Genomic DNA, 72,089 nt, shown 5'->3' with positions numbered 1-72,089 from the left:
TGGGGATTACATATTTGCATTCAAAACCTAAAATCCCCAATTCTAAAACCTAAAATCCGAATTTGCAAAACCCTAAATACCACATGCAGACCTAAAGTTTCCCATACCACACTCATCCTAATTGACATTCAAATTGGAAATATAGAGTTCAGCATAAAGAAAATGTAGTATGGCAAACCTTAGTTACAGTGATAGGTTGAAAATGTGAAGTGAGTAGGATTTGCAATCGACCGAGTAGGAAGAGAGTGTTAGTGAGAGAGATGCAAATGAGAGATTGTGGAGAGCTCTGTAAAAAATGTTCTCAGCAGGGTTGCAAGACAGCAAAGTTGTGTTAGGGCAAAAATGAGTCCCCTGCTGAGTTTTTAAATAAGTGTTGTCATGCAGTGCTCGTTGCTGCTTCGCCTAGCGAGCAGCTAGCGAATCAGCTCGCTACTGCCTCGCCTAGCGAACAGCAAGCGAGCATGACAGCAATTGCCTTTTCAAAGACAGCAATTCATGTTCATACAACATGGTTTAAGCACAAAGAAACCCAACACAACACAACACAAAAAACAGTAAATACTTACAATGTTGGGGTGCCTCCCAACTAGCGCTTGTTTAACGTCGGCTAAGCTCGACGGTACGATGCTCACAGAGGAGCATCAAGCGGCAAAGCACAGCTCTCGCGATCCACATGACCGCCGAGATAAACTTTCAATCGTTGGCCATTCACGGTCCAACTATCTTTCTTGTCTATGTCTTCAATGACAATAGCCCCGTACTCCTTCACCTCTTTCACCCGAAATGGCCCGGACCATTTTGATTTCAACTTCCCGGGAAACAATTTCAACCTGGAGTTGAACAATAGGACCAATTGTCCGGGCACAAATTCTTTGTTACGGAGCTTCTTATCGTGATACTTTTTTGCCTTTTCCTTGTACAACCAACTTGAGTGGTATGCGGCATTGCACATCTCTTCCAACTCAAGTAGTTGCACTTTTCTTTTGTCACCGGCCAACTCATTCTCAAAATTTAAAAATTTTAGGGCCCACAAGGCTTTGTGCTCCAATTCAACCGGCAAATGGCAAGTTTTACCAAATACCAATTGAAAGGGAGTTAGGCCAATTGGAGCTTTAAAGGCCGTACGGTAGGCCCATAATGCTTCGTCCAATTTTTGGGACCACTCCTTTTTTGAATTAGACACGGTTTTTTCGAGGATTCTCTTAATCTCACGATTAGAGATCTCAGCTTGCCCGTTAGCCTGTGGGTGATACGGAGTTGTCACCCTATGCGATACACCGTAATGTTTTAAAATAGTTTCCAAAGGTGCATTACAAAAGTGTGACCCTCCGTCACTTATCAACACTCGGGGGGTTCCGAAACGGGAAAAGATGTTTTTCTTCAAAAAATTTATCACCGTTTTGGCATCCGCCCGAGGTGAGGCAATCGCCTCAACCCACTTAGAGACATAATCGACTGCGACAAGCATGTACTCGTTCCCATAAGAGGGTGGGAAAGGTCCTACGAAATCTATGCCCCAACAATCAAATACTTCCACTTCTTGGATATTTTGGAGAGGCATCTCATCTCTCTTACCTATCCCACCGCTTCTTTGGCAACTGTCACAACTTTGCGCATGGGAATGTGCGTCTTTGAAAATAGTGGGCCAATAAAATCCCGATTGAAGAATTTTAGTGGCCGTTCTAACCCCATTATAATGTCCGCCGTAAGGCGAGTTGTGACAATGCCAAAGGATGCTCTGCGCTTCATCGCCAGTCACGCATCTCCTTAATAGGTTATCACTACCCAACTTAAACAAGTATGGGTCATCCCAGACATAATACTTCGCATCCGAAAGGAACTTCCTTTTTTGGTTCGAAGTTAGGTCGGAAGGCACAAAACCACTAGCCTTATGGTTTGCAAAGTCCGCAAACCACGGCCTAACTTGAACTTTAAACAGTTTTTCATCAGGAAATTCTTCCCGGATTTCTTTTTCAGACGCGGTAACCTCCACATTCACTAAGCGGGATAAATGATCCGCTACCAAGTTTTCCGACCCTTTCTTGTCTTTTATTTCCACATCAAATTCTTGTAATAAGAGGATCCAACGGATGAGCCTTTGCTTCGAATCCGGTTTGGTTAGCAGATATTTAATCGCCGCGTGGTCGGTATACACTACGACTTTAGACCCTATAAGATAAGACCTAAACTTTTCTAGCGCATACACTATTGCAAGTAGTTCTTTTTCCGTGGTGGCATAGTTTATTTGAGCCTCGTTAAGAACCTTACTTGCATAATGTATCGCATGAAAATTTTTATCTTTTCTTTGGCCAAGTACCGCTCCAACTGCGTAGTCGCTCGCATCACACATTAGTTCAAAATTTTCATTCCAATTGGGAGCGACTATTATTGGAGCGGTAACCAATTTTTCTTTTAAAGTTTCGAAAGCTTGCAAACAATCATCGGTCAAGAGAAATACCTGGTCCTTAGCGAGCAAATTGCTCAAAGGCTTAGCCACCTTTGAGAAGTCCTTGATAAAGCGCCGGTAGAACCCGGCGTGCCCCAAAAAGCTTCGGATGCCCTTCACATTCACCGGAGGAGGTAATTTTTCTATCACTTCAACCTTAGCTCTATCCACTTCAAGCCCCCTTCTAGAGACTTTGTGGCCTAGCACGATCCCCTCGGTCACCATGAAGTGACACTTCTCCCAATTAAGCACCAAATTGGTCTTCACACATCTCTCCAACACCGTCTTCAAGTTCGCCAAGCATTGACTAAAAGACCCAACAAATACCGAGAAGTCATCCATGAAGACTTCCATTGTTTTCTCTATCAGATCGGCAAAAATGGCTTGCACACATCGTTGGAAAGTCGCCGGTGCATTGCACAGCCCAAAGGGCATTTTTCGGTATGCGAACACTCCAAACGGACACGTGAAGGTCGTCTTCTCATGATCGGCCGGGTCAACCGCAATTTGATTGTACCCGGAGTAGTCGTCCAAAAAACAATAGTATTGTTGGCCCGATAGTCTTTCGAGCATTTGATCCATAAATGGGAGTGGAAAATGGTCCTTTCGAGTCGCGGTATTCAACCGCCTATAATCAATACACATTCTCCACCCCGTTGCAACTTTAGTGGGGATCAATTCATCCTTGTCATTCCGGATCACGGTAATCCCCCCCTTCTTCGGAACAACGTGCACGGGACTAACCCATGGACTATCCGAGATCGGGTAAATCATTCCCGCATCCAATAGCTTTACAACCTCCTTTCGAACAACCTCCTTCATGGTAGGATTTAAGCGGCGTTGTGGTTGAGCTACCGGCTTGAAATCCTCTTCCATCAAAATCTTGTGCATACAATAGGATGGACTAATTCCTTTTAGATCGGAAAGAGTCCAACCCATGGCTTCTTGATTTGTTTTTAGCACAATGATTAGACGGGCTTCTTCTTCATTTGTCAAAAGGTTGCTTATGATGACCGGCTTTGCCTCGGTCTCATCTAGGAATGCATACTTCAAAGTAGAGGGAAGCACTTTCAATTCAATTGGCGCTTTTTCGTCAATAACCTCCTTCTTCAAGTTTTCCTCCTCTACTTCCCATGGTTGTAGGTCGTCTAAACTATCAAGTTCCTTTAAGCATTCCTCATAGCTAGCTCTTCTTCAACAGTGAAAACCTCCAATGAGTCGTCAAGAGCTAACTCCATAGGAGATATCTCATGAATATGCTTTGAAACCTCCATAATAGCGCCTTCGATCACATCGATGCGAAAGCTATCATTTCTATCTTTTGAATGCTTCATTGCCTCGAATAGATTGAATGTGACTTCCTCATTTTGAACTCTCACCTTCATTAAACCGTCATCAACATCTATCATCATTCGCGCGGTCTTCATGAACGGTCGGCCCAAGATGAGCGGAGCATCATCATCTTCCTCCATATCAATAACAATAAAATCGACCGGAAAAAAGAATTTGTCGACCTTCACCAAAACATCTTGGGCTACGCCATGAGGATGGGTCGTCGACTTATCCGCCAATTGCAACGTCATTCGGATGGACTTAATCTCAATGTTGCCAAGTCTCTTGATAATTGACAAAGGTATAAGATTAATGCTTGACCCCAAGTCAATAAGTCCTTTCCCGACATAGACGTCACCAATTTTAACCGGCAATGTAACTCTTCCCGGATCAACCTCTTTCTTAGGAAGCGTCCTTTGAATAATGGCACTACAGCTCGCATCAAGGACGATGGTCTCCGGTTCCGTATACCTCCGTTTTTTTGTTAGTATGTCCTTCATGAATTTGGCATACTTGGGCATTTGCTCCAAGGCTTCGGCAAACGGAATGTTGATTTGCAACTGCTTAAAAATATCCATGAACCGGGCGTAATGCCGTTCATTCTCCCTTTTGGACGGGGCATGAGGATAAGGAAGGTTTTGGATTGGAGTAGCGCTCACTACCTCCTTTCCCTTTGCAACTCTAGCACTCTTCCATCTAGGCTTTTTTACTACCTCCCCTATTACCTCATCACTTGTATTTTTCTCAATCTCCACACCTTTTTTCTTTTCAACTTCACCATTATTTTTATTCTTTTCAACTTCTTCACCCTCACTCCACTCTCCTACTTCACCATCAACATTTTCCTCCTCAATTTCTTTCTCTTTCTCTCTTTGTTCACTCTCAACTCTTTTTTTATTCTCACTACCCAACTCCCTCCCACTTCTCGTCATGATCGCCTTACAATGCTCCTTAGGATTTGTTTGCGTGTTTGCCGAAAAGGAAGGACCGGTTTGTTGTTCCGCGAGTTGCTTGGCAAGTTACCCAACTTGAGTCTCGAGATTTTTTATAGCCGCTTCATTTCTCTTTTGATTGGCCATTGACATTTGCATGAATTACGTCAATGTCTCTTCCAATTTAGAATTGACGACCGGCGGTTGTTGAGATTGATACGGATTTTGGGGAGGGTTTTGACGGCTAGAAGAACCACCTCCATAACCTTGGTTATGATAATAGTTGCTTCTAGGTTGGAACCCTTGGTTCCCTTGGAATTGTTGTTGTTGATTTTGAGGGTGCGGTTGATAAGGTTGTTGTTGTTGTTGTCTCGGTTGATAGTCCCGTTGATTGACCATGTAGTTTACTTCGTCAAAACCGGGAGGTGGACAAAATCCGGTGTCATGTTCACCTTTACAAAGTTCACAACAAGCTATTTGTTTAGCTTTTGACGGTTCTCTTAACTCTTTGATTTGTTGCGTTAAGAGTTCCACTTGTTGTGAGATGAGCTTGTTTTGGGCAAGGATGGCATCATTCGTCCCTAGCTCAAGCACTCCCGCCTTCTTCAAAGAATTTCCTCGACTTTGACTCTGAAGATCATTTAAAGCCATTCGATTTATGATGTTTGTGGCTTCTTCGACACTTTTTGACAATAAAGAGCCACCCGAGGTAGCATCCAACAACGTTTTGCAGTTTGGTTGAAGTCCATTTTTGAAGATATGGATTTGAGTCAATTCATCAAATCCATGCCCTTTACATTTCCGAAGCATGGACTTGAATCTTTCCCACGCTTCATTTAATGATTCACTGGTTCCTTGTGAAAACACCGAGATGGCCGTCTTGGATTCCATGAATCGGTTATGGGAGAAAAATCTTTCGATGAATTTCTCTTCTAACACGTTCCAGTCTGTCATTACGGCTGGTGTTTGATCTAGGTACCAATCCTTTGCTTTACCGAGCAAAGCGTGGGGGAATAATCGTCTGAACAACGGAAGCTCCTGAGCCTAATCCACCACCATTCATACCAAACATGGAGCCACAACCACCACCACCTATTTCTACTCCATGCATCAATAGTCCAAGGAACACCGCTCAGTTTGCCAACCACACCGGAAGGCAAGCTGAGATGAAAACGGGAACTCTAAATCTATTATATGGAAGTCCATTCACCGGAATGGACCATGAAGACCCATTTGCTTTTCTCACAAAATTTTATGAGATAGCATTGGCTGCCGGAGTGGATCAGGCTCAGGAGCTTCCGTTGTTCAGACGATTATTCCCCCACGCTTTGCTCGGTAAAGCAAAGGATTGGTACCTAGATCAAACACCAGCCGTAATGACAGACTGGAACGTGTTAGAAGAGAAATTCATCGAAAGATTTTTCTCCTATAACCGATTCATGGAATCCAAGACAGCCATCTCGGTGTTTTCACAAGGAACCAGTGAATCATTAAATGAAGTGTGGGAAAGATTCAAGTCCATGCTTCGGAAATGTAAAGGGCATGGATTTGATGAATTGACTCAAATCCATATCTTCAAAAATAACCAAACTGCAAAACGTTGTTGGATGCTACCTCGGATGGCTCTTTATTGTCAAAAAGTGCCGAAGAAGCCACAAACATCATAAATCGAATGGCTTTAAATGATCTTCAGAGTCAAAGTCGAGGAAATTCTTTGAAGAAGGCGGGAGTGCTTGAGCTAGGCACGAATGATGCCATCCTTGCCCAAAACAAGCTCATCTCACAACAAGTGGAACTCTTAACGCAACAAATCAAAGAGTTAAGAGAACCGTCAAAAGCTAAACAAATAGCTTGTTGTGAACTTTGTAAAGGTGAACATGACACCGGATTTTGTCCACCTCCCGGTTTTGACGAAGTAAACTACATGGCCAATCAACGGGACTATCAACCGAGACAACAACAACAACAACAACCTTATCAACCGCACCCTCAAAATCAACAACAACAATTCCAAGGGAACCAAGGGTTCCAACCTAGAAGCAACTATTATCATAACCAAGGTTATGGAGGTGGTTCTTCTAGCCGTCAAAACCCTCCCCAAAATCCGTATCAATCTCAACAACCGTCGGTCGTCAATTCTAAATTGGAAGAGACATTGACGCAATTCATGCAAATGTCAATGGCCAATCAAAAGAGCAATGACGCGGGTATAAAAAATCTCGAGACTCAAGTTGGGCAACTTGCCAAGCAACTTGCGAAACAACAAACCGGTCCTTCCTTTTCGGCAAACACGCAAACAAATCCTAAGGAGCATTGTAAGGCGATCATGACGAGAAGTGGGAGGAAGTTGGGTAGTGAGAATAAAAAAAGAGTTGAGAGTGAACAAAGAGAGAAAGAGAAAGAAATTGAGGAGGAAAATGTTGATGGTGAAGTAGGAGAGTGGAGTGAGGGTGAAGAAGTTGAAAAGAATAAAAATAATGGTGAAGTTGAAAAGAAAAAAGGTGTGGAGATTGAGAAAAATACAAGTGATGAGGTAATAGGGGAGGTAGTAAAAAAGCCTAGATGGAAGAGTGCTAGAGTTGTAAAGGGAAAGGAGGTAGTGAGCGCTACTCCAATCCAAAACCTTCCTTATCCTCATGCCCCGTCCAAAAGGGAGAATGAACGGCATTACGCCCGGTTCAATGATATTTTTAAACAGTTGCAAATCAACATTCCGTTTGCCGAAGCCTTGGAGCAAATGCCCAAGTATGCCAAATTCATGAAGGACATACTAACAAAAAAACGGAGGTATACGGAACCGGAGACCATCGTCCTTGATGCGAGCTGTAGTGCCATTATTCAAAGGACGCTTCCTAAGAAAGAGGTTGATCCGGGAAGAGTTACATTGCCGGTTAAAATTGGTGACGTCTATGTCGGGAAAGGACTTATTGACTTGGGGTCAAGCATTAATCTTATACCTTTGTCAATTATCAAGAGACTTGGCAACATTGAGATTAAGTCCATCCGAATGACGTTGCAATTGGCGGATAAGTCGATGACCCATCCTCATGGCGTAGCCCAAGATGTTTTGGTGAAGGTCGACAAATTCTTTTTCCCGGTCGATTTTATTGTTATTGATATGGAGGAAGATGATGATGCTCCGCTCATCTTGGGCCGACCGTTCATGAAGACCGCGCGAATGATGATAGATGCTGATGACGGTTTAATGAAGGTGAGAGTTCAAAATGAGGAAGTTACATTCGATCTATTCGAGGCAATGAAGCATTCAAAAGATAGAAATGATAGCTTCCGCATCGATGTGATCGAAGACGCTATTATGGAGGTTTCAAAGCATATTCATGAGATATCTCCTATGGAGTTAGCTCTTGACGACTCATTGGAGGTTTTCACTGTTGAAGAAGAGCTAGCTCTTGAGGAATGCTTAAAGGAACTTGATAGTTTAGACGACCTACAACCATGGGAAGTAGAGGAGGAAAACTTGAAGAAGGAGGTTATTGACGAAAAAGCGCCAATTGAATTGAAAGTGCTACCCTCTACTTTGAAATATGTATTCCTTGATGAGACCGAGGCAAAGCCGGTCATCATAAGCAACCTTTTGACAAAAGAAGAAGAAGTCCGTCTAATCATTGTGCTAAAAACAAATCAAGAAGCAATGGGTTGGACTCTTTCCGATCTAAAAGGAATTAGTCCATCCTATTGTATGCACAAGATTTTGATGGAAGAGGATTTCAAGCCGGTAGCTCAACCACAACGCCGCTTAAATCCTACCATGAAGGAGGTTGTTCGAAAGGAGGTTGTAAAGCTATTGGATGCGGGAATGATTTACCCGATCTCGGATAGTCCATGGGTTAGTCCCATGCACGTTGTTCCGAAGAAGGGGGGGATTACCGTGATCCGGAATGACAAGGACGAATTGATCCCCACTAAAGTTGCAACGGGGTGGAGAATGTGTATTGATTATAGGCGGTTGAATACCGCAACTCGAAAGGACCATTTTCCACTCCCATTTATGGATCAAATGCTCGAAAGACTATCGGGCCAACAATACTATTGTTTTTTGGACGGCTACTCCGGGTACAATCAAATTGCGGTTGACCCGGCCGATCATGAGAAGACGGCCTTCACGTGTCCGTTTGGAGTGTTCGCATACCGAAAAATGCCCTTTGGGCTGTGCAATGCACCGGCGACTTTCCAACGATGTGTGCAAGCCATTTTTGTCGATCTGATAGAGAAAACAATGGAAGTCTTCATGGATGACTTCTCGGTATTTGGTGGGTCTTTTAGTCAATGCTTGGCGAACTTGAAGACGGTGTTGGAAAGATGTGTGAAGACCAATTTGGTGCTTAATTGGGAGAAGTGTCACTTCATGGTGACCGAGGGGATCGTGCTAGGCCACAAAGTCTCTAGAAGGGGGCTTGAAGTGGATAGAGCTAAGGTTGAAGTGATAGAAAAATTACCTCCTCCGGTGAATGTGAAGGGCATCCGAAGCTTTTTGGGGCACGCCGGGTTCTACCGGCGCTTTATCAAGGACTTCTCAAAGGTGGCTAAGCCTTTGAGCAATTTGCTCGCTAAGGACCAGGTATTTCTCCTAACCGAAGATTGTTTGCAAGCTTTTGAGGCTTTAAAAGAAAAATTGGTTACCGCTCCAATAATAGTCGCTCCCGATTGGAATGAAAATTTTAAACTAATGTGTGATGCGAGTGACTATGCTGTTGGAGCGGTACTTGGTCAAAGAAAAGACAAAACTTTTCATGCGATACATTATGCAAGTAAGGTTCTTAACGAGGCTCAAATAAATTATGCCACAACGGAAAAAGAACTACTTGCAATAGTGTATGCGCTAGAAAAGTTTAGGTCTTATCTTATAGGGTCTAAAGTCGTTGTGTATACCGACCACGCGGCGATTAAATATCTGCTAACCAAACCGGATTCGAAGCAAAGGCTCATCCGTTGGATCCTCTTGTTACAAGAATTCGATGTGGAAATCAAAGACAAGAAGGGGTCGGAAAACTTGGTAGCGGATCATTTATCCCGCTTAGTGAATGTGGAGGTTACCGCGTCTGAAAAAGAAATCCGGGAAGAATTTCCTGATGAAAAACTGTTTAAAGTTTAAGTTAGGTCGTGGTTTGCAGACTTTGCAAACCACAAGGCTAGTGGTTTTGTGCCTTCCGACCTAACTTCGAACCAAAAAAGGAAGTTCCTTTCGGATGCGAAGTATTATGTCTGGGATGACCCATACTTGTTTAAGTTGGGTAGTGATAACCTATTAAGGAGATGCGTGACTGGCGATGAAGCGCAGAGCATCCTTTGGCATTGTCACAACTCGCCTTACGGCGGACATTATAATGGGGTTAGAACGGCCACTAAAATTCTTCAATCGGGATTTTATTGGCCCACTATTTTCAAAGATGCACATTCCCATGCGCAAAGTTGTGACAGTTGCCAAAGAAGCGGTGGGATAGGTAAGAGAGATGAGATGCCTCTCCAAAATATCCAAGAAGTGGAAGTATTTGATTGTTGGGGCATAGATTTCGTAGGACCTTTCCCACCCTCTTATGGGAACGAGTACATGCTTGTCGCAGTCGATTATGTCTCTAAGTGGGTTGAGGCGATTGCCTCACCTCGGGCGGATGCCAAAACGGTGATAAAATTTTTGAAGAAAAACATATTTTCCCGTTTCGGAACCCCCCGAGTGTTGATAAGTGACGGAGGGTCACACTTTTGTAATGCACCTTTGGAAACTATTTTAAAACATTACGGTGTATCGCATAGGGTGACAACTCCGTATCACCCACAGGCTAACGGGCAAGCTGAGATCTCTAATCGTGAGATTAAGAAAATCCTCGAAAAAACTGTGTCTAATTCAAAAAAGGAGTGGTCCCAAAAATTGGACGAAGCATTATGGGCCTACCGTACGGCCTTTAAAGCTCCAATTGGCCTAACTCCCTTTCAATTGGTATTTGGTAAAACTTGCCATTTGCCGGTTGAATTGGAGCACAAAGCCTTGTGGGCCCTAAAATTTTTAAATTTTGAGAATGAGTTGGCCGGTGACAAAAGAAAAGTGCAACTACTTGAGTTGGAAGAGATGTGCAATGCCGCATGCCACTCAAGTTGGTTGTACAAGGAAAAGGCAAAAAAGTATCACGACAAGAAGCTCCGTAACAAAGAATTTGTGCCCGGACAATTGGTCCTATTGTTCAACTCCAGATTGAAATTGTTTCCCGGGAAGTTGAAATCAAAATGGTCCGGGCCATTTCGGGTGAAAGAGGTGAAGGAGTACGGGGCTATTGTCATTGAAGACATAGACAAGAAAGATAGTTGGACCGTGAATGGCCAACGATTGAAAGTTTATCTCGGCGGTCTTGTGGATCGCGAGAGCTGTGCTTTGCCGCTTGATGCTCCTCTACGAGCATCGCACCGTCGAGCTTAGCCGACGTTAAACAAGCGCTAGTTGGGAGGCACCCCAACATTGTAAGTATTTACTGTTTTTTGTGTTGTGTTGTGTTGGGTTTCTTTGTGCTTAAACCATGTTGTATGAACATGAATTGCTGCCTTTGAAAACGCAATTGCTGTCATGCTCGCTTGTTGTTCGCTAGGCGAGGCAGTAGCGAGCTGATTCGCTAGCTGCTCGCTAGGCGAAGCAGCAGCGAGCGCTGCATGACAACACTTATTTAAAAACTCAGCAGGGGACTCATTTTTGCCCTAACATAACTTTGTTGTCTTGCAACCCTGCTGAGAACATTTTTTACAGAGCTCTCCACAATCTCTCATTTGCATCTCTCTCACTAACACTCTCTTCCTACTCGGTCGATTGCAAATCCTACTCACTTCACATTTTCAACCTATCAGTGTAACTAAGGTTTGCCCTACTACATTTTCTTTATGCTGAACTCTATATTTCCAATTTGAATGTCAATTAGGATGAGTGTGGTATGGGAAACTTTAGGTCTGCATGTGGTATTTAGGGTTTTGCAAATTCGGATTTTAGGTTTTAGAATTGGGGATTTTAGGTTTTGAATGCAAACATGTAATCCCCAATAGCATAGAACGGTTATTTACTTGATAAATCATTAGGTTCTGATGTTGGAACCATTTGAGTATGGGTTTTGGGGGAGAATCTCTGAACATGCTGAAAAACCCCAAAACCCGTAAGGTTCGCTAGCACTCGCTAGGCGAACCTGGGGCGAGCGTTCGCTGCCACTTCGCTAGGCGAAGCAGCAGCGAGCATGTCAGTCTTTTGAATATTGCTTTGATGTCTAATCTGTTTGTTTGGTGTGTGTTGTTTCCTCTCATATTTTGCAGATGGAGTCAAGGTCTGGAGTGTCTAAGAAAAGAAAGGGAGCGGCTACTTCCCGGACTGTGCCTATCCAATTCGATACCGACAAGTTTGTCGGTCCAAAACAGGCCGCAAGGTACATCGCTCTGGAGAAGCGGAAAATTCTTCCAGAGAAGCGATTCCTAATCAACCCACAGGGCACGAACAGAAATTTTGTCGGGTTGATTGACGCGAAGAAATGGGATCGGTTGATTAATCCTTTGGAACATTATGACATAGCAACAGTGCGGGAATTTTATGCTAACGCACTGCCCGATGACGACGAGCCCTTTACTTGGGTATCTAAAGTGGCCGGGCGTCCAGTAGCATTTGATCGGGATGCCATCAACCGAGTCCTTGGGGAACCGCTCCAGCTGGGAGCTGAAGAGAGGGACACATACCATACAGATTTACGGCTTCACCGTGATGTTCCAGCCATTAGTGCCGCCCTGCTATTAAGCGGGAAATCTGTTGAGCTGAACCCATCTGGGGTTCCAATGAGGTATCACAGGGAGGACATGACTCCCATGGCTCAACTGATACTGCTTTTGGTTCTGACCAACATACAGTCGAAGTCCCACACCTCTACAGTGCCGATCCCAGTGGCACATTTGGTCCATTCTATCCTCACCAACGTCCAGATCGATGTGGCGAGGATCATCGCCAATGAGCTTAAGTCCGTGATAGAGAGCGGGCTAAAGTCGAGGGCTCGTGTAAATTGTCCCCTAGCTTTCCCGTGCTTGATCATGAGTTTGTGCATTCAGGCAAGGGTGAGACTTCCGTCTCGGGGTCAGGTAAGGATCCCGCCACCTATCGATGACCGGTATGTGGCCAAATATTGTAGAGCGAAGAATGCTAGAGGCAGTGCTGCTACAGAGAGTACCAGGGCTTCTGATGGTCCTGGTACTTCTACTGCTGGACTAGATCCCTACCTCCGAGCTGTGTGCGATTATAGTTTTGAATGGATGGCGGCATCCCAGAGAGCCATGATAGATATGCATGACTCTATGCAGCGGTTACAGCTGCAGGGAAGTGGTGCTCATGCTTTGATGATGCGTGAGCAGTTTCTGCTTAACGCCAACTGGCCTGTGGACAGGCCTGTCTATGGTGAGGGGGTGGGCGCTTCAGGTGCTGCAGCTGATGATGATGATGATGATGTTGATGATGAGGCTACCGGTTCTGAAGCCGGTAGCGAGGAGGATTCTGAGCCCTTAGAGGGTTGAGTTTTTGTATTTTTCATTTTTATGTTTATTTCTTTTGTAGTTTCGGATTCTGTATTTTGTACTGTTCGGGTGTTTTGTCCCCCATGAACAATTTAAATTTTCAGTAATGTTATTTATTTATGTTTTTAATTTTGTTTGTTTAATAAATTTTTGGTTGATTAAGTGGCAAACCTTCTAGATTGGTTGCTCCTCAAAGAAGTACCCAATGAAGGTGCATCCGAGCTTGGATGGCAATGATAAGAATAAACAAGTGAATGAGGCTAAGGTACATGGTTACCTTCGGCTAGAATGATAGAATGCATTAGGAACTTTACTCTTTTTGGTAAATTGAATATTGTCTTTTTGCAACATGATTGAATGAATGTTTCATCTAGAACTTTAAACCACAAATTGTGAGGAAACCTCCATTGTACACTTAAATGCTGGATTCTAATAACTTTTGTTGATTCATTTGATTCATGCTTTGTCTTTTATTATTGTGAATATGTGGAAGCAATTAGAAATGATCAAGGCACTTGTTTTTTATCGAGCACAACTACATCCAAAAACAACTTACCTGTGAGCAGAGAGAGTATTTGTTAACCCCTTTGAGCTTAAACACTTGAATCTCAGCTTGAAATAAAGCGAGATTTCAAAAATCTTTTTGTTACAATCCGGAAAATCTTGATTATTGTTCTTTTGCCGTAAAAAGTTAAGAGCATTCACTTAGGGTGAGTAAGAAATAAGTTGGGGAGAATTGGTAAGTACCACAACTCTTGAAAATAAAAATGAAAAACCAAGCAAGCATTGAAAATGAAAATATAGAAAAGAAACATCTGTTTTGTAAATATGATGTGAAAGAAAAGAACAAAAATAAAAAGAATGAAAATGAATGCTTGTTTGGAAGAAAAATAGTGGAAAAAAAAATTGAGTTGTGGAATATGAGTTGTGAAGGTTTCATATAAGAAACAAATGAAACAAAGTCGAGATGTGTGAATAATACTGTGAATGTCTCTTTTGCATCGGCACTTTCGTTTCAATGGTCTTAGAAATGACCCTTGTTTGTTAACCTAACCAAGCTTCAACCGAAAAGCCCTTAGTGATCTTTATGCTTCCACAGTACCATTTTTAATTGTTAGACATTGTATGAATCTATTTGATTTCTTCATTGTTTGTTAGAGAGTGAGATTATTCCCGCGGTTGCAAACGCGAAAATTCTTCATTCCTTATTCGAAGAGGAGAGATAGGGTGATTCATTCAGAATAATATTGTTGTAGATAGATAAATATTTTGCATTGCTATTAAGTTTTAGTTCTTGTGTATTATTGTATTCGAACCATTGGAAACTTGTATAGGCTGATTTCGCTTGCGTTTGAGCCGTTTATCCAACTTCGGAGAAACCTTTTTCTTAAAGCAAATCCTCTTGTCCTTCAAGAGGCATACTTTGCTTGAGGACAAGCAAGAATCTAGTTGGGGAGAGTTGTTAGATACCCAAAAGTGCTTATTTGAGTTATCAATTAAGGGTATTTTTCACTCTATTTCCTTGCTCTTTTGTCAAAACCACCTTTGTTCTAACATGAAATGCAATACATTGATAAACGATCTTGGTACCTTTGATTTGTGTGTTATTGTGCAGGTAGAAGGCATGAAACAATAGAAAATGAAAGACACAAGAAGTTGGCAAAGGAACCAAAGAGAATTTGCATTCATCAGCTTGCTCGCTAGGCAAGAGCTGAAGCGAAGGCCTCGCTAGGCGAGTTTCCAGCGAAAAGCTCCAGTAAAATGCCAATAAATTCGCCAGGCGAGATCCTAGCGAAGGTGGTAGCGAGTTCGTTCAGTTTTGGTGAAAAGCGCAGCCAGCACTCTCTCGCTAGGCGAGGCTCTAGCGAGTCCCCAGCGAGCATTCCAGTAGCAAAACCTCTCAACCTCGCTGGGGCGAAGGTTGGAGCGTGTCCTTCGATAGGCGAAGGTTTGTTCGCTAGGCGAACATGACAGTTCAACAGACCCTGTTTCTCTGGGCACAGGTGCCTTGTGTGCCACAATTAGACCCTCGCTAGGCGAGCCTTTCTGCTCGCCTAGCGAGCATGACAGCCCAGTACTACTCTATAAGTAGCAGGTGCCACTTTTGAGTGCCATACCTAGTTTTTACAGCATTTTTCCACTTTTGTACTTTCTTAGAGATATTTTCCAGCATTGTTCTTAGGATCTTTTATGCCCTAGATTTCATTTCTCTTCATCTTGTAACCATCTTCTACAAAAAGAAGGTGGATTCCCATCCAATATCGATTATCCGACTTGGATGTTGATCAACCTTCTTCCGAAACTTGCCGACCAAGCTACCATGAAAATGAGTAGCTAAGTCCTCCATTTGTCAAGGTTAGATGTAGGTGATTACTAGCTTTGTGTGTAAATGTAAGGATCTTCATGTGTAAACTCTTTAATGGTGAATATATGATGAAAACTTTATTTCTATTTAAAACTCTTTGTATTGGTTTATGATCGAGAGATGTTTACCAACTCTTGACCTAGGTTTTCATCCAATCTTGTTTGTTAGCTAGAGATAGTAATGAATGATTTTGTTCACTATAAGGTTGAACCAAAAAGTTGTCATTTTGATAGATTGTGTTCGAGAGAAACAATGGATCAAAATGGGAAAACTCACAATGTGTGTTCGAGAGAAACATATTGGGAGGACTTTGTGAAATGATTTATCATCTAAAGGAGTTTATAAGATTGTTGACCGAACAAATACATGCAAAGTGATCATCGAACCCTAACTTTGGCAATATTTCTCATTTATTCAAACCATAACTTTTACCGCAATTTATTACCTTTTTATGCAAGATAACGTGACAACCAACCAAAACCTTATTGTTACATTGAGTTAGAATTAATACAACCATCGAACGGCGGTGATATCTTACAATCCCTGTGGATACGATAACAAAAACCCGACACGTAAATTTACAACTAACAGCAGGCGGGTGATTTCTTAGGGTTTGTGGTCCACAAGAAGGGGATCGAAATAAATGAGAACAAAGCCAAAGCCATAATGGAGGCGAAAGCGCCATCAACCAAAAAGGGGTTGCAGTCTCTGCTAGGGAAAATCAACTTTCTCAGAAGATTCATCTCCAATCTCAGTGGGAAGACACAAGCTTTCTCTCCTCTACTTCGACTAAAGAAGGAAGACTTCACATGAGGGCAAGAACAGCAAGCGGCCTTCGACAAAATCAAGGAATACCTGGCTAGTCCCCCAATCCTGATGTCTCCTTGCAGAAAAAGAAGTATGAGATTGTACATTTCGGCATCAGACAAAACATTAGGAAGTATGTTGTGTCAAGAAGATGAGAATGGCGTCGAAAGAGCCATTTATTATCTCAGTAGAGTCCTGAATGATGCTGAAACTAGATATAGTATTATAGAAAAGCTATGTCTATGTGTATACTTCTCTTGTATGAAATTGAAGCATTATATAAAACCTGTTGTATAGTTCCTCCCATTTCGACGTAATAAAGTATATGTTATCTAAATCTATTTTACATAGTCGAATTGGAAAATGGGCTTTAGCATTAACAGAATACTCCTTGAAATATCTGCCTTTAAAAGCTGTGAAAGGACAAGTGGTCGCTGATTTCATAGCCGACCACTCTATAGACGAAGATGTGGGATATGTCGAAGTAGAACCTTGGAAACTATATTTTGACGGTTCTAGTCATAAAAATGGAACTGGCGTTGGGATGTTGATTATTTCTCCTGACAGAATTCCAACAAAATTCAAGTACAAAGTTGAAGGTTTGTGTTCAAATAATGAAGCAGAATACGAAGCTTTGATCGCTGGACTTGAAATCTTGTTGAAATTAGGGGCAACAAGAGTCCAAATAATGGGCGATTCCGAACTGGTGATAAAGCAGTTGACGAAAGAGTATAAGTGCGTGAAAGAAAATTTAATCATGTACTTTGTAATAGCCAATAGACTTCTCAAGGAGTTCGACAATGTGGTCTTCAGGCACATTCCCAAGTTGGAGAATCAAGAAGCGAACGATCTTGCTCAACTAGCATCTGGATATAAAGTGTCGAAGGAAAAGTTAGAAGAAGCCATTGAAGTCAGAGGAAGAGTCGTATCCACCAAGTTGTCCCCATCAGATCTGGAGTCAATAAGATTAGGATACGGTGACGAAGAAAACTTTGAGATATTCAACATAGATGATTCAGGAATTACAGACTGGAGAAAGCCTATCAAGAATTATCTACAGGACCCAAATCAGAAAGCAGAAAGAAAGATAAAATACAGAGCTTTGAGTTATGTACTTTTGGGAAATGAATTGTTCAAAAAGACTGCAGAAGGAGTCTTGTTGAAATGCTTAGGTGAAGACGAAGCCTACATAGCCTTGTCGAATGTACACAGTGGAGCGTGTGGCGCACACCAAGCAGGTCACAAAATGAAGTGGTTATTATTTCGACAAGGAATGTATTGGCCAACAATGCTGAAGGACTGTGTCGAATTTGCAAAAGGATGTCAGGAGTGTCAAGTACATGCAGGCATACCTCATGTTCCTGCAAGTGAGCTGCATTCAATTATAAAGTCTTGGCCATTTAGAGGATGGACTTTAGACTTGATTGGGGAAATTCGACCAGCCTCTTCAAAAGGACAAAGGTACATTTTGGTTGGGATAGACTATTTCACTAAATGGATTGAAGCTATACCATTGGTAAATGTGGATCAAGAAGCAGTCATAGACTTTATCCAAAAATACATAATTTACAGATTTGGGATACCTGAAACAATAACAACAGATCAAGGATTTGTGTTCACTGGTAAAAACATGCAGAAATTTGCACAAGAAACAGGTCTTAAACTCCTTACTTCGACACCTTACTATGCTCAAGCCAATGGGCAGGTTGAAGCAACCAACAAGGTAGTGATAAATTTGATCAAGAAGCATGTAGGGAAAAAACCTAGAAATTGGCATAAGACTCTAGATCAAGTCTTGTGGGCTTGTCGAACGTCTCCTAAAGAAGCAACGAATTCGACTCCATTTAAGTTGACTTACGGACATGATGCAGTTTTACCAGTCGAAATATATTTGCAGTCAGTTAGAGTGCAAAGGCATCATGAAATCCCATCAGGTATATATTGGAGTATGATGATGGATGAATTGGTTGATCTGGACGAAGAAAGACTACGTGCGCTAGATCTAATAAGAAGACAAAAAGAAAGAGTCGAAAAGTTTTACAATAAGAGAGTAAAACTCAAGACCTTCTTAATTGGTGATCTCGTTTGGAAAGTAATCCTTCCTATGGATCGAAAAGATAAGTTAATGGGAAAATGGTCTCCTAAGTGGGAAGGACCTTTCCAGATTTTGAAAATATTTTCAAATGGCGCGTATGAGATTGAAGAAAGAGGGAAGGATGAGAGAATCCTAAAGATAAATGGCAAGTATTTGAAAAAATATAAGCCAGTATTGCAGGAAGTAAAAATAATGATAGAATAATTGCAAACATAATTGTGATAAGATTTGCCAAATAAAAATGGCATTAAAATCATTACAAAGAAAGCCTCAAAGGGCTGAGAATTGTTAAATCAATTCGACTACAAATTAATACTGGCAAAAGTTTACTTCAAAGTGGTGAATTTCTGCCTCTGAAACTGGAGTCGATGATCACAAAGACTTTTGTGAGTAGAAAGAGTCTCAATCTCTTGACTAAGTTGCTGGGCCTTCTCAGCATGTCGAATACCCACCCTCAACTCTTCGTCAATCTCGCTCTGCTTGGGTTGCTGTATGGATGCCTTACGTTTTTTCTCTTGAGAGATCTTTTCTTGAAGTGTTGCTATCTGTTTCTCCCATTTTTGGATATTGTCATCACAAGCAGCAACTTCTTTGACATAAGTTTCAGAAAGCTTTTGCAACTTTGAAACTTTGTCAGTCGAAGTCGAAACAGCATCCCATTCAGCAGTTTGAGTTTCAGACTTTGAGGAGATTTGATTGGTAAGATCTCTTTGACGATGAAGATCTGCAGTGGCTAAGTCAATGAGGGTCATCAGCTCCATCACAAAACTTCCAACCTCAGCAGAAGCTTCCAAGACATTCACTTGCTTCAAAATTTTCTTAAGTTCAAGGTGAGCAAGGGAGTTCTCTTCCAAAATTTTGAACAAATCAACATCAAGGATTTTCGTTTTAATTTTGGTCAAGATGTTGCCAAGTGATGGTGCTTCAGAAGTGGCCCCAGAAGTAGTCGAACTGCTCTGTGAAGAATCTTGGAAATTAAAACGGGCGCTAAGCATGGCCTTCAGATACTCTAAGGGTCTCTGTACTTTGAGATTTTCAAGCTCCTCGCGAGAGAAACTAGTCGAACCAGTTGATTTGCCACTCCCTTGGGTCTGGTCAGGAGCAGGTGGAGTGTTTCGCTCTGAAGTATGCTCAGCCTCTATATGTTTCGACTGTTTGTCCCCATCTTTGGCAGCTTCATCTTCAGGATCATCTTCGACCCCAGCCTCCATGTCAATGTCATCACCCTGAGGTGCAGCATTTAATCCTGGATGAGGAGGAGATTCATCTTCAGAAGCTTCACCCACTGTAGCGTCGAATTCTGCTACAGTTTGCCTGACAAGATCACTTGTAGGGATATCTTCTTCTAGGACTGTTTCCTCCAGAATTTTCTCAGGTGTCCTTTCGACAGCCACTTGTTCCTGAAAATAGTCATAAGACTTAGAAGAAAAACATGCAGGAAAGGTGAATATATACTGTCGAAATAAAAAACTTACCTCAGGAATCTCAGTGTTAAAGCTGGATTTCCCACTCTCCGTGTCTTTCGACTGAGGCTTAGCAGGGGGAGTACTTGCAGAATCCTTCCTAGTTGATTTAACGATGGATCTTTGGGAAGAGACCTTCGTGAGTTTCTTCTTCTTCTGAGGGGGAGGGATTAACTCTGGAGATTCGTCACCAGACTCTTCATTAGGGACTTTATCCTCTTCTTTCTCCTCTTCACTCTTTCTCTTTTGGATTGTTGGGGGTTTTCGACTTACCTAGTCATGCAGACTAAAAGCCAGTCAATTTAAAAAAAGGGGAAAGGAATAAATGAGAAGAAGTTATGTGCCGTACCTTTGTCGAATGTTTCTTAGCAGCACTTGGTGATGCTTCGACAGAAGCTTTCTTGGCAGGAATCCTCACGGCTAGGGAAAGAAAGAAGATTCAGAAACAAATATAAGAAATACATGATAATACAGTTAGAATAACAAAAGGAAAAATCGTGTTTTCTGTGAACACCTTCAAGAATGGGATCTTCCACGCGAACGTGTTCTATTCCAATATGAAGGTGTCCTGGGTATTCGCCCAGATGATACTTAGTCGGAACCACACGCTCAGCAGGTTTTTGGTACTGTTGACGAAGAATTTTCATAAAATCCCCACAAACGAACCAATCTGGAAATGGAGGGCTAAATGCCACGCTAAACTCAGCAGTTGGCAAAGGAGGGAATTTTGGTGGATGACAACTGAAAACCAGGTCATAGCGCGCCTCTGGTCGAAGATTTGAAGGCAATGACAGTTTTTCAAACTTCTCTGTCAGTTTGCGTTTCAATTCTGCTGCTGCTTCGTGTATGGTTCGTCTAAGATCATCAGGTCTATACGCAGTTTCGAAATTTTTTTGAAATTTCTGTATTTCCCTAATGTGTCTTTGAATACCTCTTTTGGTCCGATCCTGCACAAAAGCGAAAGCGTTTGTTAAATGTGTAGCAAAGGCAGCTACGTCGAAAAATCTGTTGGAATAATAGTCTTTCCACCATTCATCAAACTCAGGAGTACATAGGAATGATGATCGAAATATAACTGGTCGAATGTCGAGAGAGTCATCAGTCAGTTTCTTCGACAGTTCTCTGCCCTCGTCTTCAGTATGAAGGGAATTATAAAAAATGATGGATCCTTTCTTGGGGAATATAGGTCGAGGTTTTATCTGGATTAGGCCAAACTGTCTAGAAACAAGGTTGGGTTGATAAACTATCAAAGCAATTTGGTTTTTAGTGGTGTTACGATAAGAAAAAAGGAGCCTAGGGGTTAAGAATAATTCCCAAACATTCAGAAATATATTTTCATCCTTCTGCATCTCCAAAGGCAATTGTTGGGTAAACCACTTAGGTCCAATTTTTCTATCAGCAAAAGGTGCCATGGTCGAAGTAAATTGATACCTCTTGGCAAACATCATGACATAGCTTTTGAAAGCTTGTCGAAGGCTAATCCCTTCATCAGTTGGCGTTATTTGCACCAACCTTGGCCATTCGACAATCCTATTTTTCACTTCTTTTTCATCTACTTCTGGTGCTACAGGAAGATTAGCTTCGAATGTGGCATTAAGCCATAATTGCAAGAGCCAGAAAGGTCCTGATAAGTTGATTTTACCTTGGGTTTTGGCATTTTTCAAAAAATATACACTCTCACTTAGAGATTCGTAAAGGTTAGCCAGAATCATTTCGCTCAAACATAGTTTTGTGCCTGCATGAAGCCGATTGGCTATGGTGATGAATCTCTTGGCAACTTGAAGAGAGCGAGAGCAGAACACATATTTGGATAGCCACAGAGTCAAAAAAGCTATGTGTTCGACATCTGAAACTTCAGTGGCGCTTTTGTCATGATAATGGGACGTAAATAAAGAGTATGGGGCGAGGCTAGTCTCGAAAACAATGGTATCTTCATTTAAGACAGAAGGGTCGAAATCTATACCATTGGGATGAAGACCAACAATGGCTGCTGCGTCGAAAAGAGTGGGCGTTACCATCCCACAAGGGAGGTGAAAAGTGTTGTAGGTACTATCCCAGAAGTAGAGAGAAGCCAAAAGCATATTTGGGTAGATATTGGGTCTTACTCTCGACAACTGAATAAGGTCGAAAATGCCTACTTCTTTCCAAAAAGCCCCTTTAACTTTTTCGATTTTATCTAACCAAGATACGTAGTCAGAAGGGTCTTTCGACCATGGACAAGTTCTAAATATCCTGGGGTAATTCAAATAGGCTAAGTCCAACTCTCCAGTATCCGTCGAACTCGATGGGTCATTTTGTTCTACAATTTTCTCCTTAGGCTGAGGTTTCACTCCAGCGCCTATGGGTTTTGTATGGAAATAAGATGGAAAAAATTCTCTTAAACGTTCTGGTTTAATCTCTGGATTTGGAAGAGGACCTAACATAGCATGACAGTTTCCAGAAATATGAACAGGGATTAATACCTGGGATTTATAGATGCATTCTTTTTCTTTCTCATTTGGAGGTTCTGGAACATACTGTTGATTTCCAATAGTTACTGGTCCTTTCAAATCGTGCACAGGAGAGAAAGCTGGATCTTGTTTCTTCTTGGAATGTTTGCTGCTTGAAGGTTTTTGAGGAGCCATTGTTAGGAAGAACTTAGGAATTTTTCTCAGGAGAAATATGAAAGCTTAAGAAATGGGTATGAAGAAAAGTAATCTGAAGCGTTAAAAGGGTTTAGAGAAAAAGGTTTATGGGTATTTATAGGAAGAAGATGATGAAAAACGCTTCAAAATGGTAATGTTGATAGTGGGACACGTGGCCGATTTTGATGGGGGTGTCAAAGAGGTGGAAGTTGAAAAGAGACCATGATGTTAAGAAATGATGGAAGTAGACTCTGAACGTGGGCTAGACGTGACATTTTGGAGAAAGTGTAATGATGAGTCTGTGTTGGAAATTGAGATTATCAAAACTTGGATTTAATAAAGATTAAATGACATGGCATCAAAACACTGGTTGACAACAAATGACTGTTTCTCCAGAAAAACGGTCGAAACATCTTTGCTGGGGGGCAATTTATATACATGCGTTTTCGACGCCATGAGATTTGGTATGCAGAATGGTTCTTTCGACAAATGATGACATGGGATAAACGGTTTGGTTGATAAGTTTTGTTCGACACTTCGACAAAATTGAAGCTTCGACATTTCGACAAGATATCTGCAGATGGAAAGGCACCTTTGACAGACATGGAGGATGTTGTAGTATTTCAACAATTCGACAAAGCCTGGAGAAAGACGTCATTTCGACGTAAAGTGTAAATTTCAAATTCAAAAGAGTTGTGACGTTTGGCAGAAGACGTGTGGGAGCATCTGGCGAAAGGAAGAAAGCCATGTGTCACAGTTTTAGGATTTGGTAGTTAGTAACAGTTATGTTATTTGTATATAAATAGGGTAGTTGTTATCGAAAAAAGGGTGAAATTTACTTGTACAAAATTCCTGAAAATACTCAAAGTACCCGTGTGAGAGAAAAGAGTCATAGTTGGAACATGTATGTGTAAACAAACACCAAATTCCTTCAAAGTTTATTTTATAAAGTTTAAAGTTCTTTACAAATTCCTTTTACGTTTTCCAGTCAATTATCTTTCTGCACTTTCTTTTCGACACTTTATGTTTTCGTCAGTTACTTTCTGCCATTTATCTTATCTTGTCAAATTTACATCTGTTTGAACGTTTTAAGCAACATCTTTCGACATAAAATATTTAGAGAACCAAAATGAAAGATATGAAAGTTGTTCTAGATATCTTCAAAGTCATTTAGATCTGCACATGTCCTAGGATTTGTGTGGTTGATCCTGCAAGTAACTCAATTCTACAAGTTTTGGTAAACCAGAGGTTGTTCGCCAAAATTCACAGCGAACAAAATCATGTTATAATTGTTCGGAGATCAACATGAGTTTTTTTTTATTTTTTGCTAGTGTGTTTAGACTTTTAGGTATAGCAAAAAGAATATCAGCTTTATGATTTACGGTGCTTTTTTTTGTTGTGACAGGATAAAACTCATCATCATTATTTCACAATTCAAACTATGAGAAATTAACATAGTTCTTTAACGAGAATTCAAGAAAATACTCGGAAACTTCAACGAGTAGAAAGAAAAGGGAAGAAGTTGGCGCTTCGACAATTCGAAAGACGCAGAGTTATGAGAGTGAGGAAGGAAAAAACTCAAAATAAGTTTTTGATGTATTTTAGAATGAAATAGAGAATTTCTTTATATAATGAGGTGAGCTAGCTAAGATGTCTCACCTAAATAACTTTTTCAAATTTATCTTCCTATATTTGAATATTGATATAATGTTGTAACATTTTCATCTCATTAGTTGGCTAATGTTTGACTGTCATTGCTTTTCTGAACTATAATGTGTTTGTTTCGGCAGACTACAAATGTACAAAACAAGGATCAACATTCTCCAAATGAAGATTGCGTGTTTGGAAAAAAACAGTTTCAACTCTTCATGGGTGGATTCTCAAGTCTATGGAAATAGGTACTCCTTACTTTCATGTTATTCATTCGAAATAGTTTTTTTTTTTATTTGTATGCAATGCGTGAAAAGTTTGAAAACGTCTTCATTGGATGAGGGTGAGGACTCACTATGTTGTAAATATTAGATTGTAAATAGTAATTATTTCTATTAGTAATGAGGCCCATTAGTCAAAGCCCATTAGGTCTTCTATTCTCTCTTATTTAAAGCATGTAGATGTAACATGTAAGAGTCACTTTTTAATATATCAGTAAAATATTTTATAACATGGTATCAAGAGCTCCCGATTTTGGGGGATTCGCTTCCGCCTAAACCCTAGCCGCCTTGTAACGGAGTTTTTTTTACTGCAGTTTGCAGTTTGTTGTTGTTTTTGGGTGTTTGGGTCATTGTTGTTTTGCGTGCTTCTTGTTTTTGTTCACTCATCTTTGAAACCCTAACCCATCCTGTTTCTTGGTTTGTTTTCTCTCGATTGTCCTTTCAATGGCTGAGATTATTAACGATCAACCACCTCCACCTCCACCTCCCACAAATCCACCAGCCCCATTTAATGCTAAGGATTTTGTCGTTCAAAAAGGTTATTGGCTTACCGGCAAAAATTATTTTCAATGGTCTCAGTTCATCAGACACACTCTTAAATGTTGCGACATGCTTGATCATATTGAAGGAAATCCTCCTCTGGTTACTGCTCCTAACTTCCCTTCCTGGGATAAAGATGATTCTGCTATTATTACTTGGCTTTGGAACTCCATATCTCCAGAAATTAGTAGAAATTGCATGTATCTCTCAAGTGCAAAGGCAGTTTGGGAGTATCTTCGTCGTAGTTATTCCATGAAACAAGATATGTCTGCTTGTTATGATTTAAAGAGGAAAATCTTCAACATTAAGCAGGGAAATCTTTCTATCACTGAGTATTTTGGAGTTCTTAATGGTTTTTGGATTGAGTTGGATCAGTATCAGAATTTGAAGATGGAGTGCAGCAAGGATACTGCCACCTTGAATACTGTTGTTGAGCGGGATAGGATCTTTGATTTCCTAGCAGGCCTTAATGCTGAATTTGACCCTATTCGGGTGCAGATTTTGGGTAAGGAAAAATTTCCTGATCTTAATGAAGTTTTTTACACTGTCCGTAGTGAGGAAACCCGTCGTCAAGCTATGCTTCATGAACAGCCCCCGGATGTGTCAGCATTAGTAGCTAGCAAAACAACAAGACAAGGACCACCACCATCATCATCCAAGAATGTTCGTGACAAATTCTATTGTGAGCATTGTAACCGATCAGGGCATACAAAGGATAGGTGTTTCAAACTTCATGGGAGGGAGCAGGTTCTTAGCCGAGGTGGCGGTTCTCGCAACATGCACCAGTATCAGGCACATGTTGCTACACATGTCCAGGATACTGAAAGCTTTGAAAAGAGGGGAACTGATCTTTCCTCCTTCAGTCAGAATGATGTGGAACGGTTGAAATCTATGCTTGACTCCATGAGTAAGCCTTCTGGTTCTGGGTCTCTAGCAGTTACTGGTAAGAGTTTGTGTTCCCGATCTCTTACTGTTTGTGGTAATATTCCTAAGAATGCGTGGATTCTTGACTCTGGTGCTACTAATCATATGACATTTGATTCCACATTATTATGCTCTTATACCACACCTTCGAGTATTCCTTATATCACTGTTGCTGATGGCTCTCATGCTTGTGTTGTTGGCACGGGAAATATTGACTTGCAACCTCCATTCCAGTTGCAATCTGTGCTTCATGTTCCCACACTTTCCCACAATTTAATTTCCATCCATAAGCTTACCCGTGATCTGAATTGTAAAGTAATTTTTTCTATGTCCCATTGTGTTTTTCAGGACCTTACCACGGGGCAGACGATTGGAATTGCTAAGGAAAAGGAAGGGTTATACTACTTCTCTGATGACCATCCAAAGGTGTTGTCCTCCTGTTTCCAGTCTCAGTCTTCCTCTTCAGCCTCACAAATTTGGCTTCAGCACAAGCGTCTCGGTCATCCTCCATTTTATATAATTAAGTCTATGTTCCCGTCGTTGTTCTTACACCATTCTGTTGAGTCTTTTAAGTGTGATGTTTGTCAGTTGGCAAAACACAATCGTGTATCTTTTCCTTCCAGTTTTAATAAAAGTGATGAACCTTTTGATTTGATTCATTCTGATGTTTGGGGACCTGCCCCTACCTCTAATATTTTTGGTGCAAAATGGTTTGTCTCATTTATTGATGATTGTACTCGGGTAACTTGGATTTTCTTGATGAATACTAAATCCGAAGTACCACAAATATTTATCCAATTTTATAATATGGTACAAACGCAATTTGGGAAAGGCATAAAAAGAATTCGTTCTGACAATGGTAAAGAATATGTCAATCATACCTTTTCCAACTTCACTAGTAAACATGGCATTCTCCATGAATTCACATGTGTTGACACCCCACAACAAAACGGTGTCGCAGAAAGAAAAAATCGTCATTTACTTGAAGTTGCTAGATCTCTCCTTTTTCAAATGTCTGTTCCTACCTCTTATTGGGGTGAGGCAATTCTTACTGCTGCCTATCTGATTAACCGGGTCCCATCTCGAGTGTTAGGTAATCAAAGTCCTGCCCAATTTATGCTTTCACGTTTTCCATCTGTTCCTATCTTACACACTCTTGAGTCTCGCATTTTTGGTTGTGTTGCTTTTGTTCATGTTCACAAACAATATCGCAACAAATTGGATCCCCGTGCTGTCAGATGTATCTTTCTGGGTTATGCACCCAACAAAAGAGGGTACAAATGTTATCATCCCCCGAGTCGAAAATTCTTTGTCTCCAAAGATGTCACCTTTCATGAAAATGTGTCATATATCACTCGTTCTTAGTCTCAAGGGGAGAACATAAGTGACTTAGAGTCAGAGTCTGAGTCCGAGTTTCTGATCCTTGGTCCTAGCCTCCCTAGAACACCTATCAGTGTTCCCTCTCTTGAACCCGAGTTGTCACCTAGTTTGAGTTTGAGTCCTAGTTCAACACCTGAATCTGAGCCAGTAAGTGTTCCTGGTCCTTCAAGGCCTTCTGTTTTACAGGAATCAGCACCTCCAGCACCAACTCTAGTGTATCAGAGAAGAAGTAAACCTGACCTTCTCCAGAAACAAATTCAATCGCCTGAACCGGAGGTAAGTACTGAAAATGATTCCTCTAGTGGTGATTGTGCCATTTCTGATACTTGTGACACTAATCCAGTTGATTTACCCATTGCTTTGAGGAAGGATAAAAGATCTTGTCCCTCCCTATATCGACACCCTATCTCTCAATATGTCTCCACTAAACATCTTTCCACACAATATCAAAGTTTTGTTGCAGCTGTTGATTCTGTGAAAATCCCATCATCTGTTGAAGAAGCATTGCAAAATAAAAATTGGGTCCAAGCTATGGATGAGGAAATGAGAGCACTTGAAAAAAATGGTACTTGGGAGATTATTGAAAGGAAAAGAGACAAAAGTCCAGTTGGATGCAGATGGATCTATACTGTAAAGTACAAATCTGATGGTACACTTGATCGGTACAAAGCAAGACTAGTGGCAAAAGGTTATACTCAGACGTATGGTATTGATTATGAGGAGACATTTGCCCCAGTGGCAAAGATGAATATTGTTCGAATTTTACTATCTCTTGCTGCTTCATGTGGATGGGAATTGCAACAGTTTGATGTTAAAAATGCGTTCTTGCATGGAGACTTAGAGGAAGAAGTGTATATGGAGATTCCACCAGGTGTTGGCATAACAAATGGAGCTAACAAGGTGTGTAAATTGAAGAAAGCCTTATATGGACTAAAGCAGTCCCCTCGGGCATGGTTTGGAAGATTCACAAAGGCAATGATGTGTTTGGGCTATAAGCAAAGTCAAGGAGACCACACTTTATTTTTTAAACATTCACAAGGAGGAAAACTGACTATACTTCTTGTTTATGTTGATGATATTATTGTTACAGGAGATGATTTGACTGAGAGACATTTCCTCAAAGAGAAATTATCAGTAGAGTTTGAGATGAAAGACCTTGGGCAACTCAAGTATTTCTTGGGAATTGAGGTAGCCTACTCAAAGCAAGGCATCTTTATTTCTCAAAGGAAGTATGTGCTTGATCTTTTGCAGGAAACTGGCAAACTTGGATGCAAACCTGCAAGTGTTCCCATTGAACAAAATCACAGGATAAGCTTTGAGGAGGAAAGTGACAAAGTTGACAAGGGTCAATATCAGAGATTAGTGGGAAAATTGATTTACTTGGCACACACTAGACCAGATTTGGCATATGCAGTCAGTGTGGTGAGCCAATTCATGCATGATCCAAGGGTGAGACATTTGCAGGCTGTAGACCGCGTTCTACAATATCTTAAAGCAACTCTAGGGAGAGGACTTTTGTTTAAAAGAGGTGGAAATCTAACTATGGAGACTTACACTGATGCGGATTATGCCGGATCAGTGAGTGACAGAAGATCTACGTCAGGCTATTGTACTTTTCTGTGTGGTAACCTTGTAGCTTGGAAGAGTAAGAAGCAAAGTGTAGTTGCTCGATCAAGCGCCGAGGCAGAATTTAGAGCTATGGCATTAGGAATTTGTGAGCTATTGTGGATGAAACAAATTCTAGAAGACTTAAAGATACAATGTGAAGGTCCTATGACATTGTTTTGTGACAATAAATCGGCTATTAGTATTGCTCATAATCCTGTTCAGCATGACAGGACTAAACACATTGAGATTGACCGACATTTTATCAAAGAGAAGTTGGATAGTGGACTGATAACTACATCTTACGTTCCTCCCGGGCATCAACTGGCAGATGTGTTAACAAAAGGCTTACCAACAGAAAGATTCAGGCAACTTACTTGCAAACTGGGAATGATAGATATCCATTCACCAGCTTGAGGGGGAGTGTTGTAAATATTAGATTGTAAATAGTAATTATTTCTATTAGTAATGAGGCCCATTAGTCAAAGCCCATTAGATCTTCTATTCTCTCTTATTTAAAGCATATAGATGTAATATGTAAGAGTCACTTTTTAATATATCAGTAAAATATTTTATAACACACTAGAACATCACTGATGTTGTGTTTGCTTAGCTTAGTTTCTTACTTACTTACTTTGACATCTACTTTGTTAATATCAGAAAGTATTTTTCAAAAGAAAGCCACGTTATAAAATATATAGTCATAATTTAAAGAAACATACGCTACATAACACTTCAAGCCGACACTAAAATGTATATTCAGTTTAGAAATTAAAGAGACGCGGGTTATATCAGCACTACATACCATAGGATTGGCCAACACTACACAACAAAAATCTTGTAGTGTCTCTAGGAGAAATGGATTAATGCATGCATTAATCCTCCTTGCGATGGTACCGTCTCCCAACCTCTCCGCTTGTTCATCTCGCGCTGGCTCTTCTGGTACACCGGTTTTGGAATCTGCTAGCAGTATAATAGAGAATATCAATAGTTCGGTCATAACATGAAAGAAAGAATTAAACCGAAGATGAAAAGTTAGAAAATCTAACTGCATAGTGGACCAGAACTAACATTTATGGCTTTCATGTCACAGATAACTGTTTAACAGAAAGATCATTGTTATAAATTGTTACAATCCAATAAAAGTGAAACTTTATAAGTAAACAAACATCATTGCTGACATGGTGGATAGTTGCAAAAGTAGCTCTTTTCTGTCCTTTTGGGCACCCTACGAACTGCTTCCATAGGGAAGATATTTGAGTAGAAGGAAAATATTAGCAGGAAAATAGTTCTGTTACAGCTCTAAATGTGAAGGAGTGACATATATAGTATAAAAGTTGTATGATACGTGTACAATATTTTACATAATTCTTTTTGTATATAGTTGTGATTGCATATGATGACTATATGTAAGTTGAATTTCTTATAAATGTATCTTATAACAATAAAAAATTAGTCAAAAATGTGTCCAGAATTGGCATCAAAGTTGTATGGTAGGTGTAAAAAATTACATTAAAATGTTTTGTATATAGTTATGATTGCATATGATGATACTATATATAAATTGAATATGAAGGTTCATAAACTTACTAATTAAAGATTTTGAAAGACCTCTTTAAAGACAACGTTGGTGGTAATGTTGAGTGGCTGTCTTTCATCATCATGTATTAAGATCTTGAGACCCTGCTTGCTCTTAACTCTGGAAATCGCCACATATAGTTGGCCATGGCTAAACACTGATCTAGGCAAGTATAACCCAATGAAGTCGAGTGATTGGCCTTGTGATTTATTGATTGTCATAGCATATGAGACGATTATAGGAAATTGTCTTCGTATAAGCTTAAATGGCCATGGTGATTGAGACAGAGATAGAGACATCTGTGGAATGTAGATCATGCTTCCAATATTTTTCCCAGTAATGATCTTTGCTTCTAGCACATGATTTGCCAGCCTTGTGACAATTAATCTAGTTCCATTACACAATCCTTCTTTTTGGTCTAAATTTCTTAAAAGCATTATCGGAGTACCAATCTTGAGTTTGATTTTATGGTTAGGAAGACCTGATGTTGTTAGTGAGCTCAAAAACTCTGGGGTAAGTTTTTCAAATGCTTCACTGGTATTAGCTTCTGACCGATCTATAAAATTTGAACTTAAATACTCCATCTCCTCACCTATAGTGTAACATGATATTATTCGAATGAACATAATAAATCTTGAACAAATAAGGTTTGATATTAAATAAACATAAGGAATCAAGTAGTACCTGGAGACAATTGTAGGACATATTCATTTATTTGATCGACAACATCAACTTTTGATGCTAAAATGGCCCTAGATTGCAAAAAAAATTCATTCTTATGATTTTCCATTAAATTTGGATATGTGCTTTTCACAATTGCTTCAATAGGATCGGCAAAATTGGTAATCAATAATTCACTTGGAATATCTATCTCAGCATAACCATCATTTGGCTCAGAAATCTTCCCATCGCCAATATTTAACATCCATTGTGAGAATTCATTGAGTTCTGCAGTATCGGAAATTTCTGACCCAGTTTGCAAACGCATATTTTTTGTTAGAGTTAACACTTGACAATGATCCCAAATATATGATGCGTTAATTGTTGCATGGACGATGTCAGAACGACTTCCACTTGGAATGACGGGTAGAATTTGCCTAAAGTCTCCCCCAAACACTACTACTTTTCCTCCAAATATTGAGGTGCTTAAACTCATTATGTCTTTAAGAGTTTTGTCCAAAGCCTCAAAACAAAATTTATGGGCCATTGGAGCTTCATCCCATATTATAAGCTTTGTTAGTTTCAGCAACTCTGCAATTTCACTTCCTTTTTCTATATTGCAAGTCGAGCAATCAAGTGTAGGAATAGGAATTTTAAACTTTGAATGTGCTGTACTTCCTCCCGGTAATAAGAGGGATGCTATTCCACTTGATGCCACAGTCAACACAATATGACGTTGAGAACGTATGGCCGATGCTAAAGTTTTCCACATGAAAGTTTTTCCAGTTCCACCATAACCGTATAAGAAAAATACCCCTCCCTTTTGGTTGTTGACTGCCTTCATAATTGTTTCAAATATTCCTCTTTGTTCATCTATAACAAAATCAAATTCAATTTTTAAAACTTGACACAGATTTGATAATTAGAATAGTGAATGGTTGTTAGTAAACAAAAATGAATAACCTGTCAGAGAACCGAACAATTGTTGGAATTGTTGTTGTTGAACATCTTGATCATAGTCACATTCTTCATATATTAATCTATTTCCTAATTGACCCGTGACATAATCTTTTGGATATGGCATTGACGTATATTCCTTCAGACTTCTTTGGTTTGTTTGCAGATGTTTCTCAATCTCAAATAGAGATAAATTTTGTATCTCTTCACAAGTAAGTTGCAAGTCTAAAAATAAGACAAACCCATACTCAATAAGTATTGCTATGAAGTGCTTAAATTGTTTAATCTATAAAATAAGGTTATTGAACCATACCTTGATTGGCAGCCAGTTTCCTTTGATCATAAAGTATCCCACCAGACAACAGTTTCCAAGTTTTATTCCACACAGAGTCTGGTCTATTAATAGTATTTGACAAGAGCATAGTAACAAATAACTTTCTTAAGTACTTTCTAGAACCCCACTCATTTGCCTCTTTTATGGCCTCTATATTTTTTCTATCATCTTCAATGAAACCCATTGCAAAACATGCTTCTCCAAATGTTTTATATTGGATCTGATTAACTGTTTTAATATCTTCATAGCTGACAGGTCCTTTAACAACAGTAAGCATCATTCTTAAATAAAAAAGCTCTCCAGTACTTGGAGGAACCCAAATTAGCCTCCCAATAGTATAACCTCTCCTACGCGGTTTCCATAACCGTTTCCACTTGTCATATACAAATTTAGAAACAAACTGAACATAAGTCAAATTTTTGGCTTGAGGATAAATCTTGTTTGCTTGCATCCAAGATGTAAACATCGATTCAGTGACACTTGGTTTCAACAACACATCATCAATATGCTCACAATCGTTAAAGTAGACCAATTGCTCTCCTGGAATATGAAAAAACAACCTTTCAACCGCTGGTTTTCGACCATGTATTGGAAATGAAAAAATTCTCCAACATGCTTCAGCTGGTGTCACATGCCTACAATCAATATACTGTTTGATCTCATCAATGTTACCACTTCGAGTTGAACCTATGCCTTGTGCTGGATCAATAACAGCTGTTATTCTGTCATAACCTTTACTTATGTGCTTGAATAAGTATTTTATTGATGTGTTTTGGTTACACCATTCTATGTTTATATGTGCTTGGTACTTCATCAGCAACATAGGATTGTATGGCACAACATTTTTGTTAGTGAATGAAACTCCATTCCTGACAATTGTGTTACCATTGTTTCTTCGTCGATAGACTGGATAACCGTATTTGTCAACAAATGTTGAGTTCTGACACTTCTTAGGATAATATTTTGAGCATTTTCCATCTTTCATGCAAGGTGATGATTTGTGAGATAAACCACATGGACCATGAACCATGTAATTTTTAACCAAATTATATAACTCTTTCTCATGTTCCTGATTCGGTATCTCAGCTGAAATGATTTTGTCAATTTCATCAGGGGTAGGGCATTTATTAGAAGGATGTAAAAATATTACTATGTGCGCATGTGGCAATCCCCTCTTTTGAAATTCAACGGTGTATATATCTGAAAGTAAACAAAATTTTAATAAGTTTGTTAGTTGATATAAACAATCAATGCGTGTAGATAAAGTAATATATGCATGTCGTGTGCATTAACAATAATAAACTTACATGCAAGAACTTTCCCAAACACATTTTTCTTGGTCAAATCTGAAATGAGCTCGTCCAGTTTCATTTTAAATATCCTTGATATTATATCAGGACGATCATGTGCTTTCAAATTTATTGATCCTAGCACTCTTTGTATTTCTGGCCAGTTGGGATTGCAGGTAAATGTAATAAAAAGATCTGGAAAACCAGCATAGCTACAAATTGCCATTCCATCAAAATATAACTGATTCATGTATCTGCAGCTTCCCACATGTGTTCCAGGTAATATTACTCTTTTTCCTTTGTTTGACCCTTGAGTTTGGATTTGGTGATCAGATTCATTAAGACTACGATATTTAGAAACTCGTAGCTTGGATTGATTTTTCCTAAGCCAATTGAGTCTTTCAGACTCTATCATAGTGAATCCATCAACTAAAAATTGTTGGTATAGTCTTCTTGAACATAATAAAGTTTGTGCTTCCTCTGCTCTAGATTGAATTCTAAAAGCAAGCCATTCTCTTATAGTCAGCCAATTCCTTTGTCTTCTCTTAGAATTTTCTCTATCTCTATGAGCCACGCCACGTCGGTAGCCATCTTCGCCATATGGAAATATTAAGGGATATTGGTAAGATAAATAGCTAGCATGAAATTCATCAATTCTTTGAAGTTTACCACATTGAGTCTGTATTATTATATCTCTTTTTGAAGCAGTACCAACATCACCAACAATAAGAGCTGCTACTTCAGACACATTGGGTTGATTGTATATTCTACCATCAGTAATTCTCTCAGAAATCAGCCTTAGCTTCAAATTGTTCACATTACCTTGGTTCAATCTTTCTCTTACCATCCGAAAAGATTTTGTATGTGTATTATGTTGATAAAGCATTTCAGACAATTTGCAAACAGTATCTGGGTCAATGTTATTATTGTTCCTATAAATCAATCAGGAAAAGAGATTGGCTCTAAAGAATGGTTTAAATATAAAGCTTATGAATAAACTTATCTTTCTAGTTAAATGAAGTATACTACCCTTGTCCCAAAATATAAGACCCTCCTAAATTGTATGATAAACAAGCATAAGCATTTACATACCTTATCCCTTGAAGTCTATTTTGTATTTCATTTTCTGTATCATAAATATAAAGTTGTGCAAATTTTGGTGATTGTTCCGGCATAGGCAGTAAACTTCCTATTCTATGACATGATTGACCTTGTATTCTGATTGTTGGTGGCCCTCTACTATTATTAAATTTGTTATCTAACTTTGCTCCTGGTGAAGTAAATGCAAACATCATGTTATAAACTCTGATGTGCTGTTGGAAGTTCTTGCTAACCGATGAATCACGATCAAATAGAAGATGTTGAAGGAATGGAGGTGGTGATTTCAAGAGTGGAAGTTGAACCTTTCCATTTCCACAACATAGTTGGTACTTAGGACTTGCAGCATGTTTATGTTTATTCATTCTCTCTTGGTACCACATTTTTGCTCCACAATACTCGCATTCAATTAGTGGATCACCGACATCATAATAACCTATAAATATTAACACCAAAATAATATCAGTTATACCATTGTATTGTTGTGCACTTTATATAAATGGTTTTTAACTACCTTCACTAAGAATGCCATAACCCTTAGATTTGTGATTTGTATGCATTTCTTCTTCATCAAGACTTGAGTTGCTATCATCATCACTTGAACCTGGAGAGTGTATTGTTTTGTTTTACACTGGATCAGTACAAAAGTAAAGATATAATGATATGATTGTTATTAGTACCTTCAGAGGAATCATAGACACTTTTTTCCTGCACATGTCTATCTGCACTTGATATATTCCAATTTGTGGCAGTTGGCAACTTCAGGTTTGACGAAGACGAAGCAACATTGGTATTGATATTTACAAACTTGCTCGTTAGATTGACACGCAAGGAATCAATACCAACCACAGTTTTTTCCCTCTGATATGGTTCTAGGCTAGTATTTCGCTGAGTATACATTTGAAAATTAGTGTTGAATCTGTTGATGCTCCTATTATAATTCTGATTGAGCTGATTCTGCTGATTGGAAGATTGAGAAGCTATTTCAGACTGTGAAGTACTTTGAAATAACAACCTTGGCTGAGCCACGTTTTGATTTTGACAACCACTACTTTTTTGATGCACTGTCTTATGTTTCTTTGCACTTCTTTCTTGCAGGAATGTCTTTCTTCTCAACCGCGCTTTTGCTGCATTAGGTTTTTTGTCGGTGTTCTGATACGGATCCATTGCTTGGAGAAATTGTGTGCAAAACTAATAACTAGTTGGATGGTGAACTGATTTATGCAAGGTAGCTGTTATAAAATTGTGCCTTTTTTCTAAATATATATCTCAACATACCTGTGTTCATACAACAGATTCTGAATAAGTTGTTTGGGAAACATACATTTGTTCTGCAATTAGTGATATGCTTTCTGATTCAGAAACAAACTTATCTTCTTAAAAGCTAAATAAAGTTCAACTATTAAAGGCATGAATTTTCTGTTGGAACTTGGAATTACCAGGTTGGTCCGGTTGGTGAATATTGGAGGGATTGAGTGTAACAAGGAGAGAATAATTGAGGGTGAGAATAATATTTTCATTTAACAATCGATGAGGATACCTCCAAAGTATTTATACAAAATACAAGTGGATTGAAACACAAACAACAACATTAAATAACTGAAAAACTGAAATTGCGTACCTGTAACCATTTACACAAAACCTGTAACCCGTTACAGTTGCTATAAAAATGAAAATTACAACAGTGATAATCGGTTACTGCAAATGCTTAACCGGTTACACCCACGAGAAAATCGCTTTTCTTCGGCTTATTTAACTCTTCATAGTTGTAACCGATTACACCCTGTGATAATCGATTACAGCACTTGAATTATAGATTTTCTATTTAACATTTTCAAGTCATGAGAAATAAGATTCTGAGGCATAAAGAAAAGTGTTACTTTATTGATGCACACTGTTGCTCCGTGCTCCGTGATACCCCTACATAGGGACTTTCACAGAAAGATACACATGTTTGAATGCTTTCAAGCAGAGATTCTCTTGTAGTTCTGCTCAATGCAGGGATTCTCTAAAAACTCTAATTACCAATTAATCCCCTCTCTACAATGACCCTGATGCATCGCCACCGATAATAATTACATGCTATTTTTTCAGAGGTGACGTGTTATTGAGGTTATAGATGTGCTGACTATGTAAGACTTCTGGTTGCAAAGAATCCCATTTATTAGAATGTCACATTTAGGGCCCGTTTGTTTTGGTTTTTTTTAAAAATGATTTTTACAGTGTTATAAATTTTAGTGTAAAAAAAATTTACAAATAAACTTTTCATAAAAGCTTCAAATGAAAATTTGGTTTGAATAGTTATTCTTAAAATGTTATTTTAGATATTTCATCATTTTATCGAAACTTTTTTTGGATATCAAATTTTTAAAAAATCACTTAATTTTGAAGCTATTTCAAATAGCTTTTCATAAAAATCATTTTTAAGATACAACTTTTTGAAAAAATTGTGATTTTGACTATGTTTTGATCTTCAATAATGTATATTTATGTTATAGAATGAACAATTCAATCTTTTAATTTATAGAAAACAAATTTAAAAAAACTTATAATATTTTGAATAATATTTGTGTAGAATCCATTTTCAAAAATACAAAGAAAAAATCCATTTTTTTAAAGCTAAAACAAACTGACCCTTAGTTTTTGATATAATTTCAATTACTTTTTTGATATAATTAACAATATATGCATCAAATGCAAGTTTCTATCTTCCACTCTATGTTTTACTGCCTAATTTCTTGTTTTACTGCAAAACTTGACATCACAACTTAACTTTAACTCACTGGTTTGGTGCTGTTCAAGATGCTCCCATTCACTATTTTGAACATTTTGTTTTTTATTTTTTTATTATATTATAGATACGAAAATTTCACTCTCGTTTAACGGTGAAGCACACAAACTCCACCTCCAATCAAATATTTTCACGTATAAGAGCAGAACTCTTAACCACTAATTTAAGGAGTTTAAGGAGATGCTTGTTTTAATTTTTAAAAAATGTTTTTTTTTTTTTAAAAATAAAATTGATTTTATAAAATCTTTAAAATAGAAACATTCCAAGTTACTTATATTAGATTTTTTTTAATTAAAAAATTAATTATGCCATTCTATAGTATAAACATATATTATTGATGAATAAAATATAGTTGAAATTATAATTTAAAAAAAAAATTATATGTTATAAATAATTTTTATAAAAATCTATTTAAAATTATTTTAAAATTAAGTGATTTTTTAAAATTTTGTTATTTAATTTTTTTTTATTAAAATGATAATTATTCTAACCAAATATTTATGAAAATTTTCTTTATAAATTTTTTTTACTCAAATTGGATTATGTTATAAAAATTATTTAAAATAAATGGCTTTTCCTTCCCATTTGGTTCAATCTTAGTACACATTAATAATACACATGCATTTACGTCACTAACTTGTTTATATTTTTAAATAAAAATATCTAAATATACTATGTTTTGTTTTTATACATTTGCTTAAGGCACAAGAAAGGCAAAAATAAAAAAGCAAAACTTGAAAGAAAATTAAATACAACCAATTAGGCTCCTCGAAGTATTTCTCAAGCGAATATTTCTCATCTTATAATGATTATAATTTGTTGCTTCAAACATATTTAGAAATTCAGCACACACATTTCCCTCCTAAAAAATCTTTACATTCATATATAGAGTACATTTGACATTTGCTAACAATGCAACATAATTGTGGGATTTTGAGATTACGAAGTTAGTGTTATAGTAAACTCTATCAAAGTCAAAGAATTAGTGTAGATATTATTCTCTAATATGTAATTGAATAAAGAGTTCAATTTTATACCACTTTAAATTGTTTTTCTCTTCTCGTCTCTCTTTTCTTTTACTTTGTGATTTTCTTGTTAATCAAGAAATTGATCATACTCTATTTTCTGGATATCACTTTCACAACAAATTGGTGCAGTGAACGTGGGGAGAAGATGTCGTCAATAAGGTATGAGATTGAGAAATTCATTGATGTCAATGATTTTGATTTGTGGCGTTTGAAGATGCAAGCTCTACTGGTTCAACAGGGTTTGTTAGAAATGCTGAAAGGATCGGAGAAATAGATATTGCTTTAATAGAGAAGAAAAAGACGACGATGATCGAGAAAGCCCACAACGCCGTCATATTAAGCTTTGGTGATAAGTTTCTCCGACAGGTCTCGAAGGAGAAGAGGACAGCGGATGTATGGAGCAAACTGGAAGGTTTGTATATGACCAAATCTCTGGTCAATCGTCTCTACCTAAAGCAAACTATGTATTCATTTAAGATGAGTGAAGATATAATCTTAGCAGAGCAGTTGGATATATTCAACAAGTTGATTCTTAATCTTGAGAATATCAAAGTCAAGATTGATTATGAAAATCAAACATTAATGTTTTTGTGTGCTTTACCTAAATCTCATATTCATTTCAAAGTTAAAAAAATATTATGATTACAATAATAGATATAAAATAAAACAAAAAAAATAAAAAAAATATCAATTGACCGAAGCTTATATTACAAAATCATTTCGTTTGAATATTTTTGTTTTATTAACATATATTAATTTTTTATTTTTTTAAAACTATAATATTTTTTTAATCTCTATCTAAAGGTATATTTTGATCCTTAATTTTTAAAAATATATATATATATTAATGGCTCTAACTCTTCAATTAATCATTTTCATTTAATTAATGACGAATTTAATATTTATTTTTTAAAATTTTCACTATTAATTAGATAAAAAAGACTAACATAATATTCTCTTAATTATGAGACCATTTTAGTTAGGGATGACAATTTGACTCATCCGCAATGGACACCCGCCAATTTACGCATAATAGATAGGATAAAAACTCGCAATAATGGATACGGACATGCATTCGGGTAATTATCCATAAAAATAAGCGGGTACGGATGCGAGTATGGGCACCTTGGTATCCACTCGCCCCATACCCGCACACTATATATTTATATATTTTTTTTATATTTATATATTTTTATTTATATTATTATATGAAAATGTATATCTATTGAATATAAAATGTATATTACGTATTTAATATGAGTGTTCGTTTATTTCAACAATAAATTATTTAAATTTTTTTTAATATTTTTAAAAACTTAAAATTATATGATATTTTATAATTGATCTATTTATTTTTAATATGAATGCGGGTCACGGATATGAGTACTTACATACTTATAGAATACGGATACGGATGCTAACTTTGACACTCAAACGGGTATGGACTTGGATACGGGAATTTTTTCAAATCACAGGTACGGGGATGGGTAATATAGTACCTTGCTCATACTCTGCCCATTCATATCCCTAGGTTTAGTGTTAAATGACTAATATAATTTATTTATTTTAATTAAGGATCAAAATCAACCCTAAGATATATTTTCTAAAGTTTGATATTAATATTTTAAATAGTTAAATAAAAATTTCATCTTCAATCTTGTCACTCCAGTATTAAAAGAAAAAAATCACCTTGAAATTCTAAAATTATATCGGAAGTAAAACAAAATTATCAAATCTTTTCAAATTAAAGATTAAGTTTAAATACTCTTGATTAGACATTTTATTCTTAATATAGAGAATAAATTTAGATACTCCTGATTGAACATCTTACTTTTAATTTAGAAATGTATTTAATATAAATTTTAATTTAACAAAGTATAAAGAATTTGAGTAATAACTTCAATATTAAAGGGAGAATTTTTTATTCAAATATCCTTAATTTTATTTTTTAAAATTTAAAATAATCCTGATTTCAAAAAAAAATCTCAATCTATCTCACTTTTAGTCTCCTCTTAAACTTAGAGAGGAGGCGTCAATTGGATTGGCTAAGACACATGGTTACTTTTGAGAGGCGACGTCAATTGGTTTGACGCCTCAGTGCAAAGTGCTATTTTTTTTGTTATAAATAGAGGTGTTGTGTGAATCATTTTTCCACCTCTTATTTTATCATTTTGCAACCATGTTTGGTGTTCGTGAAGGTGATTTATTCGAGAGGCAAACCTCAGATGTTGATGCTCTTTTAGAACATCACTACTTTCGATCAACTGAAGAGGGAGTTGGTTCGTTGGTTAGATGGAAAAATACCTGAAGGGGGAAAATTAGAAGTATTGAGAAATTCGACAATATATTTGGTTGGGTGCGAATCAAAACGGATAAGGATGTTAGAAAAATGATGTTTATATGAGACATCAATTTGATTGTTGTAATCAGTTATTTTATTTCAAGTTTGTTTATGTTGTAGTGATGTTTGTTGTGAACCTTGTTGTAACAAAAAGTTAATGATATATAAAAAATAAAAGTTACAAAAATCCAATGTTACAAAAAGATTATGACTCAGATGTTGTTCCCCGATTGCGACAGTTGTTCTTATTATGTCCTAGTTGACGACATATACTACATAGTCATATCATTTTATTTTTCGTATCCATTTCTGCTCTAATACGCGTGTTGTTTGGTCGTCCGTTTTTCTTTCTACGCATCTCGTCGTTGTGCCAAACTATGTCACCTTCATATGGGGGCCAGTATTCCTCAATTATAAACATCAGAATGGTTGTAAGCGTTCTGGAGAGTATGTGCGCATGCTGCAATGACATGGGAGCAAGGAATGCGGAAGGCCTAAAATTTTCCAGAGTCACACCAACTTCTTCTTAGTTTGACAGCATAGGAAAAATTTGGTCTCCCCTCATTATGGTCCATTGTTTCTTGTACGCTGAAATTTTGCCTATGACGGTCAAATACTATTACCGCGTGTGTGCTAGCTTTTATGCTCTCCTCTTTCATCACTTTCATGCAACACTCACTGAATATTTTCCCAGACATTAACACTACGTTCCATCTTTCACCTCTGGTTGCGAAGGTAGAAGTCAACCTATAATAGGTTGATTTGACCAAAGCGGTTATTGACAGATTTCTAATGTCTTTTAATACGCCGTTCATGCATTCCACAAGGTTAAGAGGAGGCCAATTGACGTCTCCCTTTAACATATACACATGGGCGCCAATTGAATTGGCTGCACCATGTGCCATAGCCAATTCAATTGACGTCTCCTCTCTAAGTTTAAGAGGAGACGCCAATTGGATTGACATCTCCTAAAAGTAGGATAAATTGAGAATTTTTTGAAATCAGAATTATTTTGAGAATTTATTTCAAAATCTGGGTTATTTTAGTAAAAAATTCTTAAAGGGAAAAAATAACCTCATATTCTAAAACTCTATCAGAAGTTAAGTAAAATAAAATTATCAAATATTATTCAAATTAAATTTAAATACTCTTGATTAGACATTTTATTTTTAATATAGATAATAAACTTAGATACTCTGATTTTACATCTTACTTTTAATTTAAAAAGATATGTGTTACAAATTTTAATTTAACAAAGTATAAAAATTTGAGGAATAACTTTTCAAATCAGTAAAAATAAATAATCTACTAGTATTTATTAGAGTTGTATCTTAGGATATGAAAAATCAGCACTATAGAATAATTAAGGTCAGCCTTAATTTAATAGAATAAGAAAAGTTCAGCACTATAGAATAATTAAGGTCATCCTTAAATGCAGAGCTTGAATGATTCAACTCTTGAATGTTCAACTCCTCTTGTATAAATAGAGCATCATGCTCCATTCCAATTCAATATAAATTTCTCTCTTTTCTCTTTTAGTTTTCTATCTCTTCTCTCTCATATCTCACTTTAATATGGTATCATAGAGCTTCAGTTCTATCCATGGCAGTGACTCCGGTAACTACAGCTCCGGCCACCGCAGCATCTATGTCATTCCAACTCAAAATCACAGAAAAACTTGATGAGAAGAATTTCCTACTTTGGCGCCAACAAGTAGATCCTTTGTTAACGCGAATAATCTTCAAAACTACCTTTACCTTCATGACATACCGAATCGATATCTAACTGATGAAGATCGTGCAGCTGCTCGTGAGAATCCTGCATATCGCACCTGGATTACGCAAGATCAGTGGCTTATGACGTGGCTTCAATCCACGCTTTCACCTTCGATTCTTTCACGTGTTCTTGGATGTGTTCATTCCTACGAGCTCTAGGAACGTATTCTTGCGCATTTTCAAAAGCTTACACGTGCGAAAGCAAGACAACTACGAGCGGAACTCAGATCTACAACACTTGAAGACAAATTTGTTGGTGATTACCTGGTTCGCATCAAAGTTCTTGTTGATGCGCTTGCTTCAGTTGGAGATCCAGTTCCAGATCAGCAACACATTGATGTGATTCTTGAAGGTCTTCCTCAAGACTTTGCCTATGTTATTTCAGTCATTGAAAGCAAGTTTGATTCAGTAGAACTTGAAGAAGTTGAAGCTCTTTTTCTTGCTCATGAGATGAGATTCAACAAGTATAAGAAACACTCTCAAATGGAGGTGGCTGCCACAGTGAATCTCACTCAAGCTAATTCTCAACCTGAAACTGATAACTCCAATAACAAGAACACTGAACAAGCTGTGAATTCAACCTTTAATCCAACCTATTCAAGAGGAGGTCGTGCATCTGGCCGTGGTGGTGGACGCGGCCGTGGGAGAGGTAGGTTCAGCAACATTCAATGTCAAGTTTGCTTCAAATATGGTCACCTTGCTGCTAACTGCTATCACGGGTTCAATCAACAGTTTCAACCTAACATACCTGCTGATTTTCAAACAATGAACCTACAAAATTTCTACAATCCGTATCAACCAATTGGTGGACCTCAGTTTGCTCAGCCCATGGTTAACACTTGGTCACGCCCAAGCCATCAACCAAGACTTGCTCCTCTCCCTGTTCATCAGTCACAGATCACTCCCAATGCTATGATTGCTAACACAGCTTCAGTTCCAAGCAGTGCCTGGTTCCCAGACTCAGTAGCTTCTTATCATGTTACCAATGCCTCTCAAAACATACAGCAGACCACACCTTTTGAAGGTCCTGATCAGATCTTCATTGGTAATGGTCAAGGTTTGCACATTCACTCTTCAGGATCTTCTTATTTTCCCTCTCATTCTAAACCCAACACTCCATTAGCTCTTCATAATTTACTGCTTGTTCCTTCTATTACAAAGAACCTGATAAGTGTCGGCAAATTCTGTCTTGATAATAGAGTTTTCTTTGAGTTTCATGCTGATATGTGTTATGTCAAATCTCAGGCTACCAATGAAATTCTGCTCCAAGGTCGTGTAGGAAGTGATGGCATGTACCAATTTTCCCACCTTCAGCTTCTTAAGTCTCCTTCAACAAGTCAAGTCCCATGTCTCACCTTAGACTCTAATGCTCCTGTTTCAAGATCTGATTCCAGCACTAGTGATAAGGTTTCAGTTTCTAATCAAAATATATCAGCTAATAACTCATATAATTCTCAACATACTTGGCATTTACGCCTTGGTCATCCAAATTCTAATACTATGAGACTTGTTTTAGCTCAATGTAATATTCCTTATTCTAATAAAGCTGAATCTGTCTTTTGTTCTGCCTGCTGTATGGGAAAGGCACATAGGTTGCACTCCCCTCAATCACAAACTCAATATCACTCTCCTCTTGAATTAATTTTCAGTGACCTATGGGGTCCTGCCCCAGTCAAATCCTCCCAAAACTTTACCTACTACATCACCTTTGTTGATGCATACACTAGATTTACTTGGATCTATTTGCTCAAAAATAAATCTGAAGCCTTAACTATCTTTAAACAATTCAAAGTCATAACTGAATTACAATTTGGATTTCCTATTAAATTTGTCCAAACTGATTGGGGTGGTGAATTTCGCCCATTTACAAAATTTCTTTCTGATCTTGGCATCATTCATCGTTTAATTTGCCCTCACACTCATCACCAAAATGGTGTAGTGGAGAGGAAGCATAGACACATTGTTGATCTTGGTTTAACTCTCTTGAGTCATGCCTCTTTACCTCTCAAATTTTGGGATCATGCCTTTTTAACTGCTGTCTACCTAATAAATAGGTTACCAACCATGTCTCTCAATCAACATATACCATATGTTGTCCTTTTCAATCAAAATCCTGATTATAAATTCCTCAAAGTCTTTGGGTGTGCTTGTTTTCCTCTCCTTCGCCCATACAACTCTCAGAAATTTGACTTTAGATCCCATGAATGCCTTTTTCTAGGGTACTCTACAGCTCACAAAGGTTACAAATGTCTCTCCCCAAGTGGTATAATATTCATCTCTAAAGATGTCCTTTTCAATGAGTCCAAATTTCCTTACAATGATACTTTTTTTCCTAATGTTTCTCTCCCCTCATCAACCATTCCATCCTCTTCTTCATCTAAAGTAACCCTTAACACACAAGCTCTCCCTAATGTTTTTCCCGTTCCTACTACTTCCACTACCTCACACTCCTCTTCTTCTTCTCAAATCAATTCCAGCCACACACCTACTGCCTCTGTGAGCCAACCCTATAACACAAACAACCAACACTAATCCTACTCCTCCACCCTCTTCAAATGCCAACAATCAGCTCACTACTACCACTTCACCATCCTCATCCTCTATTTCTGCTCCTAGGGATCCTAACCTTCAACCTCTCCCCACCAATACTCATCCTATGACTACTAGAACTAAATCTGGTGTACCCTTACCTCGTCTAAATCCTTCCATTTTTCTTGTCAATTCTGAGCCTAAGAGTGTTAAAACTGCTCTCCAAGATCCTAAGTGGTTTGCTGATATGCAAGATGAGTATGGTGCCTTGATAAGGAACAACACTTGGTCTTTGGTACCACTGCCTGCTAACAGGAAAGCAATAGGCTGCAAGTGGGTTTTTCGTGTAAAGGAAAATGCTGATGGGACAGTAAATAAGTACAAAGCTAGGCTTGTTGCTAAGGGGTTCCATCAAGTCCATGGATTTGACTTTAATGAAACTTTCTCCCCTGTTATTAAACCGGTCACAATTAGAATTATTTTGACTCTTGCTCTCACTTATAATTGGCCTCTGCAGCAATTGAATATAAACAATGCCTTTTTGAATGGCATTCTTGAAGAGGAGGTCTATATGATGCAACCCCCTGGATTTACTGCCCCTAATTCATCTCTGGTTTGTCACTTGCACAAGGCCTTGTATGGCCTCAAACAGGCCCCAAGGCAATGGTTTGAAAGACTCAAAACCACTATTTTATCCTTTGGATTTCTGAACAGCAAGTGTGATGCTTCATTGTTCATCTACAAGCATCACAGTGTTGTCATTTATATGCAAGTTTATGTTGATGATATAATCATCACAGGGAACTCTCCTCCTCTCATCAAGCAAATTACTCAACAACTAAATCATGTGTTTTCTCTCAAACAACTTGGTGACTTGGATTATTCTCTGGGCCTTGAGGTGAAGAAACTGTCCAATGGTAATCTCCTTCTCACTCAATCTAAGTACCTAAGGGACTTGCTAATCAAAACTGATATGGAGAATTCCATTCTAGTTGCTACTCCTATGGCATCCACCACCAAACTCATCAAAACAGGGTCTGCTGCCTTGTCTGATGCCTCTCACTACAGGTCCATTGTAGGGGCCCTGCAGTATGCAACAATTACACGTCCAGAAATCTGCTATGCTATTAACAAAGTATGTCAGTTCATGGCACACCCCTTGGAGTCCCATTGGCTAGCTGTCAAGCGTATTCTACGTTACCTAAAAGGCACTATCACCTCGGGTTTATTGTTCACTCCTGCCTCTACTGTTCCGTTCTCTCTGCAGGCCTACTGTGATGCTGACTGGGCTGCTGACCCAGATGATAGAAGATCCACCTCTGGATCAGCTGTGTACTTAGACTCTAATTTGATCTCTTGGTGGTCTAAAAAGCAAACTGTTGTTGCTCGTTCTAGTGCTGAGGCAGAATATCGCAGCTTGGCGCACACCACAGCTGAAGTTTTATGGATTCAAACTTTGCTAGCTGAACTAAAAATTCCCTTGACAACTCCAACCATCTATTGTGACAACCAGAGCACAGTTGTTATGGCTCATAACCCTGTTCTTCATGCAAGAACAAAGCATATGGAAATTGATCTCTTTTTTGTAAGAGAAAAGGTCCTTAATAAGTCTCTCACTGTCTGCCACATTCCTGGTGTTGACCAGAAGGCTGACATCCTCACCAAGCCTCTCTCAAGTTCAAAATTTATGGAGCTCAGCAGCAGGATATGAAAAATCAGCACTATAGAATAATTAAGGCCAACCTTAATTTAATAGAATAAGAAAAGTTCAGCACTATAGAATAATTAAGGTCATCCTTAAATGCAGAGCTTGAATGATTCAACTCTTGAATGTTCAACTCCTCTGGTATAAATAGAGCATCATGCTCCATTCCAATTCAATATAAAAAAACAGAATTAATTTCTCTCTTTTCTCTTTTAGCTTTCTATCTCTTCTCTCTCATATCTCACTTTAATAGTACTAAACCATTAATTTAAGCCATAGAGGAATAACTTTTTAAATCAGTAAATATAAATTCATGTCCACAATTTAGAAGAATAGCACTTCATAATACAAAACTTACATTACATTGTTGAATAGGATATGCAAATATCTATGCAACAAAAGGAATAAACTTTCTAAAAATCTAAAGCAAACAAAAGGATCAGTTGCATTGTTCAAAGAAATAAGTTCAAAGATTGAAATGCATGATATCTGCCAATTATCTACTCTTTTGCTATAAGTAGCAAGTTGAAGTTCACTCATAATCAAGATGCTTATCAACCTGAAGCAAACATCTCTAAAGCTTAACCTCAACATCAACACCATCAGGAAGATCAAGTAGCATAAGAGAATCTATTGTTTGAGCAGTAGGATAGAGAATATCAATGATGCGCTGATGAGTTCTGATCTCGAAATGGAACCGAGCATCTTTGTGTACGTGTGAAGATTTAAGAAGACAAAAAACTCGCCTCTTGGTTGGTAAAGGAACAGGACCCATTGTTTTTGCATTGGTAGTTCTTGCTGCATCCAATATCTGCTTGCAAGAATCCTCTATCAAGGGCACATAGTAAGATCTAAGCTTGATTCTGATTTTTTGCTTTGGTGCCATCTGCAACAGTGAAGAAATATTTATTAGATGATAGGATTTTCTGAGAATCTACAGAATATGATTAGCATTACATGAATTGTTGTTCTAATTTATGTTTACATGGCAAACAAAATTTCATTATTATTGTATATGAGTTTAATAGAAATACACTCTCGGGGTAAAATAATTTTTACCTCAACATTCAATGAGAATCCATCCTATTTTCACGCAAGCATATTTGTAACCTTACTTTAAAAATAATTGCAAATTACTAGATTTTTATGACTTTAGCATACAACTTATTACACCGACGACACGTGTTCCTTTTTCTCATTTATATTTGATGACTGAAAAATACATAATGCGAAAAGTAAATAAATATTAACCAACAACTGAATATAGTAAACTGATCCATCAACATACCATGTCGGCGTCAGCTCCAATGCTAATTGCCGAAGTGCTTGGAGTCTCCAACTCATCACCCTAAAATACCAATACATTTCATCACAAAGGACACTCACTAAGTTCAAAAGATTGAGGAAAAAAGAAGAAGCAGGCCAATCTAAACCACAACAATGCTAAAGTTAAAGCAATTCGTATTCACTAATCAACCTTAATAACCAACATATCAAATCCAAAAAATTGAATTGGCACTTCCATAAACAACTATCACTATCCCCTTCTCCATATGTTTTGGATATGTTCAGTTTGTTAAATATGTTTGGATCTCAACCCGAAAAGTTAGTTTAAAGGGTGAAGTTTCCCTCACATATTTATACAATCAGCAGCCCAGGAACCTAAACAATGTGGAACTTCAAACAAACTCCAACAACACAAATACCAACTTCAACACTCGCCCTCACGCCTAGTGTGGGCCTGGGTCAAATGTCCACATTGCAGTCCTTAACCCGGCTTTAATACCATATTAAATATGCTTGGATCTCAACCGAAAAAGTTAGCTCAAACACATATTTATACAATTAACAGCCCGGAAATTTAAGCAATTTGAGACTTTAAACAAACTCCAACGTCACAAATACCAACTTCAACACAGTTAATACATTTTATAAACATAATTAACCAAGCTAAGAGAAAACTTCAAAATATTCATTACCAATGTAACAAGTTGAAGGTGAGTTCCGTGTCTGACACGAGCCGATGTTGGACATTCCGATGACTTTAACTCACTTGGTTACATCTAATCACTTCCATCTTCTTAGTTTATGTTTGGTTCCCTTCAAAATTGATTCCAATTTGAAACTAAAATTTGAAGTTTTTGGTTCTATTGATTTTAAGCTTCAAGCTACTCACTATTACACTCAAACAAAAATCACACTCCATTCCACTTAATTTTAGTGTATGTTCAGTTTTATTTTGGAACACTCAAAATTGATTATGGAGCCTATAATTGACTTTGACATGTTTGATTATGTTTTCTAGAATTGATTATACTTGAAGCTAGGATTTGTAGCTTTGTGATTTCTACACCTAAATTTAGTGTTCGAAATTTATCCAAACATAAACCACTATCTTCAAGTCACTTTTTACTCTGAATCAATTTTATAGAATCAATTCACACAAATCAGTTTTCAATTTCCTAAATTCAATTAATTCGAAACCAAATTTCATCGCTACTTAAATTATCATCAAATTTCATTACTAAATGAACATGAACAAAAATGAAAAGAAAAAAAAAGGCAAAAAAGAAAATTCACAAACCTGAACGCCAGCGTCAACAGACTCAACATCTTTGGTTTCAGCGGAAACCAACACTTCCGGAGCAGCATGAACCACAGTTGATGAATGAAGAGGCTTTGAATTCGTAAACCTCAAAGTGTTACCGGAGAGAAAGCATAGAGATTGGAGCTTCGGTTTGGAAGAGAGAGAAAGAGAAGGAACGAACGTTGTAGAGAGAGAAGAAACCGCCATTGAATTGAAACCTCTTCTTCACTGATTCTCTTTCTTCACACTCTGAAGCGATTGTGCAGCGAATTAGAATTATCTTTAGTTTTATTTTATTTTCTATTTTTCACTTGTTTTTTCATTTTTTCAGATTTGGGCCTCTAGGCCCATAACTTAGCGATATAGGTTTGTGCATTGCTATCTCGAAAGAATTTTTCTTGCCACCCCACATTTTTCCGTAATATCCTTATTATACTTGTCAGAATTTTGGCAAAAAATGGCTCACGAAAAACCCAATAAAATAAATGAAATATCGTGATAAATTAAAAAATCTGGTAGTATATCTTAAAAGTTAAATATGCATTTATATTGGTTTAAAAAAATCGGGTGTGAGAAAACTTATCGGATTTTTTAAAAATATCATGTTGTACCGGATACTTTGCAAACTTTGAAAAATCCGGTAGTCTAAAATTATCGGATTTTTTAAAAACATCCTGCATTTACTAGACTTTTAGAGGAGCTTAAAAAAATCGATAATGTCATTTTCAATGGTTGAGATTTTGTCAATAGTTTTATACGGTTATGATTGCACCGGAAATTGTGTTTGGTCCAGAATGAATCCAAACATGTATAAATAAGGATCGTGTTTTGTTTATAAAAAAATCTTAAAATGCCTCATTATTGGTTTATGGCATGTGTGTACTTGGGTGAAACCACATGTTGATTATGGGATCCTGGAGGACATTACATGTCTCGCTCTTCTGAGATCGAAATTGAATAATATGTTGTCCGACACCGAGAACAGAAAGGTGGGTATGATAGGGTTTCGTGCACCATGGATTGATACTGGTGGAAATGTGAAATACAACCATATTGAGTTGAAGACTGATGAAAATTTAAGGTTATGTGGAGAATATATCATTGTAGACTAACAAAGGGACTGATCGAGTTTGATGTGACAGTTTCTACATTTGTCGACGATATGATCAAGATGTTGAAACATCCACAATCATCTAGTAGTGTCTAGGTTTTGTTATTTATCACTCTCTTCGTCTCATAATAAGTGTCTTATTTGAATTCTGTGCGGTTCTTAAGAAAATGATTAGATGTGGTGATTTTAATTATATAATTAGTATTGTTTACTAAAATAACTATTTATTATAGTTAGTGGAGTATGTTGAAAAGAGTGAAAGTTAATAAATAGGAGTATAGTAATGGAAAAAATAATAAATATTGTTTTGGTATTCTAAAAAGACTTTTATTTTGAGACATAGAAAAAGTGAAAATGAAACACTTTTTATGAGACAGAGGAAGTATTGTTTTGTTAAGTTATGTAATCTTCGGTCTAAAGTTATGTTAATCGTCATGTATTATGCTATTTGTCAAATGTTAAGTTATGTTCATCCTGCAATAATGAAAGCGGCAAAATATTATCTAATAAAATGTCCAATGCAAATGTCTGAGTGTAATGTCTGTGATGCCAAAGTATAAACCTCGCCATCTGAATTTTCCAAACCTACGAGGTTATCCATAAATGATTGTTATCATCTGTAAACGTTGTTGTTCATGTTGGTGTAAGCCCTAGAGGCCAATGCTTTTGGTACTTGTATCGAATTATTTATTAATAATAAAAGGCTTTTTCTTTATTACGTTTATTTAATAAAGTCCCTAGAATAGCTAGTCTGTTTAATGTATGAAGTATGACTTAATCATGAGATCACATTAAACATAAGGACACTATTCTTAAAGTATCCGTAGTCGAGCTTTAATGTGAAGTGGGATAACATTAAAGCATTAAGACTATTATGTTTGTAGACTGATTATCACATCTCATGGATCATGGATAAAGAGTTATCAAGTCTTAAACATAGGTATGAATATTAGGAGTAATATTTATACTGGATTGACCCGCTATGAGAATACTATATAGAAAGTTATGCAAAGTGTCATAAGTTATTCTCATGGTGATAATGGTGTATACCACTCTTCGACCTGAAACCACTATGGACCCTAGATGTGGAGTCGAGTGCTTTATTGCTGATCCAACGTTGTCCGTAACTGGATAACCATAAAGACAGTTGATGGGTACTCCACGAAGCATGCTGAGGGACATGAGTGACCTAGATGGAATTTGTCCATCCTGCATAACAGGATAAATGTCTATGGGCCCAATATTGAACTGGACAAGGATGACACGGTCTATGCCTTGTGTTCAATATAGACATAAGGGCAAAAGGGAAATTATACACATAAGTATTATCACAAAAGGTTTTGTTAAATCACATGACATTTTCGTGTCTTGGGTAGCAGTGATGTGTTGCTAGATATCGCTCACTGTTTATTATGTTAAATGCGTGATTTAATATAATTGCCAACGTCACGAAAACCTACAGGGTCACACACAAAGGACGGATTGATGAGAGATAGAGTAACTAAGGAATACCGTAAGGTACGGTGCCCTTAAGTGAATTATAGAACATCGTAAGGTACAGTGTACTTGAGTAGAATACGAAATATGGTAAGGTACCATGGACTTAAGTGATTTTGGGCATATTATAAGATATGGGTCAAAATACACTTAAGTGGGCTTTTAGCTTGAAGCCCACACAAGTGGTTCTATAAATAGAACCCTTGTGCAGAAGCATTCATTGCGGTTGCATTATTTTCGTTTTCTCTCTCTCTCCCTCCCTCTCTCTCTCTCTCTCTCTCTCTCTCTCTCACACACACACACACACACACACACACACACACTCAAAGCCTTCATTCGTACCAGCTAGCACTGAGATTGAAGGAATCCGTTCGTGTAGACTGAGTAGAGACGTTGTCATCGTTCAACGTTCGTGATCGCTCCGTGGATCTGCATCAAAGGTTTTGATCGTCATAAGAGATATGCACCAAAGGTTTAAATCGTCGCAAGAGGTAAATATTATCTCACTGATCATGACTATTCGTAAGGATCTCTAAAGGAGAAAATTTTAATTTCCGTTGCGTTTTGGACCGCAATTCTCCTTCAGTTCATCCATACCGTGTGGAGGCGGCAATATTTCATCAGAAGATCCCCTATCACTAGAAGGTCTAACATCATTTTCATGCTCAATAGGTGGGATGATACGAGGGTGTGATACAGTAAGGTACCACTCTAAGTAGCCATCCACACACTGCGCAGGGAAATAAACCTTCACTGCATGATCTCGAATGGCACGGGCATATCTGGTAATGTTACCCATAAATCATCTATCAATGCCCTCTGATGGAACAGCAGGGACTGGTCGTGGGATATCTTGGACATACCCAAACCGGCGCAGACGCCTCTCGGGTAAGTGTCTAGCCACTAAGGTTTCCCATCGTAGATAACTAGAAAAAAGTGAATTTTCATCAAACTCTTGATTCACTTTATGGTCTGTGTAACACCCCAATTTTTTGTTTATTTTTAATTTTGTTTGAAGTTGAAGAGTTTTAAGATTGAACTATTTGATTGTTTGATTTTTTGGGAGTGGGTAGAATTATTATTAATTTATTTTATTAAAATAATAGAAAATAATAAATATTGTGGTTTGGGGAGAAAAATAGAATTGTGGGTTAATTTAAGGAAAAGGATGAGAGTAAAGAGAGTTGGTGGAATTTATGGTGATAATTAAAAATAAAAATAGAATTAAGTTTTTAATTGTTTTAATAGAAAATATTGGGAGAAAAGGGGGAATACATTAGAGAACTTGGAAAAAGTGAGAAGTGGAGAGGAAGAGACAACCCTAGCTAGAAGAAAACTTCATAGCCAAGTTGCAACCTTTTTTTGCGAATTCGAGGCGATAAGGGGGGAACTATTCATATTGGGTGTATTTTACATAAAGGATAGAGAGAGATCCTTATCCTCTTCCTTGTTCCTTTTTCTTTTCTCCATTGATGAGGTTTTTGTCCTTGAGATGATTATGCAAACCTCTCTAGATCATTGTGTTGGGATGCTGATTTCATATTGTATTAATTACTGAATTTCGTGTAAATTTGATGTGTGAAAGTTCTGAGTGGTGTTATTCGTGTTTAAGGGTTTTGAGATGATGAACATAATGATGATTTGGTGATGAATCGATGTTATAATGCCAAATATGTGTGGTAATTGATGTGTTAGGTGTTATATGTGTAGGTGTGATTACTCGTGTTCAAAACTGGATTGGGGTAAGTCTAGGTTGGAGAAATTGAGCTTAGGAATGGAATTCCCATGAAAACATAGCTGACTAGTTTGATTCGAATCAAGGTTTCAACATGATCTGAATCATGAGTCAAAATTCAACAGAAAAAACACTACAGTCAATTTTGATTTGAATCAAAATTCTAACCTGATTCGAATCAGAGACCAAATTATAGAAAGAAAATGCTTCTGGATTATTTGATTTGAATCAGGAAAACAAGATGATTCGAATCAGACAAGGCTGATTTTGTTCAGATATTATTTTCATCATAACTTGAGTTCTGTGACTCTGTTTGTGGTGCGGTTTCTAGCGTTGGAAAGCTAATGTGTAATACTACTATATGGTAAGGTCTTCGGAGGTTAAATATGTATAGGAGAACCTGAATGTAATGTTTTCTTGTGGTGTTTATAAGATGAGTGAATTGTTGAGTCGTCTGACATGATTCAGAGTCGAGTTGATGAGTAGTTGAGTTGAGGTTAGAATATGCCTTATGACTCTTAATTTCTTAAATAAAAAGTGAAAGAGTCATCAGTAAGCTCTATTGAATTATGAGTTAGCCTTGTTGAATATTGATGATTGCGTAATGTTATTTTCTTACATTGTTGGTGAGCGTTGTTGAGTAATAATGTTGTGTTATAATTATAATATATTATGATGCCTTATGTTGAGATGTGTAGTTCAGAGAGCAACTATAGTGTTGGCCTTATATTGGTGATGGTGTGGGTTCATAGAAGGACCGATGATAATTTATGCATTGATCTTTGTTTTGTTGCATTTCATGCATAAGGTATATTGGAGATAGGTGTACGAACTTCGGTCCAGGGACGAGTTGTTGGTTCAGAATAGGGGACCAGTGACGATTCTGGATTCAAAGAGGAACCATATTCATAGAGGAATTAGGTTTAGAGAGGAACCATCGGTGAGTGGATGAATCAGTAACATAACTCTGATGTTCAAATTTGGTATCACATGCATTAGAGTAGAAGAGTTTATGCATTGCATACATATATGCATTGTAATAGAGTAATTTTTGTGAATGATTCATATGATTGGTGAGTGTTATGAATTATGCTATCCTTTGTTATATTTTTTACCGCTAACATTAATGAATATATTCTCACCCCCTGATTTTTTTTCCTGATGTTTTGTACACTTGTGGTGCAGATACTCATGTAGATGAGCACTAGCTGGTGTTGAGATGGAGGATGGTGTAGAGGGCTTATTCATTATTTTATTTTTTTGAGATATTTTAGTTGTCTCTTTGATATGTAACACTAGGATGGGTTACTATGTTACTTTTGTGCTATGAGAGTTTTGATTTATTTTGTGAAGTATTTTGTGTTTGAGACAAATAAACGGTTTCAATGGTTTTTTGAGCTCTGGTGCTGATTTATGTTATAAGTTTGAGAAAGATGCATGTTGAGAATGTGTAAAACCGATGTTGATAAAATTATATGTTTATTTTCATAAATAAATGGTGTCGGGTTTTTTGGGGTGTTACATAGTTGGTATGAGAGCTCGATCGGTCCATTCGGCTTAGGTTGTGAACTAGTTTGTACCCTAGTGTGCGTCGTGTGTGTGAACATTATCGATGCTTGAATTTGTTAACTATTGATTGCTTTACTATTTACGATTAGTTAAACTGTCTTTTCTGGTTGTGCAAAAATAAATGGTTGGAGGTAGAAACGATCAAGTAATTGTGGGTGCCCTTTGAGCGATGGTTTAGGTGATGGCGTAAACGAATAAAGCTTTATAGGAAAATCAGAATCAGAATGGTGGAGCTGATGAATTTCATGGGATGGGAATGTTTCAGAGGAACAATCCTCCTACTTTCAAGGGAAGGTACAATACTAAGGGTGATCAGACTTGGCTTCATGAGATTGAGAAGATCTTAAAAGTTATAGTGTGCACTTATAAGCAACAAGTGTTATTTGGGACATATACGATATCCGAGGAAGCTGGATATTGGTTGGAGAATACTCGTCAGAGGATGGAAGCTGCTAATATAGAGATTGCTTGGGCTAATTTCAAGATTGAGTTTCTAGAGAAGTACTTTCCAACTGATGTTTGCATCAAGAAGGAGATCGAGTTCTCGTAGTTGAAGCAAACCAGTATGATTGTGGTTGACTATGCGGCTAAGTTTTAGGAGTTATCAAGATTTTGTCCTCGCTATAATGGTGTGGAAGCTAAAGGGTCAAAGTGTGTGAAGTTTGAGAGTGGCTTACATCTAGAGATCAAGCAGTTCATTGGTTATCAGGAGATCTTTCGGTTCTAACAAGTGTAAATCTATGATAAGGATAGGGCCAGATTTGCTCACTACAAGAGTGTGAGTGATAAAAAGAGTGGGAATCTGAATTGTGGTCAACTGTATGTGACTCTAGTTGATAAGGGAAAGCATAAGCCTAAGAAGAAGACCATGGGTGGGGAAGAGAGAAATGGGGGGAGACACTCCTGCTTATCTAAGATGTTACAAGTGTAGAGGGTTAGGTCATCATGCTGCTGAGTGCAAGAGCACGGGTCCGAAGTGTTTCATGTGTGGGAAGTAGGATTTTTTTTGGGTGTTACATAGTTGGTATGAGAGCTCGATCGGTCCATTCGGCCTAGGTTGTGAACTAGTTTGTACCCTAGTGTGCGCCATATGTGCGAACATTGTCGATGCTTGAATTTGTTAACTATTGCTTGCTTTACTATTTACGATTAGTTAAACTGTCTTTTCTGGTTATGCAAAAATATATGGTTAGAGGTAGAAACGATCAAGTAATTGCGGGTGCCCTTGGAGTGATGGTTTAGGTGATGGCGTAAGCGAATAAAGCTTTACAGGAAAATCAGAATCAGAATGGTGGAGCTGATGAATTTCGTGGGCTGGGAATGTTTCAAAGGAACAATCCTCCTACTTTCAAGGGAAGGTACGATAATAAGGGTGATTAGACTTAGCTTCATGAGATTGAGAAGATCTTCAAAGTTATAGTGTGCACTTATGAGCAACAAGTGTTATTTGGGACATATATGATATCTGAGGAAGCTGGGTATTGGTGGGAGAATACCCGTCAGAGGATGGAAGCTGCTAATACAGAGATTGCTTGGGCTAATTTCAAGATTGAGTTTCTAGAGAAGTACTTTCCAGCTTATGTTTGCATCAAGAAGGAGATCGAGTTCTTGTAGTTGAAGCAAACCAGTATGATTGTGGTTGACAATGCGGCTAAGTTTAAGGAGTTGTCAAGATTTTGTCCTCACTATAATGGTGTGGAAGCTAAAGGGTCAAAGTGTGTGAAGTTTGAGAGTGGCTTACATATAGAGATCAAGCAGTTCATTGGTTATCAGGAGATCTTTCGGTTCTAACAAGTGTAGATCTATGATAAGGATAGGGCCAGATCTGCTCACTACAAGAGTGTGAATGACAAAAAGAGTGGGAATCTGAATTGTGGTCAACTGTATGTGACTCTAGTTGATAAGGGAAAGCATAAGCCTAAGAATAATACCATGGATGGGGAAGAGAGATGAGGGAGACACTCCTGCTTATCTAAGATGTTACAAGTGTGGAGGGTTAGGTCATCATGCTGCTGAGTGCAAGAGCACGGGTCCGAAGTGTTTCAAGTGTGGGAAGTAAGGTTTTTTTGGGGTTTTACATAGTTGGTATGAGAGCTCGATCGGTCTATTCGCCCTAGGTTGTGAACTAGTTTGTACCTTAGTGTGCGCCATGTGTGCGAACATTGTCGATGCTTGAATTTGTTAACTATTGCTTGCTTTACTATTTACGATTAGTTAAACTGTCTTTTCTGGTTGTGCAAAAATAAATGGTTGGAGGTAGAAACGATCAAGTAACTGTGGGTGCCCTTGGAGCGATGGTTTAGGTGATTGCGTAAGCGAATAAAGCTTTACAGGAAAATCAGAATCAGAATGGTGGAGCTGATGAATTTCGTGGGCTGGGAATGTTTCAGAGGAACAATCCTCCTACTTTCAAGGGAAGGTACAATACTAAGGGTGATCAGATATGGCTTCATGAGATTGAGAAGATCTTCAAAGTTATAGTGTGCACTTATGAGCAACAGGTGTTATTTGGGACATATATGATATCCGAGGAAGCTGGATATTGGTTGGAGAATACTCGTCAGAGGATGGAAGCTGCTAATACAGAGATTGCTTGGGATAATTTCAAGATTGAGTTTATAGAGAAGTACTTTCCAGCTGATGTTTGCATCAAGAAGGAGATCGAGTTCTTGTAGTTGAAGCAAACCAGTATGATTGTGGTTGACTATGCGGCTAAGTTTTAGGAGTTGTCAAGATTTTGTCCTCGCTATAATGGTGTGGAAGCTAAAGGGTCAAAGTGTGTGAAGTTTGAGAGTGGCTTACATCTAGAGATCAAGCAGTTCATTTGTTATCATGAGATCTTTCGGTTCTAACAAGTGTAAATCTATGATAAGGATAGGGCCAGATCTGCTCACTACAAGAGTGTGAGTGATAAAAAGAGTGGGAATCTGAATTGTGGTCAACTGTATGTGACTCTAGTTGATAAGGTAAAGCATAAGCCTAAGAAGAAGACCGTGGGTGGGGAAGAGAGAAATGGGGTGAGACACTCCTACTTATCTAAGATGTTACAAGTGTAGAGGGTTAGGTCATCATGCTGCTGACTGCAAGAGCACGGGTCCGGAGTGTTTCAAGTGTGGGAAGTAGGGTTTTTTTGGGGTGTTACATAGTTGGTATGAGAGCTCGATCGGTCCATTCGGCCTAGGTTGTGAACTAGTTTGTACCCTAGTGTGCGTCATGTGTGCGAACATTGTCGATGCTTGAATTTGTTAACTATTGCTTGCTTTACTATTTACGATTAGTTAAACTGTCTTTTCTGGTTGTGCAAAAATATATGGTTGGAGGTAGAAACGATCAAGTAACTGTGGGTGCCCTTGGAGCGATGGTTTAGGTGATGGCGTAAGCGAATAAAGCTTTACAGGAAAATCAGAATCAGAATGGTGGAGCTGATGAATTTCGTGGGCTGGGAATGTTTCAGAGGAACAATCCTCCTACTTTCAAGGGAAGGTACAATACTAAGGGTGATCAGACTTGGCTTCATGAGATTGAGAAGATCTTCAAAGTTATAGTGTGCACTTATGAGCAACAGGTGTTATTTGGGACATATATGATATACGAGGAAGTTGGATATTGGTTGGAGAATACCCGTCAGAGGATGGAAGCTGCTAATACAGAGATTGCTTGGGCTAATTTCAAGATTGAGTTTCTAGAGAAGTACTTTCCAACTGATGTTTGCATCAAGAAGGAGATCGAGTTCTTGTAGTTGAAGCAAACCAGTATGATTGTGGTTGACTATGCGGCTAAGTTTGAGGAGTTGTCAAGATTTTGTCCTCACTATAATGGTGTGGAAGCTAAAGGGTCGAAGTGTGTGAAGTTTGAGAGTGGCTTACATCTATACATCAAGCAGTTCATTGGTTATCAGGAGATCTTTCGGTTCTAACAAGTGTAGATCTATGATAAGGATAGGGTCAGATCTGCTCACTACAAGAGTGTGAGTGATAAAAAGAGTGGGAATCTGAATTATGGTCAATTGTATGTGACTCTAGTTGATAAGGGAAAGCATACGCCTAAGAAGAAGACCATGGGTGGGAAAGAGAGAAATGGGGGAGACACTCCTGCTTATCTAAAATGTTACAAGTGTGAAGGGTTAGGTCATCATGCTGCTGAGTGCAAGAGCACGAGTTCGAAGTGTTTCAAGTGTGGGAAGTAGGGGCAGCATGTTGATGAGTGCAAGAGTACTATTTTTACTTGTTATAATTATGGAGAACCAGGTCATATTACTACCCAATGCCAGAAACCGAGAAAAGCGCCATATTCCTCGCAAGCTAGTGGAAAGGTGTTTTCTTCTAATGGTGTGAATGTCTCGAGATCAAATAATTTGGTTTGAGGTACGTGTTTCATTAATGGTGTTTCTATGGTTTCTATTATTGATATTGGTGTGACGCATTTGTTCATATCCCTTAATTGTGTTAATAAGTTTAATTTTGAAGTGTCTTCTATGATTGGTAGTATGGTCTTGATACCCTAGCTAATGGTTCGGTGACTACTACGATGGTGTGTCTGAGTTGTCCTTTGACCATTTATGATAGAAACTTTGGAGTTGACTTGATAGGTTTTCCTCTGAATCAACTCAATTTTATTATGGGAATGAATTGGTTGGAGTTCAACCATGTTCATATCAATTGTTTTGACAAGACTGCATTGTTTCCCGAATTCGAAGAGAGTACGAATTCGAGATTCACGTCCACCGGTCAGGTAGGGATTTCCTTGAGGGAGGATGATCAGGTACTCATGATGTCCGCTTCCTTGAGAGTGAAGAGCGATGTTTCGAAGAGAGTACGAATTCGAGATTCACGTCCACCGGTCAGGTAGGGATTTCCTTGAGGGAGGATGATCAGGTACTCATGATGTCCGCTTCCTTGAGAGTGAAGAGCGATGTTGCGGTTAGTAATATGCATGTGGTGTGTGAGTTTCATGATGTTTTTCCTTATGATATTTGTGGCTTGCCGTCAGAGTGAGGAGTTTAGTCTGCCATATATTTAGTACCTGGTACTAGACCTGTGTCGTTGACACCGTATAAAATGTATGCGTCATAGTTGGGTGAACTGGAGAAATAGTTAAAATAGTTGTTGGAGAAGAAGGTTGTTGGAAAAATAGTTCGCTACTTCCTTTTTTTTGTATCAGCCTAAACCATTCGAGTTGTTTTGGTACCAAAAGATGTGACATCCTAGAATATAGTGTATTTCGTTAATAAGGTATTGCAAGGTCCAAAAGTACAACACCAAAAGATAGAGAAAATTGTTTTGGCCATCATAACAACAGCCAAAAAACTAAAGAATTATTTCTTATCACACTGCATTACAAAGAGGATGAGCTATCACATTAGATAAGTGTTGTTCAAACCAGACTTAACAAGGAGAATGATGAAATAGTTCATCGAACTCTCATATTTCGATATCACCTACAAGTCCTGAAAAGCCCTCAAAAAGCTCAAACTTCGGTCGATTTTATTGCGAAAACCATGTATGAGGTATCACACACACCTTGCAATTAGACGGTGTGCGTTGATGGCTCCTATAATATTAAGGGCAACAGGGACGAGATCATATTAGAAAGAAACATGAGACTTACCTCAAAGGTCACGATAAGATTTGAATTCCCTACACCAAATAACCAGAATATGAGATTTTCTCAATCAGATTATGCATAGCTTTTGAGATGAGAAAGAAGTAGCAAACAAATCTGACTCATAGTCGATCACATCACGAATCAAAGAGAAATAACGGGCTAATAATATAGTCATGTAGCAATATCTATTGGTCATAAAGGTGATTATAGCCAAGTTTAACAAAGTAGAAATTCAACATATTCTAAAAGAACAGAATCCGACTGACGAACTTCATGTTCAAGCTTGCCAATTATAAGATAAGGAACAACAAAACCATAGTACATGAAACATTGATCACCCCGAGTGTTACACACGAAGTGAACTTTGTAGAGGAAATGAGTGAGGGAGGAGGCATAACACATCGCTTGGACGACATTTACACCCTAAAGATAGGAAAGAAAAGTAAAAAATTTAAAGATAAACATGCTCCAACTCTTTAGTAGAAGACCGCCTCTAGAAACAAGGTTTCACTAATTATTTGTTAAACAAAAAAAGTTTAGAGAAGAGACTCAATAACTCCCAAATTGAAAAGAGTTAAAACCTTTTCATTAGTCTCAATTTCAAAAACTCCTAGAAGGATGGTTATGTTAAAAAATTAAATTAACATTTTTGTTTTTGCAATTTTTAATAATATTTATTCTAAAATATTCAAATTTCAATCATTTAATCATTAACATTTTAGTTTTTAATTTAATATGAAAATATTTTTATTAGTTAATTATAATTATATTAGAATTTCAATTTTGTATTTTAAGTAATATTTTATATACATAAATTAGTACTGTTATCTTATCATTGATTTCTAACAATTCATACAGGATAAAAAATTTAACTATACAAAATGGAACTTATCTCATTCTATTACTTTATCAAACACTAAAATACAAATTATATCTTGTTTCTAATCCGACCACTAAACAGGATCTTTGCAAAGTTTTGAATATTTCACCATCATGTTGTATATAAAATATGTCTATCAAATTTTAGCAAGGTTTACTCGAATCTTGCTTGATTATAATGTAGATTATGATTTCATCGTTATATCAACCTGCAGATTAATGATTTGAAGCAGGTACTACTAGCAGAGTTCAAAGCTCCCCAATATGAGGATCAGGTTTCTTCTGTTGAACATAATGAGATTCATGCATCTAAAGTCATTTATCAATTTTCCAAGTTGAATAATATCATAACAAACTTTTCAAATCTCAAAAATCAACTTTCCAAATAAATAATTTCGAACAGTCTTCCCCCCAGCATAAACCGATAAACAAAACAAAAACATACCTAATCCTAATGGACACAGAATTGTTGACTGGAAATAAAGCATCATAAATTAAGTTAGTCGGCGTAATGCAACTGTACTACGATCCTAATAATTGTAAATGCACTAGGTTCTTGAAGATACAATGAAACAAAATTTCAGCATGTTTTCAAAAAGATTTCTGCCAACAGAGACAGACTTGGCTGCTGCGGTTCCAATCTTTAACTTGAGATTCACATCTTCCATTCATAGAGATCCTGCAAAATGAAACCAAAACGGATGCATTAAAACATGTCCAAACTTACATGATGCTCCTTCCATTCCTTCTTAAGCCTCATTACAGGATTTTTTATGATTAAGTTGTATTCATTTCCTCGAAATCCAAAAGAATCCAACACTTTTCACACAACACCAACTCACCGTGCAAAACAGACTTCACTCAGCCAAACACTTAATACATAGATGTCTCCCAATTAACACAGTTTATTGAATATGGGAAAACAAATACATTTAAGACAAGAGGGATATTAACAAACCATGACAACTGCATTTTGCAAATCCTTCATCTTGACATGAATATTGCAATTTATGTGCCTTGTAAACCACAACCAATTTGTTTTGTCAAATTATAAAAGAGAAAGAGCCTAGGCCACTGCTTTTCAGTTTGATGGATTCGTGTTGTATAACGAGTAAGACGTACCAAATACATCCATAAAATTAGAGCTTGTGAGCATCTATTCATAAACAACCATCCAAATTTCAACCAAAAAATATTGACTGAAAGGGGCTTAATGAATTAAATTTTTACTTGAACCAGGGGGAGGATGCACCATCCAAACAAGAAACACATGACAAGATATGGAAGAAAAGCTATATTAATCTTTAAGTCAGATCAAGACAAGCATCACAACACTCAAGGTTTGACCCTAAACTTCAAAAAAAACTTAACAAGGAAAAAAAGTAGGAAGTGTGACCTATTTTAAGAGGGGGAATTTCCAGAAACTTACCCAGTATCTACTAATTAGGAAAGAAGATGGGAGTAGGACTTCCAGGAGATGGAGGATTTTCGTTTAATATAGTTACAAGAGATCCGGCTTTAGCCACAGAATCAGCATCTGCTGCCGATACAATGGTCACATCTTCCACAAGAACATCTTTTGAACTTACCTGTCTCTTAATCAATTCAGAGTTTTCCCTAAGAACATCAATTTCACCAAATGGCAATCTCAAATCCAGGGCTTGAGCCCCAATTGCAATTGCTTCTTCCTTCTTAAACTTCAAGAAAGGCATACATAACTTCTGAATACGTCTAAATTCAGAAGATTGACCAAAAGAACTCTGTTGTAACGCCTCCTTTATTTCTGAATCCGGAGGAAAAGTTCGGGTATCTTTGTTAAAGCTGTTTTGGAGAATACTAAGGCACTCAGCTTTCCAACCGTCATATTGCTCATTCACATATACCAAGCATTTTACCTTGATTTGTCCCGGCGTTACAACTGGAGCGGACTTCTTATTTCCTTTCTTTGAGCCTGAAAGTTGCTTTTGAAGCAACTTCCTTATCAGCACAATAGAATCCTGTAGATATTTGTTGGCACTCTTTAGTGTAAGGTCAGGAGCATCCGCTGTTGGCCAACCTGCCTTCACCACAAAGCCATCCTTCTTCAAAATGTCTCTCCAAATAAACTCTGCATAATGTGGACAGATAGGTGCTAGAAGGCGTGTCTGCACATCCATAAAACGCCACACCAAATCACGATTTAAACCGCCAACCCCACATGACAATATATACTCATCCCTAGCAGCCTGAAGATCATAAAAGCCAGTCTTGAGGGCATCTCGAAACATATAGTTGGAGTAATTTTGCTCAGTTGTTCTGACAGCAATGTTAATTTCATTAGCAAATACACGATCGGCATAAATAGACGGTGGACCAGTTCTCAAAGAAGATTCTGCAGGCAAAATTGATTCATACCATGCAAGCTCTTTGGTGAGCTTGAGAATTGCCGCATTTGCTGTCTCAAAGACAAAATTTGCATCATCAACACCATCGCCAGCATCAGCCAAAGAGAACCGTGTAGCATCAGCAGAAAACTCCTCAATTGCCTGACGAATTGTTCTGAAGTTTCCAGTGGACTTGGACATTTTCTCAGAATTGAGCATTGTATGGCCATTGCATCTAAACCCACGAGGCCAGTAATGTTTGGGGAAAATTGCAGTATGGTTGTAAATGCAGAAGGTAAGGTGATTTTGGATAAGATCTTTACCAGAAACCCGAAGATCAAATGGATACCAGTACTCAAACTCGAGCTTCATTCTTTCTAAAACGGATGATGAAATATCAGTGGACTTAGGGAGAGGTCCATCACAGAAAATATAATCCCAGACATCATCAGTCAGCTGTTGAGGTTTGATAGATGATTCACTGGATCCATACATGTCACCCTCCTGCAAATAATGTGCAATGGTGTAATAAGCCATGTAAATGGTAGAATCCGATAGAGACTCAACTAGGAACTGTTCATCCCATGGTATGCGTGTCCCAAGACCAAATGATCGTGAGCAAGCCCATTGGTTCAACCAGCCTAAAGTATGCTCAAATCCATGACGTGTCTCCTCGGAATACAGGCTCATGTTAGACAGGCATTCATCAGCTAACTTCTTCCATTCTGATTCCCCGTATGTAATATACCACTGATCCGTCAGAGCTACAACACATTCATCACCAGATCTTGACATCACCCGCTTCTCTGGCTCACTGTATATAATAGCTTGACCTGAAAGTGCAAGATAAAAAATTCAAGTAATGAGCAGAAGATGACTCACAATAATGCAGGAACAAAATAATTATTAACATTTGCATGCTAAAAAGTAACGCAAATCATATCATCAATTAATTTAATTTCTGTTCATTATTAGCACAACTATTTTAATACCTCATTTAACAATATGTTACTATAATATTTTGATGAATCTAGCCTCTCAATTTCTGATTGTATTACACAGGATGTGGGAGCAAGTTTCAACAAATTTTTCTTTAACAATATATGATGAATAAAAGAGAAGAGATGCCTTATACCCAACAGTAGATATGGGGTACCAATACATCCGGAACATTTGATAAATTAGCAAAAACTCCTCTATAATAACAGTAGAAGAACATAAAGCAGAATTGCTGAAAAAATGAGTTTGTAAAATATATGAAAGATGTCATGCTACTTTGTACTCCACAAAGGAATAACTGTTAACACTTCAATGTTGAAGAATTTTTGTTTCTTAAATTGTATTTTGGTACATAAGAACAGAATATTAGTGCCAAATGCAAATGCAAATACGATGTAGTATTCTAATCCTTCAAAAGTAATGTTATTGACAAGAAAATAGAAACTTGGATTTATGGAAAGCAATATATATATGCTAAACTGTACATCTACAACCACCAATTTTTTTTTGAAACTATAACCAATTTTTTTTAAGAGTACAGTTTTGTGTATAATTGAGGACTTTGTTCTGCAGGTTGCTCTTGTTGTAAACTTGCCCCAATTTGATAATTATTTTTGAAACTTACACTATGTTGGTAATTTTAAAAGGAAAATACACCAAAAGAGAAAAAGAAAGCCTATGAAGTTGAATACTAACCTGTTTCCAAAAGCCTGCTCCTAATCAAGGGCTTAACTTCCTGAACTTTCTTCCCGGAAAATTCTCCAACAATCATAGTTCCGTCAGTGAATCCTTTCAAGTATGTTTGCTTCTTGGCTTCTGCAAGCTTGTCTTTCTCATTCTGACTTTTAATTTTCATCTGCAAGCAAACCGTCTCAGCGCACTTATTTCCAAACGGAGGAACATCAATGATAGGCACAATCTCAAACGGCAACACCCATTCATCTTTCACACCGTACTTTGCCCTAAACGCCGGTTTTGACTTCAAATCATGCAACGCCATGTAGTCATCAGGAGCATCACTAGGTACACTGGTCACCACCCCGGTACCTTTATCCATCAAAATAGACAACATAGGGAGTGCATATATAATTTCATTAAAGGAAAGAGGAGATTTCAATGGAAGTCCAATCAAATCATGACCAGTAAGCTCAAGCAAGCAAGTTGGTTTCTGAGGTACCCTAGAGTGATTCTGGTAAGCAAGATTAAGAGCTGCCCTACGCGCCGTAACAAAAACCTCTGTTTCATTAATCTCAAATGCACCATATTTCCCATCAGGCAACACCCATGCATTTGTTTGACCATACATAGTCTCGGGTCTCAACGTCGCCGCAGCAAGAAAAACCTTCTTTCCTTCCAAAACCTTAAACTTCTCAGGGAAAGGCGATACCAACTCCATCTTAATAATAGTATACTCTTGAGGCTGAACACCTTCACCGCTAGCCCTATCATGATCTGCACACGGCTGTCCATCCAAAGGCGAAAAAATCGTATACCTAACATCCTTAACAACCTTCCCTAATGACTTCAATTTTCTCATCTGCCACCTAACAAACGAATCAAAGTAAGGATTCATATCAGTCGTAATAAACGACCTCCTCCAATCACAACCTAAACCAAAAGCCTTAAGATCCTCAATAGCCAACGGCGGAAAATAAGATAACCACTTATAAGGATCCTGAAACTCCGAAATCTCAGCATCAGATATCCCAACACTCCGCAAAATCTCCCATTGATAAGCCTGTCCACTCGATTTCGCCGCAACCTTAGATTTCTTCCCTTTAAACTTAGCAGGAGCACCACTTTCATCACCTACACTTTCAACAATAGCAACACTCTCCAGTTCCTCAACAACTTCTTCCGGAAAAACCGGAGGATTACCAAACTGTTGAATCTCTCTAGCCAATTTATCAGCAGAAGCTTTAATTGGCATACCAGTACAATGAAAAGCAAAAGGCAACAACACATTTGCACCGCGAAGACGGTGAAACGCGGCGGCAAATTCGAGTTTCGAAAGGGAAAAAGCATGACCTAGATGTAAATAGCCGTTCATGTAAGGAAAGGGGAAATTTCCGAAGAATTTTTGACCTGGTTCGGGTGGTTTATCACCAGGTTCAGATTTGAAAACCTGTTTCTCTTCCCACCATTGTTGAACTTTTACCTCGATTTCGCGAAGACGGTCTCTACGAGCGAACTTTTTGCCACCGTCGGAAGCCATATCGGAGATTCCGCGAACACGATTCAACGCCGAAGCTAGATATTTATTCAACCTGTGAAAAAATGGATAAATAGAGAATCGAATTTGAAGACGATGACAGAAGAGAAGGAGAGGTTAGGGATGTACCTTTGTACGAGCGGCGGTGAAGTTAGAGAAATGAACATAAACAAGGAGGCGGCGGCAGTGGCATAGATAGAACGAGGGTTTTTGTTTTGAGTCGGATTCACTTTCACTGCCTCAGCTACAGTTAACCAGGTCTCTTACCGTCCGTTTATAAATTCTTTTTCTCATGAACCAGTCCGTATTTTGTTTTAGGACACGCATTTGATTATTTAATATATGGGTTTAATCCTCTTGCTCTCACATTCTAAAAAGGTTTTACACTATCCTCCCACAAAAATATATCATTTTATTATATTATTATATTATATAAGTATTTTAAAATTGAGATTAATTATTATATACTATCATTAAAAAATTTCACTATCAGTATATATCAATTAAATATAATCAATGATTGTGATTAACTGACAGTGTAAAAAATCTTTACACTATCAATATATATCAATTAAATTCTTTAAAATTTTCAATTTGATTTACGGATATGCATGGTCGTCATTGATCGACAGTGCATCATTCAGTTTCTTTTAATAATATATTCATTTTAAATTGAAAGTAAAAAAAGAAAAGAAAAATTGAAGGACATAAAAAAAGTAATAAATTTAAAAATAAAAATAAAAAATAAATTGAAATAAATTTTATTTAAAAAAATTGAAATAAATTATAGAATGATTCATTAAAAAAATTGTAGACAGATTTAATTCAAAAAATAAATTGTAGAATACATCTTATTATTTATAAATGACATATATTCATGAATCATAAAAATAAGTTTTTTTATATAAAAATATTTAGATTAAATTTTTTTCGTGCCTAAATAATATTTTTGTTTAGATATTAATAATTAAAAAAATTCCATATATAAAAACAACACCAATTATAAAAATAGATGGATCAAGGATATATATTTTTCCTATATTTATATCAAGAACACATATTTATTAAATCACGATTTTAATGGTATAAATTTTAATAAGTTACATATTTTTTTATATTTGGATTAGTAATATATTTGTTTTCCTGTATTTACATGAGACATTTATTCAATCATTACTTAATTATTATATAAATTTTAATAAATGATACATTTTTTTATCTTAATTTGATTAGTATTATTATATGTGTTTTCGTATTTACATCAATGTCACGCATTTATTAAATTATTTTTTTAATTATATGAATATCAATAAACAATACATATTTTTCTTATTTTTGATCGATATATTATTTTTTTCCATATACAAATATATTATTTTGTAAGTATCATTCATAAAAATATTAACAATAGACTTTTCCTATAAACAAATTTTATTTTTGTATAGGCATCATTTATAAAATTATGTAGATGAAAGCTACATTTTTTTCTTCACAAATAACACAGTCAATTAAAAATACTTGGTTCAAATGAATTATTTGCCCTATATAGAAATAATATCCTTTATAAAAATGTATATAAGTTTAACTTGACCCATAAGAAACATTTGACACATAATAAGACTAATAACATATATTTTTAAAATAACTTATTTGTGAATTAAACAAAATTTTAAATTTATTAAAAAATATTATTAAGATATAATTTAAACTGTTTTTTGATAAAATAGTATGAAGATATAAGTTAAACTATTTTTTTCGATAATATAACTTAAATATTTTTTTCTGATAGTATATGTTAAATATTTGAAATCATAATTTCAAATTTCAATGTTAAAACGTTTTTCTATATTTTGATCAATGGTAACTATAACTAATGTTTATAAATATAAAAGTAGCATAAATAAATAAAACATCAATAATTCTAACGAAATAATATTGATCAACTTTAGAGGTTAATGGAGTAAAAACTATTATTTTATAAATAAAAATAAATGAATGTATTTAAATTATAAATAATAAATGATATTAAAAGAAATAGATAATTTTTCATATGTATAATAAAACTTCTTAATATTTTAATAATAACTCTTTGGAATAATGGTACAAAATAATAGTAACTTAAATTTAAAATTCAATATTATTGATTATGATTTTGTTTCTAATAAAGTGTAATAAAATTTATTATTATTATTATGATTTAAAATTTAATATTATTGAGTAGGACACAAAATAATAGTAACTTAAATTTAATATTGTAATATTTTTTGTTTTCATTAAATGTTTAATTCTTTTTTTTAAATATTATTTTTCAATTTTATTCGTTAAATCTGAAGATGAAATATTCAATTACAAAGAATATGGTATTTTATTAAATTGAATATAAAAAATCAACTTTGATTACCACATTAAAATTGTATATCTTCAACCATCTTAATTTGCAACCTTCTTCTCTCTAAGACTCTTATTTCTGTCAATTCATAAGATATTATTATTATTATTATTATTATTATTATTATTATTATTATTATTATTATTATTATTAGTAGTAAGGTGACTTTAATGAAATGAGGTGATTTTGCCCTATTATAATATCTGGTTCAGTTCTCCGCCCATGGGATCTTAGGGGTGACATGCTTAAAATCTAAATCACCCAGTTCTAAGAAGATATGTGTCCGATTTTGGACTACTTGACTTTTGCGTCTCAAGGAATGTCTTAATGTATCATGATTATTTTTATTCGGGTTTGTAATGCCCCTTGTAACACCTCATTTTTTTTATTATATATGTTATTATATTTTTATTATTTCAATTATGGATTTTGATGATTTATTTTATGGTTGGGTGTTGACATAGTATGTATCCTTGAGTTAAGGATATAGAGAAATGATTGAAGTAAGTAGAATAATTTAGAATTGTTTTGATAATTAAAAATAATGTTTTATTTATTTTTATTATATTAGTTAGTGAAGATAGAATAATTGGGTCAAATATAAGAAATTGAGAAAGTTAATGGGAGGGAGGAATATGAGATAATTAAGTTTGAGCCAAATTGGTGATTTAGAAAAGTTTATCCTAAAAACAAAAAGTTAAGAGGAACCTAGGTTTAGTGAGATCTTCACAGTATGTGACATTTGAGAAAAAAAAGGAGCAAAGAGGCAATAAAAAATATGATCAAGGAAAGAGAGTGAATGTTTCAATTTAGAATTTTTGCAAGGAATTCAGGTGAGGGTGATAACTTGTTCAAATAGTAAAGAGTATGGTAGAAGGGTGGAATGGAGGAACCCTTAACCTCCTTAGGATTGGGTGTTTTGATTCATAATTTTGAATTTGGATGCTACGATGGTTGTTATATGATAATTATATGATGAATTTCGTGTCCTTTATGTGCGTATATTTTTCTGTTTTTTTATGATTGAACATATATTCACCATTGTTGCAATTTCAAAAGTTTTAGGCATAATCTTAAAACTGTGATTAAATGATTTAATTGTGTTAAAATTGTAAATTAACTTTAGATAATTAGAGTATTGCATGGATTATAATTTTCTGAGCGTTTGAATTTTTGCAGAATCAAAATCGGAGGTCCAAAAGGCCTCCAACGATGAAAAATGCAGAAAATTATGCATTCTGTCCGTCACGATCACGCTCAGCGCGGGAGCCTTTTTTTTGTGTTTTTCGGTCGAAATCATTTTGGGCATAACTTTTGATTCGTAAGTCCAAATCGAGTTCCTTTTGAAGCGTTGAATATTTGAAGTAGAGGGCTATAACTTTGTTTCAGGGATAAAATAATTTTGGTGATTATTCATGGATGTTTTAGGGTTGAAGAAGATAAAAATTGTGTTGAAAATTTTAGAAAACAACAACTTTTTAGTAACGCCTTCGTGCACGGTTTTGATCATAACTTTCAACTCGTGAATCATTTTGGATTGGGGTTTGAAGCATTAGAAAGTTCACTCTCAGAGATATAATGTGATGGATATAAGTGAATTGATTTAGTATTATTCATATGTTTATTGTGTTGGTGAAGTTTTTGTTCATACGTTCGATTAATGAACTGTTGACACATCCTGACGATTTTGGTCATAACCTTTATTTCGTAAGTCCGATTTTGATGTCATTTGAAGCGTTAGAAATCTAATGTTCATACCTATAACATGGTAGTGATTGTTGATATGTTTTAATAATATTAAGATACCTACTATATTAATAAATGTATTGGTTTATACGTTTGGTTGATGAATCACTGCATTGTTGTAATATTGTGGTGTGATAATTATGTTGTTATGTCGATGATGTTAAGATGTTGACGAGTTAATTTTGTTTGTTGATATTATTCACGTAGTAACATGAATTGATTATTACATGATGAATGATGTGATTCATAAATAATGAGATATGTGTGGGGATCCTTTAGGTGAACCTTGTTGTGTTAACGCATGTTATTTGAGAGTCATGCATCTTGGTG

At 37.1% G+C, this 72,089-nt stretch overlaps 3 protein-coding genes across 3 annotated transcripts; all 3 read right to left on the bottom strand.

Moving 5' to 3' along the window:
• Window positions 1-29,727: 29,727 nt before the first annotated feature.
• Window positions 29,728-36,945, bottom strand: LOC127084753 (uncharacterized). Its single transcript, XM_051025257.1, has 9 exons — window positions 35,580-36,945; window positions 35,414-35,503; window positions 34,894-35,335; window positions 33,820-34,733; window positions 32,492-33,712; window positions 32,185-32,403; window positions 31,246-32,094; window positions 30,573-31,153; window positions 29,728-29,942 (listed from the first exon to the last, which is right to left on the bottom strand). The coding sequence occupies exons 1-8, from the start codon at window positions 36,064-36,066 to the stop codon at window positions 30,576-30,578; spliced, it is 4,800 nt and encodes a 1,599-aa protein (XP_050881214.1). The 5' UTR covers window positions 36,067-36,945; the 3' UTR covers window positions 29,728-29,942; window positions 30,573-30,575.
• Window positions 36,946-47,391: 10,446 nt separating this feature from the next.
• On the bottom strand, window positions 47,392-49,939 carry LOC127084754 (30S ribosomal protein S10, chloroplastic). The gene is made up of 3 exons (XM_051025258.1): window positions 49,653-49,939; window positions 48,357-48,416; window positions 47,392-47,954 (listed from the first exon to the last, which is right to left on the bottom strand). Exons 1-3 carry the CDS (start codon window positions 49,860-49,862, stop codon window positions 47,643-47,645), a joined length of 582 nt encoding a protein of 193 aa, XP_050881215.1. The 5' UTR covers window positions 49,863-49,939; the 3' UTR covers window positions 47,392-47,642.
• Window positions 49,940-62,350: 12,411 nt separating this feature from the next.
• LOC127084752 (leucine--tRNA ligase, cytoplasmic) lies at window positions 62,351-67,922 on the bottom strand. Its single transcript, XM_051025256.1, has 4 exons — window positions 67,754-67,922; window positions 66,109-67,679; window positions 63,480-65,246; window positions 62,351-62,729 (listed from the first exon to the last, which is right to left on the bottom strand). The coding sequence occupies exons 1-3, from the start codon at window positions 67,789-67,791 to the stop codon at window positions 63,490-63,492; spliced, it is 3,366 nt and encodes a 1,121-aa protein (XP_050881213.1). The 5' UTR covers window positions 67,792-67,922; the 3' UTR covers window positions 62,351-62,729; window positions 63,480-63,489.
• Between the last annotated feature and the right edge of the window lie 4,167 nt (window positions 67,923-72,089).

This window comes from Lathyrus oleraceus, chromosome 5, assembly GCF_024323335.1.
Source record: "Lathyrus oleraceus cultivar Zhongwan6 chromosome 5, CAAS_Psat_ZW6_1.0, whole genome shotgun sequence".
Taxonomy (NCBI): Eukaryota; Viridiplantae; Streptophyta; class Magnoliopsida; order Fabales; family Fabaceae; genus Lathyrus; species Lathyrus oleraceus.
Note: the sequence above shows the minus strand (reverse complement) of the source record. Positions and strands in the feature narration are given on the sequence as shown.

Bases quoted from the DNA above. Each gene is read 5' to 3' on its own strand.
- LOC127084753 (XM_051025257.1), bottom strand. From the start codon at position 36,066: ATGGATCCGTATCAGAACACCGACAAAAAACCTAATGCAGCAAAAGCG. The intron at 34,734-34,893 runs GTATGTAAATGC...ATTGATTTATAG, and splicing joins AATAGACTTCAAGGGATAAG to GAACAATAATAACATTGACC. The intron at 33,713-33,819 runs GTAAGTTTATTA...GTTTACTTTCAG, and splicing joins GTTTGGGAAAGTTCTTGCAT to ATATATACACCGTTGAATTT.
- LOC127084754 (XM_051025258.1), bottom strand. From the start codon at position 49,862: ATGGCGGTTTCTTCTCTCTCTACAACGTTCGTTCCTTCTCTTTCTCTC. The intron at 48,417-49,652 runs GTTTGTGAATTT...TTGGTATTTTAG, and splicing joins CTGTTGACGCTGGCGTTCAG to GGTGATGAGTTGGAGACTCC. The intron at 47,955-48,356 runs GTATGTTGATGG...TCACTGTTGCAG, and splicing joins TTGGAGCTGACGCCGACATG to ATGGCACCAAAGCAAAAAAT.
- LOC127084752 (XM_051025256.1), bottom strand. From the start codon at position 67,791: ATGTTCATTTCTCTAACTTCACCGCCGCTCGTACAAAG. The intron at 67,680-67,753 runs GTACATCCCTAA...ATTTTTTCACAG, and splicing joins TCACCGCCGCTCGTACAAAG to GTTGAATAAATATCTAGCTT. The intron at 65,247-66,108 runs GTTAGTATTCAA...TTGCACTTTCAG, and splicing joins GAGCAGGCTTTTGGAAACAG to GTCAAGCTATTATATACAGT.